This window comes from Papaver somniferum, chromosome 1 (assembly GCF_003573695.1).
Source record: "Papaver somniferum cultivar HN1 chromosome 1, ASM357369v1, whole genome shotgun sequence".
Taxonomy (NCBI): domain Eukaryota; kingdom Viridiplantae; phylum Streptophyta; class Magnoliopsida; order Ranunculales; family Papaveraceae; genus Papaver; species Papaver somniferum.
This window is the reverse complement of record NC_039358.1, coordinates 68,209,331-68,281,419: the sequence shown is the minus strand read 5'-3', so window position 1 is coordinate 68,281,419 and position 72,089 is coordinate 68,209,331. Positions and strand designations below refer to the sequence as shown.

The 72,089-nt window shown below is 37.6% G+C and overlaps 3 protein-coding genes, 1 long non-coding RNA gene and 1 pseudogene across 4 annotated transcripts; 2 read left to right on the top strand and 3 right to left on the bottom strand.

The window, feature by feature from the left end:
• Nucleotides 1-38,993: 38,993 nt before the first annotated feature.
• LOC113328538 lies at nt 38,994-39,539 on the bottom strand. The gene has a single exon (XM_026575641.1). It carries the CDS (start codon nt 39,537-39,539, stop codon nt 38,994-38,996), a length of 546 nt encoding a protein of 181 aa, XP_026431426.1.
• Nucleotides 39,540-39,669: 130 nt separating this feature from the next.
• LOC113290045 (zinc finger MYM-type protein 1-like) lies at nt 39,670-41,123 on the bottom strand. The gene is made up of 2 exons (XM_026539552.1): nt 40,195-41,123; nt 39,670-39,827 (listed from the first exon to the last, which is right to left on the bottom strand). The coding sequence occupies exons 1-2, from the start codon at nt 41,001-41,003 to the stop codon at nt 39,752-39,754; spliced, it is 885 nt and encodes a 294-aa protein (XP_026395337.1). The 5' UTR covers nt 41,004-41,123; the 3' UTR covers nt 39,670-39,751.
• A 48-nt stretch (nt 41,124-41,171) lies between these two features.
• On the bottom strand, nt 41,172-41,992 carry LOC113330087. The gene is made up of 3 exons (XR_003350087.1): nt 41,897-41,992; nt 41,373-41,501; nt 41,172-41,225 (listed from the first exon to the last, which is right to left on the bottom strand). It is a non-coding gene; the product is annotated as an uncharacterized LOC113330087 (long non-coding RNA).
• Nucleotides 41,993-43,099: 1,107 nt separating this feature from the next.
• LOC113290040 (endoglucanase 24-like) lies at nt 43,100-47,014 on the top strand. The gene is made up of 6 exons (XM_026539540.1): nt 43,100-43,561; nt 44,009-44,292; nt 44,861-45,298; nt 45,784-45,931; nt 46,156-46,322; nt 46,462-47,014. Exons 1-6 carry the CDS (start codon nt 43,354-43,356, stop codon nt 46,795-46,797), a joined length of 1,581 nt encoding a protein of 526 aa, XP_026395325.1. The 5' UTR covers nt 43,100-43,353; the 3' UTR covers nt 46,798-47,014.
• A 5,702-nt stretch (nt 47,015-52,716) lies between these two features.
• LOC113290039 lies at nt 52,717-56,472 on the top strand (annotated as a pseudogene).
• The last annotated feature ends 15,617 nt before the right edge of the window (nt 56,473-72,089 follow it).

The following is a 72,089-nucleotide window of genomic DNA, read 5'->3' as shown; positions in this document are numbered from 1 at the left end:
ATGTTAGTTGTCACCATATCTCAGAGTCGTCACCATATCACGTTCTATTTTTATTTTTCCATATTTATCTATTGTTTCTCTAAGTGAATTGGTGGGGCACGAACATCGAATTGTTATCACTGCTAGGATGAAATAGAGTAATTGAGTTACTAAAAAAATAAAAAATAGACGACCAATTGACCAAAAAGAATAAATATGACACTTGGATAAAGCAATATGTGTGTGTTATCCCTGTCTCCGTCGCCTAAGCAAGCGTGGAGTGCAGGATCCAAGCGAACTATCATGTAATCTGCTGATAAGAAACATGCGGTTTGATCCACAAGATCCAATCATGATGTCAATAAAAAAAATTATTTTTGTGTTGAATAAAATCGATTACTGGTTCCCTTGTATATTCCAGTGAATTGATCTAGAATTAAGTTTGTCAACCGCTGGTTCCCTTGTATATGCCAGCTGTGTTGATATTAGAATTCAGACCAATAGCTCAATTCAATAGGATTTTTAGGTTTGTTTTGGCAGTGACCTTCAGACAGATATGGGAAACACCGTTCACCTTAGTCAACAGTTCGCCACCATCTACTTTCTATATCCATCTTCTTAATCTTTTCATGTGATTGTGGTTGATTCGATTCCGAGTATTGTGATTGTGTTAACTTTCTGATAAAACTTTACTACTAATTTATGAATTGGATTTGAAAGTGAGTACTTCCTCTTGTGATCGTTGATAGTATGCCAAGTACAAAAAGTTTAGAGTCACTTATAGACTTTTCACAGGTAGTTGGAATTTGGAAGAAAAGGTTTTGTAGGTAGACCTCTTGTAAACCTTCACGAGACTATAACTCGTTCACTAGGGACACCTAGGGGTTCAAAGGCCTGTTATTCATGCTAAGAGTAACCGTATCCTCAGCGACACGGAGTTGTATTTATGTTTTAGAATTTGTTTTGTTTGCTCGACGACTAGCAAAGTCTAAGTGTGGGGGAATTTGATAGGTGTCTAAAACACCTTAATATTTATCTATTGTTATGCTTTCTTTGCTAAGTTTTCTTGTAAATTATGTATCTTATGTTTGTTTTTGAGTATTTAGGTACTTCGAAGTTATTTGGAACAAAAGAAGAGGAAACGTTGCTTAAAAGGCGAAAAGGTGCAAATGTTGTTGGAGGCGGATTATTTCTCATTAGTTGCTTTTATTTTTTCATCTCTGTCTGAAAAGTATGTCGGTTTTAGTGATGTGAATTCTGTCTGAAAAGCATGACAGCTTTAGTGATGAAGAGACATTGAAGAGAAGAAGTGAACTTGAGAAATAAAAGATGCTTGTTGTTGGGCGAAAGCATTCATTTGGATCAAGGAGCGCGAAAGAGTTCAACGACGAGTGCTATGCGGAGTCAAGTCAACGATAAGGGCCTGCTAGCTTTGGTTCAAAGGAGAGCCAATGGGCTGCCATCAGGTGGCCCGTATCCATGTGGGTGCCTGTGTCTTTTTCCACTCCTACACAAGCCCTGGAATTCAGAGAAAATGAATTCTCAATCATTATCATTTTCCAATTCGAGAGAAACAGTGGCGGCTGAATTTCGAGAGTAGTTCAGGTGTTAATGGAGAGGAAGAGAGTTTCAGAGATTGAGAGAAGAAATCGATGATGAAGATGAACGGGAAACTAGAGAGACAGAGATACTTCTGATCTATAAACTAGGGTTTCTGTGGTGATTTTGAAATGAAATAATAGAAGGAGATCGAAGAATTCAATATGAGAAAAGGGATTTGATGGCAGAATTGATATGGGTTTGCTAGAATTGGTCGAGATAATGATTGTGAAGAACTGAGAGAAGAAATGAAGTCAGGGTTTGAGATGAACTCAATTTTGGTGGCAATTTGATGGAGTCTGTTGATGTGTTTCTGAGATGAATTATGGTTTGATTGAATGGGAAATTGAGATCGAAATGGAGATGTTGCAGATGTTGGTGTTGCTGTCTGAAGTGTGTAGTTGAACCAAATGAGTTTGTTGTTGCAGTTACAGCTCAAATGGAGAGAATGAGTTATGTTCAGATGTATGTCTAGGATTGAAGCTGCAGAATGGTTGACAAGGAATGGAGTTGTTGGTGCTTGAAGAGGTTGCTGCTTCAGTTGTATCTATGGCCTAAGATGATAGTGATGCTGTCTGGGGTGTTGCAGGTGCAACAGTGGCTGTGTTACAGAACTGATGTTGCAGAATATGTTGAGATTACAAGGGTCAAATCTGGTGGATGTTTACAAGGAGTTCTGGTTGCTGATGGACTGTTGTGTTGGTGGAAGTGAAATTGCAGGTGGCCAGGAGAGCTGGATATGCTTACTTGTGGTGGATTTGATGTTGGTTCTTGATGAGAACTGAAACTGCGAAACTGCAGATGAGTGTTTCCATGTAACTGAAATAGGTGCATTCGGAGATCGAACTGGTGGCGGCTTAATTGGTTACTGTTGTTGAGTTTCATGGGGTCACAGGCTTGCAGGAATGGGAAGCATGTTGCTGGTGATTGCAGTTCGCAGTGATTGAAGTGATGAAGCTTTGTTGGTGGTTTAGCTGCTTGCAGCTGAGTTAAGTGATTGCAGGTGGACTGACTGAGATGGAGTCGCAGTTGTGAAGTGTAGGTGAACTTCAAGGAAGAGTGTAGTTACAGATGTTGCAAAACTCAAGAGATGATGGCAGTGAATGGTTATGAAGCACAGTTGGAGATGGTGATGTTGTTGTGTGTTGCTGGGTTGGAATTAGATGAATGCTAGGGTTGCAGTTGAGCATGGTTTATGGAGATGGTGCTAGGTAATTCATGTTGCAGTGAGAATGGGTCTGAAATGACTTGCGCAGATGTTAGCGGAGATTATGAAGATGATTTGGAATTACAGATGCAGTTGTTACTGAGAAGATTGCAGCTGGTGTTGAGTTGATGCTGGCTATATGCAATGAAGGTGTGTTGGCTGGAACAGAATTGGCCCAAGGAAGCAGTGATGGCGCAACATTAGTCATGGCCAGTGCAAATGGCTTATGCCATGGCAACTCAACCGAGTCAACCCAGTTAGCTTATCTGGATAGCTGACTCTGACTTGACTCAGCTGACTCGGTTTGACTCGGTTTGACTCGGTGCTTGACTCGAGTTAACTCAGTTGACCTGAGATTTGACCGGAGACCGGGCGGACTTTGCAGGTCACCTGAGATAGTTTTTCGGCCAACTTCCGGCCATTTCCGGCGGTGAATTGGCAAAGTTTCTACATGAGTTTTTCTCACTTTTGGGCCACATGGATTTTCATCCAATGGACTTTGAAGACTAGACCTAATTTTGGAACAAGAGGAGCTATAAAAGAGAAGACTTCTACAACTTTTAGGAGGACGTATTATTCTTGGAGCTACGGAGAGAGCCGCTTTTGTTTACGCAACTAGGGTTTGCTTTCGTATTTATTTTTCATCTTCTTTATTTGATTATTGATTATGATGAACTCCATAGCTATGAGTTGCTAAATCTTATTTTATTGGTTAAGGATGTAGTCCTATATCTACAACTTGTGCTTGATTAATGCATTATTTTTCTTTCTTGATTATCGTTCAATCTCTATTGTTTTTAATAATCACATGATTGATATATTGTGATAGGACTTAGATGTTTGGTTAGTTAAGTGGCCAATTAATTGAACTTGCATCCTTGTCCATAGCTATTTTAGGGTTTTTCATCGAGCGATAACCCCGCATACAAGGGCATGATATGATTACGGCTTGTAGTGATACACTCTTGTAATCATATATAGAGTTTGACCATTGTCCGAATTGTCATGCGCAATGTATGACAATTGCATTGTTTAGCCTATTGTAGTTGCAGGAAATCCTACACTACACCCCTCACAAGATTTCATTAACATTCAACTCATTTTAGATTAACAATCTTAATTTTATTGATGAATCTTTGAACAATCTTACAAGAAAAGATAAAGGAATCAAGAATAACCACTGCTCTAGATTTTCTCTCTCCTATTTACTTACTTCTCACTCAGAAAAAATCACTCTCCATTCCTTTACAATTGAGGGGTTATTTATAGGGAATTACATAGTGGATGACAGCTAATCTGTCCTTTATTTTCGGATATGGATTGCGATATTCTCGCAACCTTACAAATGTTAATCTCGCAAACTCTCTAATTTTCGCAGGATCATCACATTTTTCTCATGATTTAGCTGACGCCGTTTATTATGTCATTTCTGAAATTATTCTGCGACACTGTTGTGTTGTGTTGTTGATAATTTCGCTGAGGCATTATTGTTGCGAGATTCTGATCCTACATCTTGCCTCTTCTCATATATTCTTTGCGAAGTAGAGAATGATGTGAGAAATGCCGCAGCTGTCCATCTCTTCATATTCTGCATTTATCACACTATCCTTTCTTCCATCTATTTCTTGACACGTCTTTTGTAACCGCTGCTTTTCAACCGCTCACGTCTTTTCATATTAATGGTGTTTATTTCTTTGAGTAAAAAAAATATTCTCTATATATTCTTTCCATTTTCTTTTTACTTTCTCTTCTCTTTTTATTCTCTCATCTCTGCAACTTTATTGTTCTTCCATAAATTCTGCCATTGCAACTTTTTCTTCTTTCTTTTTCTTTTAATCTTTTTAATTTCTTCTTCATATCCATTCTGTTCCCTCTGTAGATCTTCACCATTCGTAACTTTCTTCCTTTTTAACTTTTACGAATTAATCTTCCTGCTGGTGTTTTCCATGGATTCATCGAGGTTAGTTTTCTTTTTTCTTTCTTATGGGTTTTGCTGAAATTGATCTTGCTTACTGCCTTATTTGATGATGCTGCTTATGTGATTCCCATACTGTTGTTATTTCAACAAAAACGTCTCTAACACCAAATTTACGGTTCAGAACCTTAATATTCCCAAATCACAGCATAAGATTGTTGTATACAAAAGAAAGTCTGCGAATCAGAAGGTAGTAAGAAACATTATTCTTTTCTAATAACAATATTGTTGCCTCTGTTTCTTATGGATTGTGATTCGCAGGATGATAAGGATGCCAACAAACCTCTCAAGAAATCTCGCCACCTTAAAACCGTTGAAACCTCTGTTCCATTCCACTTGCTTATCTCTTCAAAATCTCCTGCGACATCTTCGCAAGTTAAACCATTATCTCCAATTCGCGAAAAGGTTGCCTCAGATTTCATTTCTTCAACTGACCTTTCAATGATTGAAACCCCCCTTATTAATCCTTCTGTGAATGAAACTTCTTCTCCTCTTATTGATAATGTTTCTCAACCTTCTATCATTGCCAGTTCTCTATCTGAGCTTCTTCCTTTTTCGAAAGAAACCGTGGAAGGAATAGATATTGCTTTCAAAGTTTTGTCTGATGTCCTGGATGATGGCAAGAAGTCTCCCATCGATCCTGTCAAGTCTGGTATTTGTGAAATTCTGAGTAAGTATTTTGGCTTTGACAGAGCTGCTTCACAAACAGCTTTGAAAAAAGAGTGCAATGCTTTTCGTCTCGAAAACCAAAAGCTCCAAAATGTTTCGCTGGATCGCGACAATCTTCGCAAGAAGAATGATGAACTGAGAGGTATGATTTCCTTATTTGTGTCTTCAATTTGCCTTTCTAATGATTTTATCCTTTCCATGTTTAATTATCCTTGAAATCCCTCTTTTGTATGTTAAGCCTTAAACCAGAAACGAATAATGGAGAGATATCAATTTGAATCTGCGGTTGAAGAAGCCCGTGTTGATAAAGTGATTTTGATGGATCAATATAACCAATTAGATAACCTCTATTCATACTCTTTTGATCATATAAATAATCTTACCAATGAAAATACCCAATTAGTTCGCAGGCAAGATTTATTAAGTAATGAAATATCTCGCCTCTCTTATTCTTTAACTAAAGCTAATCTAGGGATGGAATCTTTATCAGATGAGAATAAAACTCTATCTCAAGAGAAGCGAATTTGTTTAAATAAGATGGCGATATCTTCGCAACAACTTAGCATCCTTCAGAAAGTATGTGATGACCAAGAACAATCTCTTCGCTCTTTGAGAAATGAACTTAAAGAAGTAACAGAGTCATCTATCGCTGAAAGAGATACACTCATTCAAGGTAGAATAGCTTTAAGTGTAAAGGCGAATCAACTTAAAGAACAATATTCCAAATTAGAAGAATCTTATTCTTCTCTTGCGAAGAAAAATGCCTTTCTTATTTCTAAAGAGAAAAATCTTCAGTCTCGACTTAAAGGTTTAGTTGGAGATAAATTTGATGATGCGATGGACCGTTGGGAGAATAGTTGTCTGACCTTGATTCAACACCTTATTTCGCAAAAGGAAGGTAGTCATAATAGTTTGACTGCCTTAACTATCTTTTCTTTGTCATATCTTTTTGAGTTCTTCATCTTACTGAAATTTTGTATTCTACTTTTCGCAGAGTCTGAGAAAAATCTTCATTCCTCCATTTCTGTTTTGGAGGCTAAATATGCCAAAATTCGCAAAGAAAATGCACTACTCGTCTCTGTCCTTACTGGTTCTCGCGCGACGAGCAGAAAGAAGACTTGATTATCTTGCTTACTTTAAGGATATTCAAGATAGGAATCATCAGAGAGCACTTCTTCGTCAAGTTCATCTCCGGGCTGAAGTCCTTGTAAATGATATTTTATTGTCCAAATCTCTTCCTCCTACATCAATCGAACCTTTGGAAGTAGATGATGATGAAACCTCGTCCTGCTGACAGTGATTATGATTATGAAAGTGGTGGAGAGAATAGTCTTTTGGAAGATGGAGAAGAGATCCCTTCTAAGGAAGCAACTGCTGGTGCTAATCAAGATGAAAACGAAAAAGAAATCTCTTCTAAAGAAGTAATTGCTGGCGATAATCAAGGTGGCGGCGAAAAAGAAGTCCCTCTCAAAGGAATTATTGTTGGTGAAGATCAGAATCGAAATGAAGAAGAGGTTGGCGATAATGAGAACATTGGCGAAGAGCGTCCATTATCTCCTTCTACTGGAATTAATACTGAAGCATGAGCTTCTTATCTAGTTCTATCTTCTTGAATTGTTTCATCTTTATTATTTCTTGCGAATAATATTCTTCAACCAACTTTGGAATTAATTTTCTCTTTTAGTATTTTGCTGGCGAGAAAGATAATGCCTCTTGTTTACTGATTCCCATACTTGCCTCTCATTATCTTTCTTGCGAGAAATGATCTGTTATGAATACTTATAATATTTTGTTTTGTCATGTGGTCTTATTTTGCCTTCCTAATTAAAGGTCTTATTATGCCACCTCTTGTCATTGCGACAAAATCGCAGGACGTCCTTGCACTTTCATGCAAAAACCCATTGATCTTGCCTTAACTTTTTCTTTGTATTATTGCCTCTTCAGGAATGTTGCGACAATATGATAGGCCTAAATATTCTTGCGAAAATAAAGCCCCATTACATTGCCGTCTTGCGACGAAATCGCAGGACGTCTTCGCACTTTCATGCGAAAACCCATTGATCTCGTCTTATCTTTTTCTCTAGTATTATTGCCTCTTCAGGATTGTTGCACAAATATGACAAGCCTTAATACCCTTGCGAGTAAAAGCCTCATGACATTTGCGTCTTAAGACACTTATCAGCTCCCTAATGGAGGGTGCCGCCCTTATCTCCCCCTGGTTGCCCCTTCAAGGAGGCGTACTTCTACCATACAAGGTTAGCTCCTCCCATCCAGTCTTAACAACAACCAGTTGTTTTCGCAGCCTCTTATCCCTTTTACCTATAGGGTTTATGGTTACGAGACTGCACCCTAAGTGGGGTTTTCTTCGGCCGAGTGCAGTATAAGCCAAGACTTGTCAAGAATGGCAAGGTACGCTCCAGACGCCCCTGGCACTCTTGACTCAACCGTGTACCTCGGCGCCTTGATCAGATTCTGCACTCCTTGGGAGAGTCCTTATTACCTTAGTCGCCCAACCTAAGTCATATGCTTAAGCTGAGAATCCAAGGTGCCTCTCCCGGATGGGCTTTATTGACCCCAAATCTCCATGACTCAGGTTCCGGTGGCGGTGTAGCCTTTCCCTGAGCCATGCAACAGGTACCCCCTCCTTATATGACGTACTTTAGGTCTTACATTTGCCTCTTGCGAAATTTTATTCGCGAACTAGGGTGTACGCCATAAAGGTTCGCCCCTTTCTTTTATGTCATTGTTCTATGATTATCTCTGCGAAAGTTTCGCACATCATGATCTTGTTTTGATATGAATAATCTCGCAACTATTCTTTCAGAATCCATAACTTCTCAAAGCTTCTTACGGATAATATCTTTTTAAGTACAATCTGTTCCATGGTCTGTCAAGTCTATGACCAACATCTCTACCTTCTGGATCCATTAATTTATAAGCTCCTGTTCCAACTATCTCCTTAATGATGTAAGGTCCATCCCATTTTTTCGCTAACTTTCCACCATTTTCTCGCTGATATATTGGTGTCTCTCGCAGAACTAAATCTCCTGGTTGGAATTCGCGTACTTTGACACGTTTATTATATTCTCGGGCTAATCTTCGCTGATAATTCTCCATATGTTGTAAAGCTCTTTCTCTTTTTTCTTCTTTCTCAATTTGTTGCTTAAGATCAAACCCGCACTAAGATTTTTCTCCCAAGCTTCTCTCTTTGTTGTCGGAATAACACTTCTGTTGGTAACACCGCTTCAACTCCGTATGTTAAACAAAAAGGTGACATTCCAGTAGCTTCTCTTCTAGTTGTATTATAAGCCCATACTGCATTATGTACTTGTTCGCACCATGCTCTATGATGTCCTTCTAATTTCTTCTTTAATATATCTGCAATTGTTTTGTTTGTCTCCTCTGCCCCATTAGCTTGTGGATACAAAGGAGTAGACTTTCCACATTTTATCTTAAATGCATTAAGTAACATTTCTATGTTCTGTCCTTCAAACTGTTTCCCATTATCAGATACCAACTGCGCAGGAATTCCGAATCTGCAAATGATATTTTCGAATATGAATGTAAAGATATCTTTGTCGCGAATATGTGTACTGCCTTCACTTCTGTCCATTTTGTGAAATAATCTGTTGCGACTATTAAGTATCTTCTTTGTCCAGATCCTGGTAAAAATGGCCCCACAATATCTAAGCCCCACTTTCCAAAAGGCCACACACTGGTTGAAGATGACAATGGTGCTCCAGGTGCATGTATTTTCTTTCCATGCCGCTGACAATCTTCGCAACGTCTTGATATTTTTTTGCATCTTCGTGCATGTATGGCCAGTAATAGCCTTGCATTTTTGCTCTATGTGCCAAAGATCTTCCCCCGCTATGATTGCCAGCATCCCCACTATGTAACATTTTTAGCACCTTTTCTCCTTCTTCTCGTGTCAAACATCTGAGTGATGGTCCATTAAAGGATTTTCGGTATAGCAGCCCATCTCTTAATTCATAATTTGTTGCGCGGCTTTTTAACTTGTGTGCTTCCAATCTATTTCTTGGTGTTTCTCCTTTCGCCAAATATGCATGAAGTTCTGTTCTCCAATCTGCGATATTGTTCGTTTGTTCTTCTTCTCCACCGTCTATTATCATCACGTTCACTTCTTCTTCTTCTTTATTGATTGATGGTGACAGAAGTGTCTGTATTTTTATGCATCTCGCAGTTGGATCTGTCATCATGCTTGAGATGAAAGCAAAAGCGTCTGCGAGTCTGTTATCCTTCCTTGAAATGTGCCTCCATTTTATTTTTGGGATTTTCGCTGACAATTCTTCAACGAGCTTCTTGTATTTCTTCAAGGATGGTTCATTTGTAGTGTACTCTCCCTTTATTTGGCGAATAACTAGCTGCGAATCACTAGTGATCCTGGCATTTTCTAGTTTCATTTCTATTGCGAACTTTAAGGCATGTATCACAGCTTCATATTCCGTTTCGTTATTAGTGGATGCGAATTCCAATCTGAATGAAAAAGCCATCTTCGCTCCTTCTGGCGAAATTAAAACAATTCCAACTCCATTGCCTTCTCCATTTGATGATCCATCTACCAATATCTCCCATCTATTTGGTTCTGTTAATAAGTCTTTTGGATCTCCGTGTTCTTCTTCTATATCCATCATTTCTTCTACCCTTCAGCTTCATCTTCTAAAGGAAATTCTGCCAAGAAATCTGCAACAACTTGTGATTTTGGTGAAGACAAAATTTCATATTTAATATCAAAGTGGCCTACTTGTGCATTCCATCTCTCCACTCTTCCTGATCTTTTTGAATTCTTCATCACTGATTCAATTGGTACTTTTGTTAATACCTTTATTTTGTGCGCTTGAAAATATATGCGGAGCTTAAATGATGCATAAACTAATGCTAAGATTAGCTTCTCAATCTTTGAGTAATTCTTCTCGGCAGTATTAAAAGTTTTGCTAATGTAATAGATGGGTTTTCCACTCCTGCGTCTATTCGCAATAACACGACACTTAATGCATGCGACGTCGTCGCAAGATAGATTAATAATTCTTCTCCTGATTCTGCTTTTTGTAAAATAGATGTATTCATAAGATGTTCTTTGATCCCTTGAAAAGCTTTTTCGCATTCATCAGTCCATTTGAATTTCGCACCCTTCTTGAGTATATCGAAAAATACTTGCATTTGTCTGATGATCGCGAAATGAATCTCCCTAGCGAAGCTAAAAGTCCATTCAACTTCTGTACATCTTTTATTGTTGCTGGTGTTGGCATGTCACGAACTGCTTGCACTTTTTCTGGATCAACCTGTATTCCTTCCTTTGATACAATGTAGCCTAAAATTTTCCCGATGCAACTCCAATGGTACACTTCTCAGGATTCAGTTTAATGTCATACTGCCGCATTTGTTCAAAAATCTCCCTCAGGTCCTGTACATGGTCTTTGGCTTCTTTACTCTTTACTAACATGTCGTCCACGTATACTTCTAATGTTTTGTGTATCCATTTCGCGAACACCTTCTCTACCATTCTTTGGTATGTTGCTCCCGCATTTCGCAAACCAAATGGCATTTTCGTGTAACAATATAAACCTCTAGGGCGAAAAAACAGTATGCTCTTGATCTTCTTCAGCGAGAGGGATCTGGTTATATCCTTTGTACCCATCTAAAGACGATACCCTATCATTTCCCGCTGCTGATTCCACCATTTGAGGAATATCTGGTAACGGAAAGCTATCTTTAGGGCAGGCTTTGTTTAAATCAGTGAAATCTATGCAAATCCTTATTCCTTTGTTTTTCTTTGGAACAATGACCATGTTCGCTATCCACTCTGGGTATTTAGCTTCTCTTATAATTCCTGCATCAAGCATTTTCTGTAGTTCTTCTTCTATTTGGGAATGGTAGGCTGTTGCGATTTTTCTTATTCTTTGTTTAAATGGTCTCACATTCTTGTTAATCTCCAGCTTGTGACATGCAATTTATGGATCTATTCCCGGTATCTCGTCCATGCTCCCTGCGAAAATGTCTTTATATTCTCGCAAAAGGTTAACAGTTCTTTCTTCTTCTTCTACATCCATATTGGTTCCAATTCTCAATATTAGAGGTTCTTCTATAGTCCCAACGTTTACTTCTTTTGTTGGTTCTGCGGCAGTGTAAATGGACTTGGGTTCTCCCATTGGTGTTGGTACTTTTATTGTTTTCACAGGTCCTTCTCCTTCTTCCGAAATTTCGTTGGGTATTCCCCTGCCTTCTTTTGCCCTTATCGTGTACACTCTAAATTCTTCTTCTTTCTTTGCCTCCTTTGCCAACTTTCTGCGAAACTGTTTCTTTTTTGCAAGTCCTTCATAATGATTTACTTCAATTTGATGACATAATTTCGCATTGTCAACATCTCCTCTGATTTCACCTATTCCATTTGGTGTGGGGAACTTAATACATTGATGCAACGTTGATACTACAACTTTTGTCGCATGTATCCATGGTCTTCCTAGCAACATATTATATGCCGATTCCATATCCACCACGCATAGTGTCACGTGTGTTTCAATCTCTCCTAGTGGAATTCGTACCACTATTTCTCCTTTAGGTTTTGTTGTGGATTTTCCAAAGCCATGAACAAGATATGTTGAACTGGACATTTCTTCATCTTTAAATCCCATTCCCCCGAACGCAAGATAAAATATTATATCCACTGAACTTCCTGTATCGACTAAAGTTCTGTTCAATGTCCATTCTTCCGTGGATTTTGTTGTTGTCCCCTTCTCTGTTCGCGTAATAGGCACTGTAATAACCAATGGAGATGTGTGGTTCAAATTTTCTTTTGGTATTTCTGCCGCCATGAATGTGATTTTTTGCTTTTCCCAATCTTTCAAGGGTGGTGTTTTTTCTACCGCCATAACCTTCCTTCCTTCAAAATATCGTTTATGTATCCTTCCTTTGATGTTTTCATGGAATTCATTAACCATTGTTTTTGTTATCATATTACACTCCAACCTTTTGTCATCTTCATTGACTCTAATCATTTTTCTTTTAACTGGTTCACTGATTTGTTTAATCACTTTCTTGATTTGAACAATCTCAACAACAATCTTCAACTTTCAATCTTCAGCCTCCCTGTTTCTAGCGCCATTATGTAGTTGCAGGAAATCCTACACTACACCCCTCACAATATTTCATTAACATTCAACCCATTTTAGATTAACAATCTTAATTTTATTGATGAATCTTTGAACAATCTTACAAGAAAAGACAAAGGAATCAAGAATAACCACTGCTCTAGATTTTCTCTCTCCCATTTACTTACTTGTCACTCATAAAAAATCTCTCTCCATTCCATTACAACTGAGAGGCTATTTATAGGGAATTACATAGTGGATGACAGCTAATCTGTCATTTATTTTCGGATATGGCTTGCCACATTCTCGCAACCTTACAAATGTTAATCTCGCAAACTCTCTAATTTTCGCAGGATCATCACATTTTTCTCATGATTTAGCTGACGTCGTTTATTATGTCATTTCTGAAATTATTCTGCGACACTGTTGTGTTGTGTTGTTGATAATTTCGCTGAGGCATTATTGCTGCGAGATTCTGATCCTACACCTATTTCCACAACTTAATGCTTCTGGGAATTGAACTTAATTAGCGCAAGGCGTTAGGTTATTCTTTAGGTAGAATTCACATACACAGCTCTAATGTGTATGTTGATGAACTTAGGAAATTAATAGATTATCTTGCTCTCTTGATTCTCTAGGATTTTGATAATAAAAGAGATTAAATTGTAATTCTAATCATGAATGCAAGCACTTGTTTAAGATAGAAGATGAATTCCTTGACCAATATCTTTCTCTCATTGATTACATTCTACTATTTACTTTGCTTTTAATTTAATTCATATTGCTTTATAAAATCAGAAATCCCCTAATTGGTTACTTGGGAAATTGAATACTTAATAGCTACAATCGCCTCTTTGTGGAAACGAACTCTTTCTTATCATATACTTTAGGAAAGTGAATTTATTTTTGACGCATACGACAGTGATCACACTATGAGAGAGTCGAAGAAAGATGCATTTTAGTTGCTTTGTTAGTCTGCTTTCTATCTGGCACAAGATCTTTCTAGCACTGGTTCAACTTATCACACGTAATTAGTCCAGTTATGTAGTAGATGTCCCTCTCATCTTTATCTCTCTCCTAATCTTATCCAGCTGTAAATCAGCGGACGCATCTTAGAATGTTTATCTAGCTGTGTAGCGGATATCTTTTTATCTAGCAGTGTTGCGGATGTGTCTCCCCTTTGCTTTAGTCAGCTTTAGAGCTGGCACCTTTAATTTCTCTGGCATTCTAGTTACTTGGAGATAAGTTGAGAATATGTATGTCCTCATAGATCTTTGGATACTTGTGACCAATTAGAAGTCATGGTTTTGTGGGTACACCTCTGGTAAACCCTCCCGAGATTAACTCGGTTTTATTTTTATTTTTTATTAGTTTTGCTCGAGGACCAGCAAATAATAAGTTTGGGGGTATTTGATAGACGCATTTATGTGTCTAATTTGTCCTCAATGTTTCGTACTCGTTTTCGTCCTTATTATGGTGTGTTGTGTGTTTGTAGGTACTTTTTGGAAATAAATATTGTTGGAAAATTCGGCTCGAAAAGTTGCTCAGAGCACCCCCGAGGACATTTGCTATACGGACCCCCACTTTTGCTATGTGTCACCCACGGATATGTGTAGCCCATTTTTCCACAACACCCATTTGTTATTCGGCACCCAGGACGTTGGATAAGGGCTAACCATCTTCTTCATTTCAAAAATTATGTTTTGGCGGGAAATATTTGGTTTCAATGGCAGAACTAGGGTTGCGAATTTGAGCTTGTTTCAGCGAGACTAAAGAGCTGGAATTGTTTGGATATCTTCCTTTGAGCCTAACAGGATTGTTTTGGGTCTTTGGTTCGATGGATTTTGGCTAGAACTCGAGTTAGAAGAAATCAGGGAGTAAAGCTGGCTAAATTAGGGTTGGAGTTTTTAAGCAACTCAGTGAGACTCAACGGCTCAGATTGATTGGGTTTGTTCCTCTGGTGTTAATATGCGTGGTATGGTTGATATTTTCGGTTCAAATTGGATGGATTCTCGGTGGGAAGAAAACAGACGTGCGTGTGCAAGGGAGGAGATATTCACGGGATTCACATGAGTTGGAGAGAGTTTTCGCATGCTAGGAAGATTCTACCAACCATTTGGATCGTGACAGAGATAACTAAGGAGATTTTGCAGCTGTATAACTCATGTAGGAGCAGAAAAGGGAAAGAATATTATTCCGTGTCTGGCAGAATTATTGAGAATTATCCTGGAGTTATGACAGCGATTCTTAGGCTCTGTGGAGTATATAAAGAGTGTTCGGAGGTCAGAGAATGGTGACACAGAGATTGGGAGAGTTTCAGAGCATCAGAAAGTCGAGATAATCGAGTTGCAGAAGACCACCATTTCTGCTGCTGTTGCGAAGAACACGAAGAACAAAGACCACCAGAGACTGTCATTCATGCTACAGTGACAACGACATTCATACGAGGGTCGCAGAGTTACAGTAACAGCAACAGTTCATCTTTATCGTTTTCTGTAACAGTGTTTGCAACAACTATAAACGTTGCAAACACCCGATTTTCATTATTTTCTCCATTTCATCTTTGTAAACACTCTTTGAGCAATAATAATGATTTTTGAGCGTGTTTCCAACATGATGATGAGCTAATTCTCTCACAACCAAGGCAATGAGGAAGCTATTTACGCATGAATAATTGGTAACTATTTTATTTTCTCTAATTTATAATTTATAATTCACTCAATCACTGCTTTTGCATAGTTTTTAATTGTTTGCATAATTTTTTTCATTAGTTGTGATTCAATTAGATAGGTTATACTTTGTTTAGATAATCTATGCTTAGGGGATGCAATTAATATTTGAGAATTTTCCTGATTATTTGTGAGTTAAGAAAATGAGGGGCATAAAGATAATTAGAGTTTTGGGTTATTTACCATCATTCATTCATGTGTAATAGTGAAATCAGTGTCTTGGTTATTTTCTCATATCTTGAAATCAATTTTGAGTTAAGTTTTCTTTATTTTTAAGTTTTATTAAGTTTAAAATCTTTTTCTTTCACAAGCCTCAACGAACTTATTACTACAACATCATTGAGATCACATCAATGGATGTCTGTCCGATTTTCGAAAAACGGACGACTGTCCATAAAGAAAAGTTTACATGAGTTAGTCACGTTTTTTTTAAGATGGACGTTTGTCCAATAGTAAATAATTTTTTCTTTTTTATATATACGTGGGCTTTCACGATTTTTTAATAATGGACTTTGTTCAATTTCGAAAATTGGACGACTATCCATAGTAAAACTTTTGAATGGACGTGCGGCCAATAATTGTAAAAAAAATTGATACGTGAGCTTTCACGTTTTTTTTTTTTTTGAAAATCAAAATTTGATTTTGAAAAATAAACTTTGCTCTTTTTTTGCAGTTTGTGAAGAAACGAGCAAGCTTTTAAAGTATTGATATAATCACTAATTACTAGTGAAATTGTAAACAGGGAAAAGTTTGGATTGTTACCGATTTGTAGACGCATTTCGTTCTTAGTTGATGTGAGCATATTTATCATTCCATTTTCGTTGTGCTTTAATTCCATTGCTTTGTTGAAATTTGCATCTTGTATGAATGATATATTGGAGTAGACATATTGTATTAATGTCACAACTAACTTGCATAGATGTCAGACAGTAGCTATGATGATACTTCCATTTACGATGAAGGAGAAGAAGGATCAGTAATTAAGAATACTCCGAACATGGATGATGACTTCTTTATAGTTCAGTATAGACCCGAAAAGTGTCTTCCAGGTTATGCATTCCGTCTCTTCATAAATCCAAGAGAAATTACTCAGAGAAAGCTGGTGTCTTCCCAGGGAATGATTCGGTTTTGTCTGCAGAGAGGGTATTATTCTGCTTCTTCTATAGAATTCAAGCTTTCTCGAAGACCTCTAGCGGAATTCTCTGGATAGACAAGGCATATGATAGGTCATGATCATTTTCGAGCCATGTTAGATAGTGCGCAAGTAATTGAGGCCGTCCAGGAAGCTGGAGACTTGTTCGTTTATCATGATGTGCGGGGTATAATAGCTTTGCTCGCTCGCTAGTGCATTCCTACTCACACCTTCATATGCAGATGGGAGAGTTCACCATCACTTTGGAGGACGTAGATGTCTTGTTGCATCTTCCTGAAAGGCTCCCAGCTGAAGATATTACGATATCTGAAGTCTTGACATCTCATATGCATGACAGTAACAAAACATCCGGCGACTGTTACGCTCATTGATTGAGGTATTGATAGCCTATAAATAAGGATCCCAATAGGCCTGCGGATGGCACATTAACCATTGTTGCTTTCTTGTCTTTGTGGTTGTCTAGAGATGTACTTGAAACTTGTTGAAGCCGTTTATGATTACTTTTGCTATAAAAATGGCTAAAGGTGAGAAATTTCTCATTGGAAGTATGTTCTTGGGTTCATTATTTTTCAACTTGGAATATTAGTTGTAGACTCCGACATCTCTAATGGTTTTATGAAAATTGAATCGTATGTTAATTCAATGTTTCTCCAAGCATTATTATGAACGCTTCAGTAGTTATGCGCCTACCCCTCGTAGTGTATTGCAAGGGCCAGGTGTTGATGCACGTCATGATTTCTCTGAAGAAAAAATGCCAGAATCATGCGCTGGTGTACAAATCAACCTCGGTCCAAGGCACGTCTTGAAAAGGCGAGGGTACCCGAATATACCTCAAGCTAAAACTTTTCCTACCTATAATTCCTTTCTCCGAAAGTGATTGTCTATGGACTGAGTCGAGACAATACAACTAAATCGGTTCACACTTCGTGTGATCGTCTATGGATACGAGATCGAGACAATACAACAACGAAGTATGTTTACTTGATACAAAGATTCGGACTTAACCAAACACAATAGGATTGCTTATCAAGTAAATAGGATTAACGTTTGTGTAATTTACTTTAATTATTCATAAAACAATTATAATACGGAAATATAAAGTAAATGACACAGCAAGATTTTGTTAACGAGGAAACCGCAAATGCAGAAAAACCCCGGGAACTTGTACAGAATTGAATACTCTCAGGATTAAGCCATTACACAAAATTACACCAACTTCGTATAGTTGAGACCAAGCAACTAAACCTATAGTTCACCTAGTTCCGTTTGTATTTCCGCGCCTCCAACTTATAAATAAGTCACGTACTTGGAACAATTCCTTTGGTTCGTATTCCAAACAGTAAGGAACAACAAATCTGTTTGGTATCAACTCTATTCAACCAAGTGATATGAGTCATACAAAGGCTCTTCTGTTTATCTTGACATAAACTCTTTCGTCAGGTTCTTAGATATATCTTATGTTCAATTACCAAAGGTAATCGTTATGATTTTGCAATCAATACTGTTAATCACAAAGAATTGTATTGATCCCGATCTACACAACTAATCAATCCAATCTACCACAAGGATAAACCGATTATAGTTGGATCCTCTTATACCAAAACAAGTATTGTGCACACCAAAGATTATAAACCCAAGTCAGAAATCTTCGATCTCTTCTTTGTCTTCAAATCTTCTTAAATCTTCAATAAACACCTGCACACAACAACTTGAATCTCTTGTGATCAATCACGCACAGAACAGAGCATGTTAACAATGGGTTATCACAAGATCGTCTTTAGCACTAACAACAATTTTAAGATCCCTGTCGAAACTTCGATCTAGTTTGAGTGAATCTTATATCAGAAGAGAAGATTCTCAAGCATAAACAAACCAGGTGCAATCAAAGTTCAACCACCGTTAGTCAATCAAATCAATCGAAAACACAAGATAAACCGCAATTATCTAGTTTCCCACCAACGGTACTCGTAGAGCTTCTCAATCCCAAAGAAGACTTTAAATTGAGCGGTCGTAAGAGATTTCGCCTAATTAGGTTACTCTCCTCTCCGAATAAGCGGCTACACCAGTAACAACACAACCTAGGAAGTTTGCTGTCACGAAGGATTAGTTTGCTAGAAATGCAAACTTCAAGTATTTATAGACAAGGAAGTTTGGACACCTAGGAATTTCCAAAACCGAAAATATTCTCAAAGATATTCCATACATTCCAAATTCGGTTTTCATAATTCCTGGAAATGCTTTGTCCAAAATAATGAACGAAAATCTCCTTGGAAAGTATTTAACTAGTAAATGCACATTACTAATTCTTATTCTCCATATATAAAATTAACAACCTTAATTAAAAGATTCTTAGCTTATTTAATTTCGATCTTGGGATTTTCTTCCTGTAGCTATTAAGGAATAACTTTAAACAAAAAAAGATAAACAATACTGCCTGTGTTCAAAGTGTGTCGATATCCTTACTTTGTAAGTCCTCTTTCATACTTACACCCTTGAAACCGATTTGCCACACTTCCAAACAAGTATAAAATTGGTTCATATGACTTTCAAGAAATATGTGATTGATTAAGAAACACTCAATCACAAATCATGGGTTTAACGGTTCTACCAAAACAAGTTTCGTTTCTACCTCCATGTGAGTATTGTGCATAGTCATACTAGCTTCCCAAAATCCGGATGACTAGGTACTAGAATCGGTTCCCCACATATATATGGTATCTAACTTGTATGTGTTGCACATGTCCATAGGATCGGTTCCCCTTTGCCTAAAAACGTGTTGCACATGTTCATAGGATTGGTTCCCCTTTCTGCTATAAACCTTGTTGCACCTCATACAAGGATCGATTCCCCTTTGTGATGTACTGCACCTCTTCATAGGATCGGTTCCCCTTTCCCTAGATTCGGTCCAGTCAATCACAAACTCGATCATATCTCACAGGTGATTACTTAAGATCGGTTTCACTAATAAAAGTCATACCAATACATAAGTCAGGCCTTTGTGAATAGTTCTACCAAGAACACAAACAAGTCGTGAGCGGTTATACTAAATCATACATATTGGATGTTCACAAGATATGCAAAGAATAACAATCCCAATAACGCCTGGCGATTTCCTTTTCGATTCATAAACAAGTTTATGAACTTACTTCCTTAAAGCACATGTAAAAACATTGTTTCCTAGGATGAAATCCTCACCTCATACCCATACATAATCACAATAGCATTTAAACGATTATGTCGATGTCTTATCTACAAAGTTTAATGGTTAAGCAATAAACTTCATATTGTATTCCTTAATACTATTTCTATCTAGAGTTCAAACATGCTTCGCAGTTTTGTTTTCAATACGCACGACTTGAAAGATACGTTAAGGAATGAAATAGTTCAAGTCAAATATCACTATCCTCAAGTGGAAGGATGATGTTGTCGTTGTAGCTTCTTACTTCTTCAAGTCTTCGCAATCTCATATCCTAATACTTTCAAGCTAACCTATACGAAGTTGACTCTAGTACAAAATCAAACGACTGTTAAATGAGTTTTGATTCACTAAAATATGACAACCAAACTTGACATACCAACGCTTGGTGGGTTCAACCGAGCTATGCTCTAACACGTCTCATCAATTTGTTAGACAACGAGTCTGAATTTAATTTCCGTCCATGGGTGTTCGTTCCTCCTTTTGTTTCTTAGTTGGTCACGTTCAATGCTGGAGAGAACATCATTTTGAAATCTGATACAAACCTTAGTGATGGTGAAAGTGAAAAAGCGGGGGTCTAACACCACCACCCAATATTTCGCTTAACAATCTGTATGGACTAACTCCGAAATACTTTGCTAGAGAATCAACTAGACAATCAGACTCAATCTAGATAAAAGTATCTCAAGGAGTTAATCTCTCTCTCTTGTTTTTGATATTACTCAAGCTAATAGAAATCAGCGAGTCTTAATCAAACACAAGGAATACTTGGACGGTACCAAAGACCAATGTCCAAGGATCAATCAATTTCAATCAACAACCAAAGGTCGGATTTCCAATTGATGATCACGAACGCACAACCTGCATTATTTCAATTATATAAAATATAATGCGGAAAAGAAATAACACTGACACCAGAAGTTTTGTTAACGAGGAAACCGCAAATGCAGAAATACCCCGGGACCTAGTTCAGATTGAATACACACTGTATTAAGCCGCTACAGACACTAGCTTACTCCAAGCTAACTTCGGTCTGGACTATAGTTGAACCCCAATCAGTCTCCCACCGATCCAAGGTACAGTTGTACTCCAACGCCTCTGATCCCAGCAGGATACTGCGCACTTGATTCCCTTAGCTGATCTCACCCACAACCAAGAGTTGTTGCAACCCAAAATCGTAGACTTGATAATAAATAAATCCGTCTCACACAAAAAAGTCTATCAAAGGATAAATCTGTCTCCCACAGAGAAACCCTAGGTTTTGTTCCGTCTTAAGATATGAAAATCAAGGTGAACAGGAACCAATTGATAATCCGGTCTTATATTCCCGAAGACCAACCTATATTAATAAATCACCTCTCTACAATCCTTCCTGACTACACATGCGGTTTGTCGAGGATTCACAACAGTGAGACGAAGATGTTTGTGACTTCTTTATCTTGCCTATCGGAGAGCTCTCACGATCTCAATCCAATCAATAGATTGTACTCGTACGATAGAAGATACAAGATCAGATCACACAACTACGATAAAAGTAGTATCGGTCTGGCTTCACAATCCCAATGAAGTCTTTAAGTCGTTAACCTGGTTTTAGAGAAGAAAACCAAAGGTTAAAGGAGAATCGACTCTATCGAGCGCACTAGTATCACACAGACGTGTGGGGATTAGTTTTGCACAATGCTAGATGTCTCCTTTATATAGCCTTCAAATCAGGGTTTTTCCTTAGTTACAAAGCAATCCATATTCACCGTTAGATGAAAACTTGATTTAGATTCAAGATAATATTTCTCAACCGTTAGATCGAAAACTTAGCTTGTCACACACACTTGGGTAGACGTTTACTGGGTTTGTGAAAACCGTTCCCAAACGTGTACGTGTATGTTGGTTCAACATAGTAACCCAAAAGGTTAACCATATGAGCATTTTATATTAACCTAGTTCTTCTTCACCATAACTAGTTCAATTGACTTAAATGAACTAGTTAAAGAGTTGTTCAATTGCTATGAGATCTTATGTAACTACACAAGACACAATTGAAACAAAGGTGATTCGATTCGATTGAATCAGCTCATGAAATTTATATCCACGGTTTACATAAAGCATTCCTTAGCAATTTAAGTTTCATGTTCAGAGCACATCTTTAGATCATAACCACTTAAGCTCACAAACAAGTTCGCAGACTTAAGACAACCGGCAGAGTTTTCCAAACTCAACAGAAAATCTCGGCAAGGAGACTTCCGCCAGTTCGAGGACTAGGTTCGCGGACTAAGTTCGCGGACTGAACGCACAAACGAGTTTTTGGAAAACCCAGCAGAAATTCTCGGTAAGAGAACTTCCTACAGTTCGCGGACTGGGTTCGCGGACTTGGCAAAGCCAATTCCTCCGGTTTCTCTCAATCAACAAAGTTCGAAAACTTCGGATTAAGGAATACATGGTTATGTAATCTAAACTCTCATTCCAATCATTGAGACATTCTCAGAGGACGTTATATAGCCGTTATTCACAGACCGTTTCACGTCAGAGGAATTCTCAAAGTAATTGAAACTTTTCATGACTTTCGTCACTAGGTGAAGATAAACTTGATCAAAGCGAAACGCTTTACCAACACATGATTTCGAGATATAGATAGGCGAGATATACTCAGCGCGAAATATCAAATGTGTATGATCCAGTCTATATAGCATACGACTTTTGTCTCATAAGAAGTAGGAGATAGAAGAGATAGACTTTTGAGTGATACATAAGTTCAAGTCTCCACGTATCTTTTTGTTGATGAAGTTTCACGGTTCCTTGAGTAGATCTTCGTCGTTGTATGATGAATCGCCATGTAGTCCTTGAGCTCAACTACACTTTTCTATCCTAATCCGAGACTTAGCTATGTAGGCTAGAAACCAAGACTCATAGTTTTGATCACTAACATTGACAAACATGCTTGAGATAGCAACGCATGCGAGGTCGACCGAGCTATGCTCTAACAATCCCCCCCTTTGTGAATTTTAGTGACGAAACTATTAATACATATGGAATACAAAAAAGATAAACTTTAGTGGCTCCTATTCCATAGTCTAATCTTCAACGTTCCCTGAAATCTTCGTCCTTCCAAGTACTCCAATGATCCCAAAGGTTGTAAGTTTAGCATCACCGTTGTTGAAGATCCGTAGCTATAACAATGAGAGAAATCGAGATTCTCGATCATCATTATACAGTGACATAGTATTATTATGTAACATCAAAGTCCAATTGCATCACGACTTTAACAATAATACTACGGTGATATGTACCACTCCCCCTTAGTCAATACTCCATCTCACATGGAAACCAGTCCCCCTTACACAATGATCCGAGAACCATATGTATTTGTAGTGTGAACTACATTATTTTTCCCCATTTTTTTCAATAAAATTGGCAAAGTACAAGAACGGGATCCTAATGAAATTTCCGAGAAGAGACGTTTCATTGACTAAAAGAAAAATTCATACCAACTTAATTTAGATGCAATCATAAATCCGAAGCTAAATGCATTCATCAAGGAGTTTTAAGATACAAGATAACCCCTATAAAATTCCACAGCCGCACACCCCGCACGATATTACCATGAAGCACAAGTTCAAAAGAACTCTCCCCCATTTGCTGTCATTCCCAAAAGAACAACAAGATCGACCTTAATTTCGAAAGAAAATAAGGATTTTTTAATTGGACACCAAAAACCATAGAAATGATTTTTTATATCCAAAACTCAACCAAATTAATCACAAGTAAATCCATGATTAATTCAATTAGAATACGCAACTAAATCAAACCACAAAAGAGATCAATTTAATTGAAAGTGCTCAACATAAGTAAACTTACGGAGCTAGGACTAAGATAATCATACGACGATGACTAACTTAATCGTTCACATACTCAACATAAGGAAAACCTTACGGGATATACGACTACATCAACCAATAGAACACGGTTAGTATAGCCGTTCATATACTCAACACAAGAATTTGTGGAATATATGAAAACTCAACTAGACTAATTACAAGAGAACTCATAATTAATCTAATTGGAATACAAACAACCAAATTAATCACAAAAGTAATCAATTTAATTGTCAAAAGATTTTGCTCGACAGAAGAAGATTTTCGGAGCAAATAACTAAATAACCAACCAAGATGATTAATTTAGTTCATAATGCTCGACATATAACATCTTATGGAACAACCAACAAAGCCAATAAGAATAATCGACTTAGTTGTATCGTTGATAGACGCATTTATGTGTCTATTTTGTTCTCAATGTTCTGTATTGTTAGACTCGATTAAATGCTTATTGTGTTATTTTATGTTTTTGTAGATGTTTTTGTAAAAATAAGCTCTTGCGGCGAAATTGGCTCGAAAAGTGGTGTTTTACACCCCAGGATAGAGACTAAAAACACCCCAGAAATGCGCCGGAGGAACCCAGAAAAAATGCTGGAAACACCCCAGAAAAATTACTTAAGGCACCCAAAGGACATGTGTTATTCGGACTCCAGCAACGGATAAGGGGCGACCACTGGATAAGGGGTGTCCTTCTTCTAAAATTCAAATTTCATTTTTGGCGGGAAAATTTCCTTCTTCACTGGCAGATTTTTGATCGAAGTTTTGAACGTGTTATAGGGAGATTCAATGGCTGATTTTTGGTAGGAAGTTGTGATATGGCCTAGCAAACACGTTGTGGGCTTTTGGTTCGATCAGAATTAGCTAGAATCGGCTAGGCAATCCACGAGTTGCAAACAGGGAAAACACGTACAGGGAGAAGATATCCACGGGTTCTGGAAGAATTTGTACGTGTTCTGATGATGTGTAATGACTTGAACGACTTGTTGGAGCGTGACAAAGATAAACATGGATAGTTTTCACGTAATTGACAGCTGCAGATACGTGATCGAGATAAAAAAAGGAAAGAAAAATATATCGTTTACTGCCGAGTAATGGGAGAATATTTGGAGTGATTGAGCAAGATTTTATGAGGCTGTTGGGTATAAAAAGTATTGTCGAGAGTCAGAGAAGGGTGTCGAGAGTTTGGGGTTGAGAGGAGAGCTCAGGAAGCAGAAATCACGAGTTGCAGAAACTCGGTTCCTGCTGCTGCTGCTGAAGAACGCGAAGAATATGAAGAACGGACGTCCAGGAATCGTCGTTCTTCAACAGTGACAACGACAGGTCAGCGTGGGTCATAGTTGTGGGTTGCACATTAGCTGTTTACACCATTTTCTCTTTTTCTCTTCGTTGTAAACACCATTTGAGCAATAAATAAATATTTTGAGCGTGTTTTTATCATGATGAGCTAAACCCAACACTGGGACGACGGAGGAGGGTGAATTTCATACACGGGTAAATTTATTTTATTCTTTTTTATAACTTTTGCATTAATTTAAAATTGAAATATGATTTGAATTAATTGGTTGTTATTTAATTTGATGATGTATGCTTAGCTTAGGTGTTTTGATACATCATGCTTAGGACTTACAATCGATGTTTTGAGAATGTATCTTGGCAAAATCAGAGTCCATGTTAATTTTATTGAGTTTTAAATTGTCAAAGAATATATGAATGAAACCTGTGTAGTGAATTCGGCCAAATCCTTAGTCCCAGTACCTCTTGCCCATTGTTAATATTTTTGTATATATAATTTTATTAAATCTAAAATTCCATTTCCTTCACAAGTCTGAAACGAATCTTTTTAACTCTACTACTACAACAACTTTTGAAACTCATAATCATTTTGGCGTCGCCGACGCGGATTTGTGCTTAGGTAGAATTTTTAGGTTTTTTTTATTTCATTTGTTCTTTTTACGTTTCTTTGGGTGTGTCTTTGTATTACAGGTTTGAAGTTGGATACTAAAGACTTGGAATCAAAGCTTAAAGCTAAAAGAGAAGGAAAAAGACAAAGCAAAAAAAAAACGAAAGAAAAAATTAAAAAAAACAGAGAGAGAATTTTTTTTTATTTTTTTTAGAGACCTTCCATTTTTTGTAATTATTTTTTTTTTTTGTATTTCTTTTCTTTTGCACTTTATTTGGACTTTGGACAATTATTATTTTTATTTTTTTTAAAACCCTAAAGAAGGGTACATTAAATATAAAACTGTTTGCAGGGAAGGACGACGATTACAATATCGTCTCGGCCCCTCGGGTTCGCACATGACATAGGATTCGTGGCCCGAGTCGACTTCAGCGGTTCTGCGCCCGTCTGGTACGGGAGGTAAGCTTTCGAAACACCCGCGAATCCCCTGTCAGCGGATTTATTGTATGCCTTAAGGTGAATATATGTTGAGGATTTGAATACGGTTGTTTTAATTTCCTAGTAAAGGGCAAGGCCTGGCCAAATTAAGATAAGGACTCGGATTTCATCACCGTTTCCTTCTTGCCCGCTTTAGGAAAACGAAACCAAACGCGAACCTAAGCTTAAAATTTTGACTAGAACGAGACCTATAGGGTAACGAGCTTAGTAGGAAAGTCGTTCGAAAAATATTGGTTACTCTTTTAGCATACTTCGAAGTTCATGATGGTTTATGTGAGTTGAATGCGTGACTGCACCGCCTTGTGATAGCGGTGATGCCTTGGGTATCAAAGATCCACTGAGCTTCCCTCGCCTCAATTCAACTTACTTTGACTCGGATTGATTCCATAGGGGTTTGCTTAAATTGTAAGGAATTCCCTTTCGAAGGATTAGAAGCTGGTCTAGAAACAATCTAAGTGGAGCCATCATGCTTGTTGTTTGCTAGATTTTATAGGTTTGATTTGGTCGAGTCAGCCTTGTTTTTGATTGTGTAGAATTCCCTTGCAATTAAGAATGTCGAACTGGTATGATAGAAGCCAATACAATGATTATCGACCTGAATTTGAATATGGACATCATCCTTTTTATGACCATGTTGGGAATAGTGGTTGGTAACGCCATCCTTTGGAAGGATATGGGTCATACCTTGGTGGGCCCAATTACTATCCACACATGCATCAGTCTTACGAGCAAGAAGATTATAGTACTAGTTCTCCGTCTCTAGAGGATACAATCAAACTATTGAAAAGTAGTCCTTTTTATGATCCCTCTGTTCCTATTCCTCCTTTAGAAGAGTCCCTCAGGGAGTTAGCTGAGTCGACGCGTAAGTTAGCTGAGATGAATAGTGTAATTATAGACGAAAGAACTACAATAATGAGTGAACTTTCTATAGAGGAATCCCTCAAGCTGATGGCTGAGACGAACGAAATACTTGCTCGAAATAATCTTACTTTCCAATATAGTGTTTCCAATAATACCCTTAAAAATGAGGATAGTTATTTTCATAATCAAGATGACGAGGTTAGAATTGGTAACACTACTTGTTTTGATGAGGTTCGATCTTTTTCATGTTATTATGATGAGGATAGTGTTGATGGAGAATCATACTTGTGTAGGAATAGTGATCAGGAAATGGTTACTCCAATGGAGCTTTACAATGATAATATTATTTCTAGTTCAAATCAAAATAATTTTAATAATTATTCACCTATTCAAAAGGACGGGGATTTGACTAGAGATACCCTCGTTTTAGACGATGTAGTATTTCCTGTTTACAAAGCCGATAATGATTTAGAGGAACGAGTTTATTCTGAGAATAATGTTTTAGAGTCTAGCGATTTAGAAACAATAGTCTTAGACGAAGAAGATGAGCTCGTAGAGCTTTTAAATATGAGTGAGGATGCATCACCTGAGTATAACCCAACAGAAGCAATTGACCATTTTCAGGATTCCGATGATCTAGAAATTAGGGAAATTGTAGTTAGTCTACCTAGAGACACACAAAACTCTAAGTTTGGGGGTGATTATCATTCTCCCTGTGCTTTACCTTTAACTTTTAGAAAGTTCCCTCGTGTAGGGCTTGACATTTGTGCCTCAACCATCGTTCAAGATTATCTCCATACACGTTTTCCCGAACCTAATAATGTCCAGAAAGAAGTTCAGACATTAGAAACCCATCCTCTGGTTGATGTGGTTTGCCCAGGCTATGATACCCTTATTGACTTTGTTTTCCCACCAAATAGTTTTCTTCCAAATGTGGGAACGTTTATATTTCAAATGTGTTGAATATTTAGTTGTGAGACTAATCCTAAATGCTTTAGGAAATTGGAATCAACACATTTTCTTAAGAATGACTACTACCCTCACTGTGGTCAATTTTGTAAGTCAAACCTGATTGACTTAGAGGATCCTCAATTATTTAGGTTATTATTATGTGCTTCTAAATTTTTATTTGAGTTTTTACAGACTCTAGGACCTAATAATTCGGATCTCACTTTTGAGGAGTTGCAGCCTAAAGAAATATATTTAGACCCTTTTATAGAACCTGAACCTGAACCACAATTAGATGTAGTTGTCTTAATCAGGAAACTAGGTAAGGGCATGCTAGTCTTGTTCATTTTCTTGGTTTACTGCAGTTTCCTTTGGTCAGCTCTATTTGGTTTTGAAGACCCGCGGTTATTCCGGCTACTGTTATACGGTTCGAGTTGACTAATCCTTTCCTAAGTCTTGCTAAAGACTTTAAACTTAGCACTTCTTGGGAAGTAACCCAATCTCATGCAACACGGTAATATCTTTCCTTAACTCTTTTGCTTCAAATGGTAACAGTTTCTCCTTGTTCATATGCTTTTAATTTTATCTTTAGAACATTGAGGACAATGCTAGATTTAAGTTTGGGGGTATGGGAGAAACATTTTAGTTGCACTTTTGAAACTTCTAGCGTCACATGGTATCCGGTTAGCTAAGTTTACATACTGTTTCTCACCGAAAAGATAGAAATTGGAATGATAGGGATAAAAACTTATTGAGACATTAGAGAAAAAGACATTGAGATCCTTGAAATTCAGGAGAGAACTTGTTCCTTTTAGAGGGTAACCGTGATGGACCTAACCATACATGATGGAAAGGCAAGTAGGTCAGGGAAATGCCAGAAAGACAAAGCAACCTCACAATGTAGTCTTAGTTACTGGATTGCGACTTTCTCTCAGTAGAAACTTATCATCATCAACAAGCGGAGCGACATCAAAATCTATGAAGAAAGTTGAAGACGTTTTAGGTTTAGAAGCAACAATAGAAGAGAATAATTCAAAAATCAAAGTTGAAGTTATAAGAGAAAATGATATAAGTTGTTAGAATCCATGATACCAAGACATCACAAGTTGCGAAGATCCAAGTTTTGAAAGTCCTTCTCTCATGGCCATGTAAATTTTTGTCTTGTAATTTTTTGTTTTCAAACAAAAAAAAATGAAAAATGAAAAAAAAAAATAAAAATAAAAATGAAACATCATTACGTTCTTTTTGTTCAATAAGGCCATAGGGAAGAAGAAATTTAGAAGTCAAGCAAGAAATCGAAGAGAAGAGTTAATTGTCAAGGTTCTATGAGGTTCGAGAGTTTATCATCAACAGTTGAAGACCGAAGAAGGCGTTGTTTCTACTGAGCACTGTGAGAGAGTCGAAGAAAGATGCATTTTGGTTGCTTTGTTAGTCTGCTTTCAATCTGGCACAAGATCTTTCTAGCACTGGTTTAACTCATCACACGTAATTAGTCCAGCTGTGTAGCAGATGTCCCTCTCATTTTTATCTCTCTCCTAATATTATCCAGCTATAAAGCAGCGGACGCATCTTACAATGTTTATCTAGCTGTGTAGCGGATATCTCTTTATCTAGCAGTGGTGTGGATGTGTCTCCCCTTTTCTTCAGTCAGCTTTAGAGCTGACACCTTTAATTTCTTTGGCATTCTAGTTACTTAGAGATAGGTTGAGAATATGTATGTCCTCATAGCTCTTTAGATACTTGTTACCAATCAGAAGTCATGGTTTTTGTGGGTACACCTCTGGTAAACCCTCCCGAGATTAACTCGGTTTTATTTTTTTAGTTTTGCTCGAGGACTAGCAAATAATAAGTTTGGGGGTATTTGATAGACGCATTTATGTGTCTATTTTGTTCTCAATGTTCTGTATTGTTAGACTCGATTAAATACTTATTGTGTTAATTTATGTTTTTGTAGATGTTTTTGGAAAAATAAGCTCTTGCGGCGAAATTGGCTCGAAAAGTGGTGTTTTACACCCCAGTATAGAGACTAAAAACACCCCAGAAATGCGCCGGAGGAACCCAGAAAAAATGCTGGAAACACCCCAGAAAAATTACTTAAGGCACCCAAAGGACATGTATTATTCGGACTCCAGCAACGGATAAGGGGCGACCACTGGATAAGGGGTGTCCTTCTTCTAAAATTCAAATTTTATTTTTGGCGGGAAAATTTCCTTCTTCACTGGCAGATTTTTGATCGAAGTTTTGAACGTGTTATAGGGAGATTCAATGGCTGATTTTTGGTAGGAAGTTGTGATATGTCCTAGCAAACACGTTGTGGGCTTTTGGTTCGATCAGAATTATCTAGAATCGGCTAGGCAATCCACGAGTTGCAAACAGGGAAAACACGTACAGGGAGAAGATATCCACGGGTTCTGGAAGAATTTGTACGTGTTCTGATGACGTGTAATGACTTGAACGACTTGTTAGAGCGTGACAAAGATAAACATGGATAGTTTTCACGTAATTGACAGCTGCAGATACGTGATCGAGATAAAAAAAGGAAAGAAAAATATATCGTTTACTGCCGAGTAATGGGAGAATATTTGGAGTGATTGAGCAAGATTTTATGAGGCTGTTGGGTATAAAAAGGATTGTCGAGAGTCAGAGAAGGGTGTCGAGAGTTTGGGGTTGAGAGGAGAGCTCAGGAAGCAGAAATCACGAGTTGCAGAAAGTTGGTTCCTGCTGCTGCTACTGAAGAACGCGAAGAATATGAAGAATGAACGTCCAGGAATCGTCGTTCTTCAACAGTGACAACGACAGGTCAGCGTGGGTCATAGTTGTGGGTTGCACATTAGCTGTTTACACCATTTTCTCTTTTTCTCTTCGTTGTAAACACCATTTGAGCAATAAATAAATATTTTGAGCGTGTTTTTATCATGATGAGCTAAACCCAACACTGGGACGACGGAGGAGGGTGAATTTCATACACGGGTAAATTTACTTTATTCTTTTTTATAACTTTTACATTAATTTAAAATTGAAATATGATTTGAATTAATTGGTTGTTATTTAATTTGATGATGTATGCTTAGCTTAAGTGTTTTGATACATCATGCTTAGGACTTACAATCGATGTTTTGAGAATCTATCTTGGCAAAATCAGAGTCCATGTTAATTTTATTGAGTTTTAAATTGTCAAAGAATATATGAATGAAACCTGTGTAGTGAATTCGTCCAAATCCTTAGTCCCAGTACCTCTCGCCCATTGTTAATATTTTTGTATATATAATTTTATTAAATCTAAAATTCCATTTCCTCCACAAGTCTGAAACGAATCTTTTTAACTCTACTACTACAACAACTTTTGAAACTCATAATAAATCGTGCTCAACAGAAGACACACAATGGAGCCTTCACGGTAAAACATAAAAAAATGGATCAATGAAGATCAATACCGTGGATAACATACAAGGATCTATTCTATTTTCCATCACTATTTGCATAACGACATAACAGACTTTATCCTTGTCAAACAAAAGATTTCATCATATTTTCCATCAAATACATGACTGCATAGGCATAACTTTTGTAATTGTCAAAATTCCATTCGTCCTTTCATCAATACGAATACCAATTCATGAACGACTTTACTTTTGACAGCATATGTGACCTTCAAGTTCACGGACGCAAACAATACATATCCCATAATCAAATTGCAATATCATAAAATCATAAAGATCAATACTGCAATAACATCATCCTCCAAATATTTTTAGAATTTGAAAACCAATAAACCTAAAAAATAACATAAGAAGATGAAAACAAAAATAGCTATGTGTAGTCACAATCATCACTATTGAAAGAACTAGTTATTCTTCCAACTAATCCAAAAAGAAGACATACTAGGCAATAAGAAGATGCATTACTCATCACCTTTATCATCGGACAATTTGCAAGTAGCTTGAATTGAATCCAACTCTTCCTTGAGCTCGGGACACTTGGTTCCAATTAACGACACTTGATCTTTTAAGCACTTTACTCTTGCATTTACCTTGCACACACCCTTGTAAACTTTTTGAATAAGCCTCAAGATGGTAGGGTCTTCAACATCAAGAGGAGTACCTCTTTGTCGCTTGCGAACATTTTTCCTTATACGCCGAAAGGTACATGGACGAACAAGTTTGGGAACCCCAAGAGAATTTCCAATAAAATCAAGTCCACGATCACGACAAATTTGGATAATAAAACAAGGATAGCCTAACATCTTGATGTGAGAAGTCACCGTCATCATTTAAAAGATAATAAAACCACAACTATCAAGATTTGTATTACCGGATGCAAGGAAGAAGACCAATTCCGCAAACTCATAACTCCACCAAGAATTCTCAATTGTGGAGGGACAAAGGTTAGAGATACCGAGTTTTCCAAACGTCATTAAAGCAATACTAAGATCATTAGTAGGAAACTTTCCTTGACTCCAAACAACCTTCTTTCCACAAAGTACAATAGAGATATCATCATATGATGGACATTCATCACTTGGTCTAGGTAACCGTACGTTGCCCAACGGTATTTCGGTGACCCTTGAAATTAACTCTCTATTAACAAGAAACCTTTCTATATTTATCATGGATTTGAATTCCATCTTCTTAAAATCAACATCATGAATGTTGGCATAAAAAATCCTTGTTAGAGAATCAAAATCTTCACCAAGGCCATTAAAGATATTCCCAAGATTGAACTTTTAGAAGCAAGCTAAATCCTCTTCATGTCCACTAAAGGTTTCCAATTTCTTTTCTAGAATAAAACCTTTGGAAGCAATCCTATCAAAAGTTCTATCACAAGAATCATTCACAAACCTAATTCTAAGAGAATTTTGATCACAAAGAGGATTCAAGCTAGAGGATTTTGAGCTTTTAGAACTCCTTTTCATGTATCTAGAAATCATCATAAAGAGATACACAAGAGGAAATTACTTACTTGAAGAGAACCTCAAACACCCTTCCTTTTGATTTCTTCAAAGAAGCTTTAATGGTGGAGAAGCACAAACCTTAGTTCACGTGCGCGGACGGAAAATGAGAAAGGAGAAGGTTCGCGGACCACCAATATATATATATCCCTCATTCATGGGCTTAGGCTGTACAAGAACCGTGACCCACAAGACATAAGGGATTTTCTTAGCCCTTTCCACATTAGAGGTATACAACCAACATAAATGTGGAAGATAACAGAAGCAATAGAAAGTTAACCAAACAACAGCACAGTTGTACACAACTCAAGCCATTTCTTGCCCCACTTCAAGATATGTACAAATGGGGAAAAGCCAGTCTTGTTACCAAGAGGCATAATGCGCAGAGGAGTTCTCATGCGACACGTCTAGTTGATAAGTGTGACAGTCCCTGTAGTATAATCAAAATAATGATGATAGTCAGGGCAGCTGGAGCTTTCTATCCTTCGTTGGTTCGGGCTAGAAGAAGGATACTTCTGATTTCTGGGTTGTTCAGTATTAACACTTTTAATCCGACCAACCCTTTCCGGAAAGATTCTTAGACTTAACAGACTTAAGTTTTTCTAAGAATTTTAAAACATCTTCGAACGCTTTAAACAGATCTTTATCAATTGATCCATCACGATAGTATTCCTCATAGAGATCAAGAGTTAATCTAGTGAGGTTCCATATCCTTGAGCGTATTGAACGTTTTCCCGTTTTTTCCTTCTTTTTATTTTTTCCTCCTGCTTGCTTCTTAACATCTAAATCTCCCCTTTTAGATGAAGTAAGATTATCATGAGAACCCAGAGGTTTTAACCATAACAATCTCTGAAAAATCTTGAAGGAATTCTGGCGTGCGTTACAGATGCCAGGAACAAGTTTTCCAAAGAAATTTCTCATAGGACAATTTATATGGAATGAACAAAAACAAACTTATTAGGTTTACCGTGTTTGCCTGCTCTAATACCAATTCAAAAAGCGGGGGGTCTAACAAAACCACCCAATATTTCGCTTAGCAATCTGTATGGACTAACTCCGAAATACTTTGCTAGAGAATCAACTAGACAGTCAGACTCAATCTAGATAAAAGTATCTCAAGGAGTTAATATATCTCTCTTGTTTTTGATATTACTCAAGCTAATAGAAATCAGCGAGTCCTAATCAAACACAAGGAATACTTGGACGGTACCAAAGACCAATGTCCAAGGATCAATCAATTTCAATCAACAACCAAAGGTCGGATTTCCAATTGATGATCACGAACACACAACCTGCATTATTTCAATTATATAAAATATAATGCGGAAAAGAAATAACACAGACACCAGAAGTTTTGTTAACGAGGAAACCGCAAATGCAGAAAAACCCCGGGACCTAGTCCAGATTGAAGACACACTGTATTAAGCCGCTACAGACACTAGCCTACTCCAAGATAACTTCGGACTAGACTATAGTTGAACCCCAATCAGTCTCCCACCGATCCAAGGTACAGTTGTACTCCTATGCCTCTGATCCCAGCAGGATACTGCGCACTTGATTCCCTTAGCTGATCTCACCCACAACCAAGAGTTGCTGCAACCCAAAATCGCAGACTTGATAATAAACAAATCTGTCTCACACAGAAAAGTCTATCAAAGGATAAATATGTCTCCCACAGAAAAACCCTAGGTTTTGTTCCGTCTTAAGATATGAAAATCAAGGTGAACAGGAACCAATTGATAATCCGGTCTTACATTCCCGAAGAACAACCTAGATTAATCAATCACCTATCTACAATCCTTCCTGACTACACAGGCGGTTTGTCGAGGAATCACAAACAGTGAGACGAAGATGTTTGTGACTTCTTTATCTTGCCTAACGAAGAACTCTCACGATCTCAAGCCAATCAATAGATTGTACTCGTACGATAGAAGATGCAAGATCAGATCACACAACTACGATAAAAGTAGTATCGGTGTGGCTTCACAATCCCAATGAAGTCTTTAAGTCGTTAACCTGGTTTTAGAAAAGAAAACCAAAGGTTAAGGGTGAATCGACTCTAGCGAGCGCACTAGTATCACACAGACGTGTGGGGATTAGTTTTGCACAATGCTAGATGTCTCCTTTATATAGCCATCAAATCAGGGTTTTGCCCTTAGTTACAAAGCAATCCATATTCACCGTTAGATGAAAACCTGATTTAGATTCAAGCTAATATTTCTCAACCGCTATATCGAAAACTTATCTTGTCACACACACTTGGGTAGACGTTTACTAGGTTTGTGAAAACCGTGCCCAAACGTGTACGTGTATGTTGGTTCAACATAGTAACCCAAAAGGTTAGCCATATGAGCATTTCATATTAACCTAGTTCTTCTTCACCATAACTAGTTCAATTGACTCAAATGAACTAGTTAAAGAGTTGTTCAATTGCTATGAGATCTTATGTAACTACATAAGACACAATTGGAACAAAGATGATTCGATTCGATTGAATCCGCTCATGAACTTTATAGCCACGGTTTGCATAAAGAATTCCTTAGTAATTTAAGTTTCATGTTCAGAGCACATCTTTAGATCATAACCACTTAAGATCACAAACAAGTTCGCGGACTTAAGACAACCGGCAAAGTTTTCCAAACTCAGCAGAAAATCTCGGCAAGGAGACTTCGCGGACTGAGTTCGCGGACTAAACGCGCAAACGAGTTTTTGGAAAACCCAGCAGAAATTCTCGGTAAGAGAACTTCCAACAGTTCGCAGACTGGGCAAAGCCAATTCCTCCGGTTTCTCTCAATCAACAAAGTTCGAAAACTTCGGATTAAGGAATACATGGTTATGTAATCTAAACTCTCATTCCAATCATTGAGACATCCTCAGATGACGTTATATAGTCGTTATTCACAGACCGTTTCACGTCAGAGCAATTCTCAAAGTAATTGAAACTTTTCATGACTTTCGTCACTAGGTGAAGATAAACTTGATCAAAGCGAAACGCTTTACCAACACATGATTTCGAGATATAAATAGGCGAGATATACTCGGCTCGAAATATCAAATGTGTATGATCCGGTCTATATAGTATACGACTTTTGTCTCATAAGAAGTAGGAGATAGAAGAGATATACTTTTGAGTGATAGATAAGTTCAAGTTTCCACATACCTTTTTGTTGATGAAGTTCCAGGTTCCTTGAGTAGATATTCGTCGTTGTATGATGAATCGCCATGAAGTCCTTGAGCTCAACTACACTTTTCTATCCTAGTCCGAGACTTAGCTATGTAGGATAGAAATCAAGACTCATAGTTTTGATCACTAACATTGACAAACATGCTTGAGATAGCAACGCATGCGAGATCGACCGAGCTATGCTCTAACAGAAAGATCTTTCATGTTGAGTTGTACTCCCGACCATTTAGTGTTTGTAATGCGAGGAAACTTTCTTGTGGAAGAATATAATATCGACAAGGAAGCACGACAGATGGGTCTTGATCAATGTGCCCTGAATGTTCGAGTTGGTAAGCCGTTAGTTGAACAACTTAGCACCGACTTAAACTGCACACATGTGAGCGGACGTGACTATTTTTTTTCCTCGTTCAGACCGAGCGACATATGTGACCTCGGGTCATTTCACATACTCGCATGCCGTGAGAGGCTATACACTCAGTCAGAGATAATCGTGACACGAGCTTTCACTTCTAAATTCTAAAATATCAATTTCACATACTCGTCTGAAGCTAGGTCAGAAATCTACAATATTATGATTTTACGATTTTAGCCTTCGTCTTAAATCCCCCGTCAGTACAAGCATCTAAAACTTTTCTTTGGATTTCCTTTCCACACTTCTTACCAACAAAAAAATTAAACAACACCAAAATATTTTTCAACAAAAGGTAAAACAACACAAAATATGAGTTTTTCTTTTTTCCTGCATAATAGGGATACCATCCATCCACGTTTTCTTATGTTTGTTTCTTTTGACGTACTTAATCCTATACCTCATCAACAAACATCATATACCCCTTTTCACCTTTTCACCTTTAAGAACCTTGGCAATCCTTATCAGAGTAGGAACTAGAACAATAGCTTTCTCGACTTGGTTTCGAGTGAGGTGGAGGTACAAATTTGGTCGCTGGAGGTGATTTATGAAGTCTTTCTTTTTAGCTTCTCTTCTTTTTTGTTGTGTTCTTATTGTTTCTGAGCATACTCTTGGATATTCTCTCAAATTTCCTTCAAGGGTGTATAACAAAGTACCTCCTGCTAGAGGTGTAAATTGGGTTGTGCTAGCACGAGCACAGCCCAGCCCAACACGCTAAAATCTGAGCCCAGCACGGTCCAACACGTGATTTAGCCCATCATGTTAGTTTCATGGGGTGTGCTGGGTTAGCCTAATCGGCACAGTAGCACAGCACGCGGCGTAGATAAGCACGTGGCCCAGCCCAGCCCAGCACGTTAAGAAAGCACGTCATACCATGAACAAGTACACCATATAATAAGGCATAATACATCACATTTTATGTAAATTTCACAAAAGAGTCACTATTCTAGCTAGTTTTTGACATTTTATGCTAACTTATTTTTATAACAACACATATAATACCTAAATATTTGGAAAAATATATTTCATTTTGACATCTTATGCTAGTTTATTTTTATAACAACACATATAATACCTAAATATTTGGAAAATATATCTCAATGTCGTTACCTATATTTGACTAGAACATTAATTTACATGACAATGATCTAATTTTATATTGATAGGCTATTTCTTTTTATTGAATAAACTTGTTAATTTTACTTGAAATAATTTCAAATGATATGTTGTCTATTTAGATTCTCGTGATAATGTCCGACTTAACGTATACCATTAAGTGATTTTAAATTATTTATAACACGTGTGCCAACATGGCACATCATGGCCCAGCACGTTTATTCGTGTGCTGTGCCGTGGGCTGTACTGTGCTTAGCTTTTGACTAGTAAAGCACAGCACGGCGCAACACGTTTAACTCGTTGGCACAACACAACACAGCACATGGCACGTGAAGCACGCGACTTCATGTGCCGAGCTGTGCCGGGCCAGCACGTTTTACACCTCTACCTCCTACACACAGGGGCAATATACGCTCATTAGTATGTCTGATCTTTTAACAATTTTTTCCCATTCTATGTATCTATCTATGTGCTTGTTACTGTTTTAAGGCTAATATAGAAAGATCTGATGTTTTTTTTTCCTATCATACTTGGAAGGATTATATAGAAGACACGTTAGTTGAGTGGTTAGCATGCTTTAAATGCTAAAGTTTTGGGAATTTAAGTGCCTTAAATTTCTAACACCAACTAAGGTATAGCAGTACTAGAATGCATAATCGTCTTTTTTCTAATAGGTTCTTCACTAGTTGAAACGTTCTCCATTTATTGACTAATATTATACAAAACAGGTCTAGCCATGAAAATGAGGAAAACGTAGTTTATAATAGAAGTGAAAAAGGGTACGAAGAAAAAGAGAACGGTTTTGGGGTTGGAGAATTTTTGACAGAGACATACAGGTAGGGTTTTTATAGGGTGATATGAGAATCTAAGTTTTAGACCAGTGGCGGAACTAGAATTTGAGACTAGGGGTGGCTTAAAAAAAAATTCTGCACACACATAAAAAAAAGAGAAAAAATTACCTTCTATTTTCGAGCAATTGAGTCTTGCTTCCACCTGACCTGGCGCAACGGCTCCTTAACGTAGTTCTGGTTGTTTTCTTGCCTCCTGTGAAACAATTCAATCAAGACAACACGACTAGCAAATGAATTATAATAATTGCATAATCAACATACACGATATTCAAACGATTTACCTGATTAAAATGCTTAGCCTTGTCATTGCGTATGAACTATTAGCCTGCACTTGTTAGTAAGAAGTAACAACGTATAAATATAGCGAGACCATAAAAGACCATGTATCCAAAAAAATGGTTTTCTTTATCATATATATATATTATATCAATTTTTTCAAATATACATGTCAAAATGTTTTACCAAAAAATATCACCAACCCACATTTATATTTTACCAAAGAGTGAATATCATCAACCCATGGCTAGCACTTAAGTTGTACCCTACGATTGTATAAATCGTCAAACTCATCTATGATTGAATCAGTATGGATAGCTCCTGCAATGTCTTGTTCAATGTAGAGCATCATGCAATCCCTAAGAAAATCTTGTTGCATTTTGTTACGAGTAGCTGATTTGACCAATTTCATTATTGAGAAAAATCTTTCTGCAGATGCCGTAGAAACAGGGAGAGTAAGCACAATACGAATCAATTTGTCAATCATAGGGTAAGCTTCTGCCTTCTTGGTTACTACTAGTTACCGACATAACTCGGAAATAGTTGATAAGTTCTGAAATTGCAAATTGTTAACTACATCATGACCATAATGTTGTAACTCATTTCTCAAAATGTGTACCTCTTGCGGACTGAAATCTAGAGGATAAAACTTCTCAGCAAGATTACAAAGACTGTCAACATCGAATGACTTAAAAGAATCCCGAGGATCCAAACATGAGCTAAGAATGAGTAGTTCCATTGTGTCCTCTGGAAACCTATGATCTAACTCTGACAACTGAAAATCAATTGTAGCAGTAAATATATCAACACGATAATGGTGATCTACTGTGATATTATCACGTTGCTGACAAGAACGGCCTGTACCCATCATATAGCGAGCGTCCATATTAGGTGTTTCAACACCATGTGCAACACAAAATTCAATAACAGTTGTAATAAAATTTTCCCATCTCTCTTCTTTTAATTCTCTAAGTAAGACTTTTGTGTTTGAGACTAGAGCCATTGCATTTACTATGTCTTGTGTTTTCTTTTGAAGACCTTGGCATAATATTTCAGTAATACCCATAATTTTAAACATCAAATGCAAGACAAAGACAAACCTGAATGACCTCATTTCTTCAGAAATACTTTGTGCTTCACCAACTTTAGGAGTCACTTTCGGATCACTTGCGCCAATATGGTCGATAATTGTGCAGGTTGCTTCGAACTTATCTATCAAACTGCATACGGAACCATAATGGGAACTCCAACGGGTATCAGTAGCACGTGGCAAAGTACCTATTTGGTTTGCCCCTTTCCCTGTCTCAAGTTCACCACTAGATAACCTTTTGGCAATCTCATCTTCTTGAGCAGACTGAAAATCACCAAATCGATGTGAAGAAGATGTAACAAGATTGACAATTGATGATAACATAGAATAAAATTTCCAAACTGGACCCAAAGTTTCAGCTGTTTTCACAAGTGCTAGCTAAAGGCGATGTGAAAAACAATGAACATAATATGCATATTTACATTCCTCACGAAACAAGGCTTGTAAGCCATTCCACTGACCACGCATATTACTTGCGCCATCATACCCCTGCCCTCGCATGTTTTCAACTTGAAGATCATAATAATTAAGAATTTTTGTTATTCCATTTTTCAGAGTTAAAGCACAAGTATTTTCAACATGTTGAATATCAAAAAACCTTTCTTGAACATAACCATCAATATCCACATACCTTAAAACAATCACCATTTGCTCTTTCTTGGAAGCATCCCGCGACTCATCAACAAGGATACAATATTTGGCATTTCCAATTTCCTCGCGAATCTTGCTTCTAACTCTGTTAGATATAATATTTAAGATCTCTTTCTGAATCTTGGGTGAAGTATAAGTGGCATTTCCAGTGGCATTCTCCAAGACGACTGCATTCACATCTTTATTAAGTGATGCTGAATACTTGATCAATTCAATAAAATTCCCACGATTCCTTGAACCTTTTGACTCATCGTGACCTCTGAAAGCACATTGTTGACGCGCAAGCCATCTTAAACAGTCAATTGTTGTCTTGAGACGCAACCTATGTCTCGTTACAGCCTCTATTGATTGTTTCTCTACCAAAAGACTTATTCGCTGAGCTGAATTCTTCAAAGCTTCAGAATTTCCTTGGGCAGTAGAGTGTCCAGAATCAACATTTCCAGAGTGTTTTAGAAATGCACATGCTGATCCATTATTAACAGAACACCATCTTTTGAAACCTTCACTAGTGAATGCTGAGTGTTTTGGAGGATCTGATTCAAAAAGAAAACACTGAAAACAATATGCAGCATCTTTAGAAGGTGAATACTCCAACCAAGGATGTTGTGCGAACCAACTAAAATTAAAACCACGGTATTGCTTTCCGAATTTAGAGCGGGGATATTTTAATCTCGGCTGATAAGGTCCCAACAATAAATATGCTCGCCGAACTTCATCACGCTTGTTAAAAGGATGTTGCATTACTGGAATTCGTAACCCCGGATCACGTTCTAATGGAGTAACATTCATCACTTCAGGTCTGTCTTCTTCTATTCCAGTTCTTTGGGTGTGCAATTCTTCGGGTTCAACTGCATCAACAACTACTTCATTGAGTTCAATATTTGGAGCAAGAGCAACACTTTCTGATCTATCTACTATGGGAATAGGGTTGTAATATGCTTCTAATCTTCCTCGTTTGCTTGGTTTACGATTATTCGACATCATATATCATCAACCTGTAACAGAAGTTTTCTGTAACACAATAACAAAAGTTGATTCAATCAATATGCATCACTGAAATATAACTCTTATAGGAATACATTTGACAAAACAAATCCAAGCTTGAACCTGCATTCTCACGATACAGATTAGGCATAAAAAAGAAGGAAAAATGATTACAGAGAAAAGGCTTCCTTCAAGCTCCACCAAGAATGACTTTGAGTTGTAGCCGTAGGCCAACACTATTACACGTGTTGGGTGTTACCAAAATTGAAGATTGAACCAGTTCTAAAACTTGAGCCAATAACACTGATCAATGCAAATATTGAAATTTAAATTAGTTGTTCAATTGAGCCCAAATTCTCATAAACACCCATACAATTAAGTAATCTCAAAACCCCAAAACAAACATTCCATACAAATCCCCAAATCAGAAAATCCAAAGCATCAACAAAATTAGGTTAAACAAAAATTCAATCAACTACTGATTAAGAATTTAACATCAAAGATTAACCTGAAAACATTCATCTTTTTAATCACACAAAACAAAATTATAATTTACCAACCAAGAAACCCTAGTGAATAATGATAGCAAATTAACAAAAACCCATACACGATTCATGAAATTAAGGGAATAAGTGGATAAAATTTCATCCAATAACCACATAATATAACATCAAATTCCAATTATTCCATCTTCTTACCTAGCCTAGGGTTTTGGCTTTACGGTTTTTCCAATCTCCCTCTTTCAGTCTTTCTCCCGCTGCTCACATAGACACAGAGAATAATGACTTTTTGTTTTTTTTCCCGTGAACTCTTTTTCTTTTTTTTTTTCACAAAGACCAGGGCTGGCTTGGACTGGACTTACTTAAAATTGGGCTTGACTTTTACTACTAAGTAGGCAAAAAAAATTTGGCTAGGGCTGGCTTGAGCCAGTCCTAGTCCGGGCATGGTTCCGCCACTGTTTTAGACGATGTGGATGCCACATAAGTATGGGTGCATTGGTGCACTATTTTGGAATCCACAAAACATTTCCGAAAGTAAAATGACAAATAGATCATATAGTTGGTGTATGAAAAACTAGTTTCGAGAATTTGAAATATAACCTTTATGTTCTCCGATGCTCTTATAAATTTGTCGTTGTTGCAACAACGATCATATGCAGTAAACACAATTATATTTTATTGTTCTAGAGACTGTATAATCATCTCCACACCTGAAGATAAACACAGCCTGACCCTTTACGGCTTTACTTTTTTTGCACTTTTTTGCCCCCTCTCTGATGGAATCCATTTTACAAGAGGAAGGATGAAACTATACACTGTTGGCAAAAGGCATTTAAATCTTGTACAAAATGTGTCATGCGCAAAACAAAAAAAATGTCATCTTCAAATGGCCAAGAATCGTTTTACTAGGAAGGCGGCATTCGTCTTTTTCTTCGGCTAATCTTCTTCCAGTAACTACGACATTCATTTGTTCACTAGATCCATGCCTGAGATTTAATCTCTTAAGAACTAAATTAAGTAAATCTAATGATTGCTAATCAGAAATTAATGAAGGCGCGTTGTAATAATCAATGTTAGTTAGGTGCACCTTATTGCACTGACGGACCTACGACTGGGTTAAAGGGGTTTTAATCCGGATAGTCCTCCCAGTCCACGAGCCCAAAAAAAAAAAATAGCCTTCTTGAGTCCGTCCTTACCTTATTGACGGTACAATACACCTCCCAAATCTTGACCAATTGACCGAGTCATAAATACATTTTCATACTCAAACCAAATCGCTCTGTCGGTGCTGAAAACCGTATTATTTTACTCCTAATTGTCAAAATACATTCATCCAACGGTCAGCATTTCTCATGACGAGGATAATTCTGTCGATTCGAAAAAAAAGTACCGAGGGAACAAACTAAAACCTGTAACCAAAGAAACAGATTCTAGCGTCGTTCTCGGATCCCTCCATCCCATTGCAGAGCAGAATCTCTGTCATTTTCCTGTCTCACTGCTTTTTTTTCACCTTCAGATCCATTTCTTCCCGAATTAAACCCTAATTCCATCTCATTTCTCAGGGATTTCCAGTTGCATTGAATGAAGTTGGTTTGAAAATTCTTTAAAAGAAGAGAGATTAAACTTGAATCCAGTTTTCTTCTCTCTGTGTGAAAATGGGGGCTGGATCGAAATCAAAAGGATGGTGTTGCTGGATAGTAGTGATATTAATTGCAGCACTTGTTGTTACAGCAGCAGTGATTACAATTAGAAAGAAAGCTCATAAGGATAAACCATCACCAGTTCCAGGTCCACCAGGATCTATTCAGAAGAAATATTCAGATGCTCTTGGTATTGCCATGCAATTCTTCGACATTCAGAAATGTAATGTACTTTCTAACTTCTTCTTTTATCTTAAATTTTACTTTGAATTTCATTACATTGTAGGTTATGCGGTCAGATCTGTTGTAATTTCATGTTATTTAGTGGATTCGTTGGTGATATTGAATTTGTGTAGTTTTTGTTGGTGGAGAGATTGGATTGTTTGAAATGTTATCTTGATTCTCGTGTATTAGATTAGATAGAATGATTAAGTGATTAATTTATTTTTCCTAAAATGGAAGCATGTATTGTTTATAGATTTGAGTTATTTAAGCAAGAACACAAGACAGACCGAGCGAAGTAATCGAGAGGATTGTCTGCTAAATGTTGGCTATTGGTGATATAAACCAGACTTGTTTAGGATCTAGTTATTAGTCACCTGTTTTAATCAGTTTATTTGCTTATTACTGATGGGGAAAATTGCAAATGTGTGTTGTTGGCATCTTGTAGCTGGTAAATTGGAAAATAATAAGATAACTTGGAGAGGAGATTCCGCTCTAAAAGATGGAAGTGATGTGAAAGCGGATCTATCGAAAGGAATGTATGATGCAGGGGATCATATGAAATTTGGGTTTCCAATGGCTTTCACTGCTACAGTATTATCTTGGGCAATCCTTGAATATGGGGATCAGATGGATGCAGTGGGTCAGTTGGAACCTGCTCAAGGTTCACTCAAGTGGATTACGGATTATCTTGTCAATGCACATCCATCCCCAAATGTGCTTTATGTTCAGGTAACTTATATCTTCAGAATCTTATTGTTGGTTTTTGTTTTCTACTTTTGCTGTTCTCCTGTAACTGTGAAAAGAAATAATAAGAGAGGCCGGGAACTGTTTCTGGCTCTGAGACCATGACAGAGTTTGCAGCTAGAATTCTCAGTACCCTTTGAGGTTTCTGAGAGATATATTTATATTGATCAAAGGTTTACATATACAAGTAAGAACCATATGCAGGTTATCCGAATACAGAAACAAGATATTATTTCCTCTCGCAGTAACCGTAATAGTTATGGAATTTATGCATGCCAGAAGAAATTGTAACGTTTTTGGTACATTTGGTGCTTTGGGGAATTTGAAACTGGTAAAATGAGCTTACCTGCAGTAGGAAAAAAAGGAAGTAAATCTCTTATCCGAAGAATCTGATATACCCTTTACTTGTCTGCATTGTTCATTTCTGTCCTCTCCTCATCCTATTCCACGTCATATGCACAATGCAAACGAATAGGACTACGTAACATGGAGGCAAACTCCTTGCCAAACGATTTGTAATATTCTTTCTAACGCGTTTTCTTATTTCTGGCAGGTGGGCGATCCGAACGTTGACCACAAATGTTGGCAGAGACCGGAAGACATGACCGGAGAGAGGCCTGTAGCAAAGGTGGACGAAAAATCTCCAGGATCAGATGTTGCAGGAGAAATAGCAGCTGCTCTTGCAGCAGCTTCTTTGGTATTCAAACAAGGAGATGCCACATATTCTGCTACCCTCCTTAAGCATGCTCGCCAGTTATTTACTTTCGCTGATACTCACAGAGGTTTATACAGTGAGAGTCTACCCGATGTCCAGACATACTACAATTCTACTGGTTATGGAGATGAGCTCTTGTGGGCAGCCACATGGCTCTACCACGCAACAACTGACAAGACATACCTTGACTATGTGACGGCGGAAAATGGAAAAAATTATGCTAGGTGGGGAAAACCATCGTGGTTTAGTTGGGATGACAAACATGCTGGAACTCAGGTAAATTCTTCCCCAGAAGATGGGAACTCTTAACCTGCTAAAAGTAGAATTAGTATTTGTATTTAATAGCTATTGTTGGTAGTGATGCACAAGGTCCTATTTGGTCGCTTTTTGTTTCTCCATAAATCGTGCTTGTGGGGTCCCTCGTTGGTAGTCTGATGATGCCAATATCAAAATGGTGTCTTTGGTTCTAGACTTCTAGTATGTATCATCTGGAGGGCTTGTAGATCGTGCAGAAGAGTCTGCTCTCGCATTCCAAGTGCTATGTATTGGATTTATTTTTCTTTTGAAAACAATTACAATCGTGAAGCATGACAATTCCCAAAGATCCATGGGGTTTAAAGTCACTCAGTTAATTAGTTTGACTCGAATATGCACCTGATCTGATATACGCCTTCTCAATATTTTCCTCTATTTATGTTAGACTAATGACTTTTATAGTTGTAATTGCGATTCTAATCTAACAAATTAACATTCCGGAACAGGTCCTGTTATCAAGGGTAAACATCTTCGGCGCACATGGTTTATCAAGTTCTAATAACCAAGGGCTCCAGATGTACAGAAAAACTGCGGAGGCTGTTATGTGTGGTCTAATACCTGATTCTCCAACAGCCACAAAAAGCAGAACTGATAGTATGTTAGCTTCATTTTCTCCCTTTTCAATTTTGCTCTTCAATTCTTTTCAAGGGGTTTCTTTTCTTTCTCCTGAAAAGAGTTCAATAAAACAGTTAATTCTTCACCCAGTTGATTGTTTTTTCTTTATCCAAGGCAACTACCTAGCTAGGCTAGCTTTACTTAATCTTAATTAATCCATCAGTCTGCACGGCTTATTTATCAAAACTTGATTGTTAATACAGGTGGGCTGACATGGGTTAGTGAGTGGAATGCTCTTCAGCAGCCTGTTGCTGCTGGGTTTCTGGCTGTTCTTTACAGTGACTACATGCTTACGTCCCAGATAGCAAGCTTTGATTGCAGTGGAAATTCGTACACACCTGAAGACCTCCGTAACTTTGCCTTGTCTCAGGTATGCGTTGCAATTCATCATACAGTATGCACTTGCCAAGATAAAACCTCGTCGAATCAACAGAACCACAATTTTTTTTGTGTTGGTGAACTTGGCCCTTTTGCCTAACTTTTTTTTTTCTTCTTTGGTTTAAATTTAGGCTGACTATGTATTGGGAAAGAATCCAATGAGGATGAGCTACCTTGTTGGTTACGGTAGTAAGTACCCACAATTTGTACACCACAGAGGAGCTTCGATTCCAGCTGATGCAGATGCAGGTTGTGAAGATGGGTTCCAATTTCTGAACTCGACCAAACCTAATCCAAATGTGGCGACTGGAGCCCTGGTTGGTGGACCTTTTTTGAATGAAACATACATCGACTCCAGGAATAACTCCATGCAGGGAGAACCTAGCACTTATAACAGTGCCCTTATTGTTGGTCTCCTCTCTGGTTTGGTGGCAACCTCCTCAGTGACCTCATCTTTGACCTCATAAGAAAATTAGCAGTGTTGTTTCCTATGTAGTATAATTGATTGATTGATTCATATCCTTTTGTATTATATGTGTAAAAGAGGTATATCTTAGGCACATTACGCTGTACTTTAGTAGCTACCGATTGTGCAAATTATATTTGACGTCTATCTCGAAACCTTGCCATTACTGCTGTAAATCGTTCTACACTTTTGAGTCCATTTTTGTCCACATTGATCAATTCTAAGGGTCTCTAGTTCCTGACCGAGATCATTAAATGTTATAGGCTTTGCCTTTTTGAAAATGCAAAGCCTCATTTCAGAAGCTAACCCCAATTTCCATTTGCACATTTCTTTCCTACCAGTTTCGCAAGTCTACTTCAGATTGGAAGTCATAGGAGACGAGAAAGCAATCTCTTTGATGTATTCTTTTTCCAACCCAATCTCACGAGTAAATTTTTGATGGGTGCTTTTTTGATGGGGGCACGGGGGACAAATGAGATGTTGACATGTGATTAGCATATTAATTGTTTGAATAAATCATGTTTCCAAAATTATCAAAGATAAAAATATAATTAACTAAGACAACTAATACTTTCTCCAAAAGTATGCTTTTTTTTTATATTTTGGGATTTTTTTGGGAATCAATTAATATGCTAAACACGTGTCAACATTTCATTTGTCCCCCATCAAAAAGCACCCCCATCAAAAATTTTCTCTAAACGATGATTAAACCAGTCCAGTGGAAATAACCAAAAGAGTTAAACTCGAGAAAACGAAGTCAAGTCAAGATGCCGACCCTTTACCGACTCAAACTATTTCAAAATTATTTTCTTGAAAATTGTATGAGCATCAACGTACTTAAATCTGGCTTGATTAGGGTATACCCAGATTAATTGGAGTATACCTAATGAGACAAAAGCTAGGTCATTTTGAAGTAAAAGAAGCCGCCCCTTAACCATGTTTTTTCTAAATGGCTAAATTGCCCTGCAATGATTAACACTAATTTAATTGAAATGATTAGATTAGTTAAATTAGTTAGATTAGTTAATTGATTTATATGAGTGGATTTTGAAATAACTGAGAGTAAGAAACAGTATGCAGTAGTAGAGGAAGTTTTTTTTTTTGGGTTGGGGGGGGGGGGGGGGGGGGGGGGGTGTCTTATGGAGCGTGAGAAGGATAGCTATATTTGGGCATTGGAAACTTTGAATCTCTCTACCACAAACGATAGCTATATTTGGGCATTGGAAACTTTGAATCTTCTCTACCACGAAGACGAGACTCCCGGGGTTGTAGTGACCGATAATGAGCAAGCAATAATGAACTCCTTGAGGATAGTTTCAAAAAATTTGCTTTGTACTTGGCATATACAATGCAATCTTAGAAATAATTGTAGGAATCAAATCCAAAAACCAAAGGAAAAAAAAGGTACTAAACTTGAAAAGGAGGAAGATGAACGTCTTAGTAAACTAACTAAAGAGGAAAGAGAGGAAGAGAAGAAGAAAGAAGACGAAGAATGGAAAGAAGGTGAGATCAAGTTTGGGTTATTCATGAAAGTGTGGGATAAGTTGGTTTGGTCGATGAGTGTGGCAAGATATGAGATAAACTTGAAGGAGTTCGAGGATGATTTGGGCACTAATTACCCCAAAGTAGTGGAATATTGCAAGAGACAATGGTTGACGCCACACAAAGAAAAGTTTGTGTATGCTTTTATTTACGACTATAAACATTTCAAACTTGAGTCCACAAGTATGGTAGAGCAAGCTCATGGGAGACTAAAAGGTCTACTTTCACGAGTCAAAATGGGATTGTGAGGTGCAACATGCTATCCACGAGTACACTAATAATGATATCAACAAGATAAGAAAGCAATTCGAAGAAAGTAGGTTCCGGAAGTTGAAGGAGTTTAAGGAGGATAATTGGTTGCTTGTTGGAATACATTGCAATGTCTCTGATTGGGAAATACGTTTTGTGATGAAACATGTCAAGTTGTATCAAAAGTATGACAAACCGAGCACTCCTTGTAAGTGTAGGATAATGAAGGCTATCGGACTTCCATGTCGTCATATCCATGGTAGGTATAAAATTCCAATTCCGATTGAAGACATTGATCCTTATTGGAAGCAACTATCTTTCAAACCGGATCCAACAGAAGATCCCGGTGAAGAGTATGGCGGCATGGAACTTGGGAGAATAATCCTCGATAAATACCCCACGTTGAATAGGTTGGACAAACAAACTATGAAGCACAAGTTGATGTCGATTGTTTACCCTTTTATGGAAGAACTTCAAAAACCGGGAAACAAGATCCAACGGGTAGAACACCTACAAAGACAGGGGGCGAAGAAAGGCAACAAATTAAAGAGTATTTGAGTACAAAATGCGATCCATCTGGACATGATTACACCGAAGCAGAATACAAATAAGAGCCGACTAAAAAGAAAATAGGTCGTCCGAGGAAAGAAACAACTACACCAACTGTTTCAAACTTGAATCCAAATAGCACTCCACCTCTTGAAAGTCAAGCAAGTGTGGAAGTTGTTGTAAATAAAAGGGGTCGGCCGAGCAAAGAAACAACTACACCAACCGTTTTAAACTTGAATCCAAATGACACTCCACCTCTTGAGAGTCAAGCAAGTCAAGGAGATGTTGTGAAGAAAAGAGGTCGTCCGAGGAAGGTAGTAAAACCGGTATTGGAAGAGTATCACGTACAACTCCCTCAAATTATTCAAGAGTTCGTTATTGGTACCGACGACGTCCCAAAGGATGGAAATTGTGGGTTTCACGTTGCCTCCCAACAATTGGGACACCTAAGTGGAGCGGTTGAGGAGAATCTCACCCAATGTCGATACATAAGAAAGAAGATGGCCTCCCGACTAGAAAAAGATAAGGGTTTTTATATTTCAATGATGCTAGAAGGTTCCATGGAGGACAAAGAAGTTACTTTTAAAGAATTGCTTACTAGTGTTAAAGTCCCATAGGGAAATGCAACGATCAAATGGGAGCATTGGATGAGAACGCCGGAGTGTGGCCATCTATTGGCGGATACGTGGTCATGCGAAGTACATTTTTTTAGTAACGGACTATGTGTGGCATTTGCACCGAAATATGCGGTTTGTGTGGAGCAGATCAAGCTACGACTTTGGTGGATAAAATTCATTTTATTGGTCTACATCTCAACAAGGAATGTCCATTACCTCCTCTTTGTAGGTTCAATTTTTGGGAAAAGTTCATATTCAACAAGAGCAAGGAATGGATGAAACTTTATGAGGACAACATGCACCTTTGGAATGCTTTAGATGAGCCGAAGGAATGTCCCATAGATTTGACTAAAGGAGGTTCAATAGATTTGAATGAACTCCCTCCAATAGATTTGAGTGATGAGTGATTATAATTAGGAAATAAGAAATCTTTTTGGAGTACTTTTGTAATCGCATTCGTGTTTTGTGTAATGTACTTTGGAGTACTACAACTGAATGAAATTGATATGTTTTTTTTGGTGTCAACTCCTTTGGTCGGCATTATGTTTATCACATGACCTTTCCGACTGTCCCAAGGTCGGCAAGTTTTGATTTCGTCAGGTTGCCGACTGTACATGCATGACAACACATGAAAAAAGGCCTGGAAAAGTCGGCAAGGTTATTGCCCTCATACAGTGCCGACTAATTTGTTGTCGGCAGGGTTTATGAGGACAACCTTGCCGACCAAAACAGACAAAAAATGTTGTTCCTGGATGTTCTTCACACATTGTAGTCGACAGGGTTTATGAGGACAACCTTGCCTGCTGTACTTTCGTCGTCTGTTAAGTGCCGACTGTTGAGCATCCGACACGCTTTGAATCTTGTATAGTGCCGACTAAATTCTAATACAATGATTGTTAAAAGCTTAAAAACCTTTAAACCTTAATTAGAGCATACAAACCTTAATTAGAGCATATAAACCTTAAACTTAACCCTAACACATTTGGGACATAGATAATATCTTTTTCCGGTACACAATTTTTTAGGAGAGGTAATCACCTTCATCTTACCGTCGTAACATGGATCTGTGCATGGTAGAAGGTTGATTTTAGCAACTTCATCTTCATATGGAGCTAGGCGCTCATCTATCCAATAGAAAAACCCACATCAGGTGCATTTTGAAGCATACGGATGATATACATCTCCTATTGCATCTTTCATGAGAAATAAGAATCCCTTACAACCATCAATAGTGCATTTGCTTCCTTCAAAGGGACAATCATTTGCAAAATGACCACTTAGTGTACAAAGACTACAAATATTTGGTTGTGTTGCACTTGAAACTTCCATTCTTTATGCAAGGTTGAAGATGAAGTTGAGAATGCTTTTATAGTAACAACACACTTAATTGTCTTGATTTTGAAATTTCTAGCCATTGAGCATTCAATGGGTTGTACTTTGTACCTAAAAGGTAATATTTTTATACTACTAACATTTAAGTCGGCAAGGTCGAGATTTCAAACCATGCCGACTACCTATCCCTGACATCACTATAGCATATAGCCTGGGACGGTCGGCAAGGTCGAGCTTACAAACCATGCCGACTTAGTAAAACTCTAATATTGTCTAAAACTGCATAAAAAAGAATAAGTTCTAAAGCAACTGAAACTGAAAATTAACATAAGTTTAACAAGTATAAAACCACAATTTAACAGTTCAAAACATAATGTAAGAGTTCAAACCACAATCTAAGTTTCTAAACCAAGTGAAACATAATAAAGTTTAAGAATTTCATGGATCCTTCTCATTGTTGTTATCTTCCTCCACATCACTAGCTTTTCACCATCACTAGCCTTTTCACCAGCATCAGCTTTTGCTTTTCCCTTCACTGGACCTATGTAGTCACCAACCTCATTGTAATAGGGGTTTACTCCAGAAAAGTCAGATACCTTGAAAAAGTTCTTGGATCAACCTCCTCTTCTTCCTCCTATGATGATGTGCATTCTTCATAGTTGAGGGGATTGCTAGGACTCTCCATAAACCTTAGAAATTCTTTAGTATCTTCCTTACCCATCAGAAGTAACTTTCTTACAGAGCAATTCTTTTCAGTTTCATCTTTAGGATCTTCCAAAGAAGGATAAATCTTGTCAATAAATTCCAATAGCTCTGCTGCATTGCTAACAAGACAAGGGATATCTTCTATTTTTCCCTATGGGAACCTAAACAATACACAAATAAAAGATATGAAAATTATACACATTGAAACTTGGTTCTGGTCACCCAGTAGGCAAGGTCGAGAATCTAAACATTGTCGACTAATACTTAGTCAGCATGGTTGTAATCATCTACCACGCTGACAAACACACAGTCGGTAGGGTCCTATTCAAGAAAGATGCCGATTGTTAACTCAGAAAAATCATGTTTCTGTGACATAAAGTCGGAACGGTACAATTTTAAGAATATGTCGACTAGAAGAAAGTCGGCAGGGTTGGTTATTGATTACCATGTCGTCCTTGGTTAATGTTTCACAATCGCCATCGCTGTTATGAAAATCCAGCATGATATTCATGTTACGACCCTGACGATTAATACTTACATCCTAAGGCCGACATCCTATTTTTCAAAAAACCCTGCCGACTAAAAACCTTGAAAATCATAGTTTTCGATTTCTAACCTAATATAACAATCAAAAAACACAAAATAATAATGGGTTTGAGTTTAGAAATCACTTACAGTCTTCTTTTCGCCGGTGGAGGGTTCTTCTCAACATTCTCAGGGATTGCATTCTCAGGTTACTCATTCCAACTTTTTCCTTACCTTTTTCCCATGATTTGGACCTTTTGATGTTACCTGTTGAATCTCTATTGCTACTTGATCGTTTAGAATCAACCATTTATCGTAGAAAATCAAAATTGAAATTTTTGGTTAATTTTAGGTTAATGGAATAAGATGAAGGAAGGAGAAGAGCAGAGGGATTAGAGAAGATAAATAAGAAGAAGATTAAACGGTTTTTAGTTTTTAAGTTTAGGGTTTAGTTTTTAGGTTAATTAGTGCAGGGGTATTAAAGGAATTGAAAATTCATTGAATGAATTTAGTTTAGTTTTTAGTTTTCTCAGTTGCATTGAATGAATTTAGTTTGAAAATTCATTATAGAAGAAGATTATACGATTTTTTATCCAGTTAACTTCTCTGTGAGAGGAAATGGTGGATGGATCGAAATTGAAAGGATGGTGTTGTTGGATAATAGTGATATTAATTGCAGCACTTGTTGTTACAACAACAGTGGTTACAATTAGAAGGAAAGCTCATAAGAATAAACCATCACCAGTTCCAGGTCCACCAGGATCTATTCAGAAGAAATATTCAGATGTTCTTGGTGTTGCCATGCAATTCTTGGATGTTCAGAAATGTAATGTACTTTGACTTCTTCTTTTTATCTCAGATTTTACTTTGAATTTCATCACATTGTATGTTATGCGGTCAGATCTGTTACAATTTTATGTTATTTAGTGGATTCGTTGGTGATTTTGAATTTGTGTAGTTTTTGTTAGTGAGGAGATTGGATTGGTTTTATAAATGTTGATTTTGATTCTCGTCTATGAGATTAGGTAGAATGATCGAGTGATTAATCTTTTTTTTTTATAATGGAAGTGTATGTATTTGTTTATAGATTTGAGTTGTTTAAGCATGAACACAAGACAGACCGAGGGAAGTAATCGAGAGGATTGTCTGTTAATGTTGGCTATTGACGATACAAACCAGACTTGTTTAGGATCTAGTACTAAATAGTTACCTGTTTTAATTAGTTTATTTGCTTACTACTGATATGTGTGTTCGTGGGGTATTGTAGCTGGTAAATTGGAAAATAATAAGATAACTTGGAGAGGAGATTCGGCTCTAAAAGATGGAAGTGATATGAAACAGATCTATCGAGAGGAATGTACGATGCTGGAGATCATATGAAACCTGGATTTCCAATGGCTTTCACTGTTACCGTGTTATCTTGGGAAATCCTCGAGTATGGGGATCAGATGGATGAAGTAAGTCAGTTGGAACCTGCTCAAGGTTCACTCAAGTGGATTACAGATTATCTCATCAATGCCCATCCATCCCCAAATGTGCTTTATGTTCAGGTAACTTCTACCTTTAGAATCTTATTGTTGTTTTTTATCGCATTGTCTTTCTATGTCTTTTGGTTTTGCTGTTCCCCTGTAACCGTAATAGTTATGAAATTTAAGCATGCCCAAAAGTTGTAATGTTTTTTGTACATTTGGTGCTTTGGGGAATTTGAAACTGGTAAAACGAGCTTACTTGCAATAAGAAATTAAATGTGAATCTCTTATCTGAAGAATTTGATATATTGTTTACTTGTCTGCACGATGCACACAAGTTGGACTATGTAACATGAAGGCAAACTCCTTGCCAAACGGTTCACAATATTCTTTCTTAAGCATTTTCTTATTTGTAGCAGGTGGATGATCCAGATGTTGACCACAAATGTTGGCAGAGACCGGAAGATATGACCGAAGAGAGGCCTGTAGCAAAGGTGGACGAAAAATCTCCAGGATCAGATGTTGCAGGAGAAACATCAGCTGCTCTCGCAGCAGCTTCTTTGGTATTTAAGTCAAGCGATGCCACATATTCTGCTACCTGCCTTAAGCATGCTCGCCAGTTATTTACTTTCGCTGACACTTGCAGAGGATTATACAACAAGAGTTACCCAAAGTCCAGACATACTACAATTTTACTGATTTTGGAGATGATCTCTTGTGGGCAGCCACATGGCTCTACCATGCAACAAGTGACAAGACATACCTTGACTACGTGACTGCAGAAAATGGAAAAAGTTTTGCTAGGTGGGGAAAACCATCCTGGTTTAGTTGGGATGACAAACATGCTGGGACTCAGGTAATTTTTTCTCAGAAGATGGAACTTTTAACTTGCTAGAAGTGTAATTAATATTTGTTTATAGTAGCTACTGTTGGTAGTGATGCACAAGGTCCTATCTGGTCTCTGTTTGTTTCTCGATATACATCGTGCTTGGGGGGTCCCTAATTGGTAGTCTGATGATGCAAATATCTAAATGGTTTCTCTCGTTGTAATATTTATCATCTGGAGGGCTTGTAGATCATGCTGAAGAGCATGCTCTTACATTTCTAACATTTCAAGTGCCATATACTGGATTACTTTATGTTTGCAAACAATTACAATCATGAAGCATGATGTTACTTTCCAAAAATCCATAGGGTTCAAAATCCTCCAGCTAATCAACTTGATACGAATACACACCTGATTTGATAAACACCCTCTCAATGCTTTCCTCTATTTTTGTTATCCTATTGACTTTTATGGTTGTATTGCCGTTCTAATCTAACAATTTACTGTAAACTCTCATTCTGGAAGAGGTCATGTTATCAAGGGTAATCATCTTTGGTGCATATGGTTTATAAGGTTTCAATAACCAAGGACTCCAAATGTACAGGAAAACTGCGGAGGCTGTTATGTGTGGTCTAATACCTGATTCTCTAACAGCTACAAAAAGCAGAACTGATGGTATGTTAGCTTCAGTTTCTCCTTTTTCATATTTATCTCGTATTGAAGGGGTTTCTTTTTCTTTCTCCCGAAAAGAGATTAACAAAAGCGTTAATTTTCACCCAGTTGATTGTTCTTTTTCTTTATCCAAAGCAACTATCCTAGCTTTGCTTAATCATAACTAATCCACCAGTCTGCACGGCTTATTTACCATAACTTGGTTGTTAATGCAGGTGGGCTGACATGGGTTAGTGAGTGGAATGCTCTTCAGCTGCCTGTTGCTGCTGGGTTTCTGGCTGTTCTTTACAGTGACTACATGCTTACGTCTCGTATAGCGAGTAAATTTTTGATGGGGGCGTTTCATGATGGGGGCATGGGGGACAAATCATGTCTTGACATGTGTTTTTCCAATTAATTGTTTTAACCAATTCTGTTACCAAAAATATAAAGGATAAAATATCACCAATTAAGATAACCAATGTTTTCACCAAAAATACACTTCTTTTATATATTTGGAAACAAAATTTGATGGAATCAATTTATAGCAAAAACACGTGTCTAGACATGATTTGTCCCCCATGTCCCCATCAGAAAACGCGCCCATCAAACATTTTTCCTCGGATAGCAAGCTTTGATTGCAGTGGAAATTCTTACACCTGAAGACCTCCGTAACTTTGCCTTTTCACAGGTATGTGTTGCAATTCATCATATTGTATGCAATTTCCAAGATAAAACCTCATCGAATCAACATAACCACATTTTTTGTGTTAGTGAACTTGACGATTGTCAGTGCTACTCGGCAAAATTACTTCCCGTGGCCTTCTTTTGCCTAATTTTTTTTTCTTTCTTCTTTGGTTTGAATTTAGGCCGACCACGTATTGGGAAAGAATCCAATGAAGATGAGCTACCTTGTTGGTTATGGTAGTAAATACCCAGAATATGTACACCACAAAGGAGCTTCGATTCCAACTGACGCAGATGCAGGTTGTGAAGATGGGTTCCGATTTCTGAATTCAACCAGACCTAATCCAAATGTGGCGACTGGAGCCCTGGTTGGTGGACCTTTTTTGAATGAAATATACATCGAATCCAGGAATAACTCCATGCAGGGAGAACCTAGCTGAAAAAGCGGGGGTCTAACAACCTCACCTAATATTTCGATTAGCAATCTGTATGGACTAACTCCAATATACTTTCTAGAGAATCAACTAGACAGACAGATTCAATCTAGATAAAAGTATATCAAAGAGTTAATATCTCAATCTCTCGATTTGATCTTTACTCAAGCAAATGGAAATCTACGAGTCTTTATCAAATACTACAGAGATAAACTTGGATGGTACCAAAGACCAATATCCAAGTGTCAATCAATTTAAATCAACAACCAAAGGTTGGATATTCTAATTGATTGATCTAAATGCACAACCTGTGATATGTGTGATATGTCAATTATATAACAAAATATAATGCGGAATAGAAATAACACAGACACCAGAAATTTTGTTAACGAGGAAACCACAAATGCAGAAAAACCTTGGGACCTAGTCCAGATTGAACACCATACTGTATTAAGCCGCTACGGACACTAGCCTACTACAAACTAACTTCGGTCTGGACTGTAGTTGAACCCTAATCAATATCACACTGATTCAAGGTACAATTGCGCTCCTTACGTCTCTGATCCCAGCGGGATACTACGCACTTGATTCCCTTAGCTGATCTCACCCACAACCAAGAGTTGCTACGACCCAAAGTCGAAGACTTTAATAAACAAATCTTTATCACACAGAAAAGTCTACGATGATAGATAAATCTATCTCCCAGAGATAAACCTAAAAGTTTTGTTCCGTCTTTTGATAAAATCCAGGTGAACAGAAACCAATTGATAACCCATACTTATATTCCCGAAGAACAGCCTAGAATTATCAATCACCTCACAATAATCTAAATCGTATGGTAGAGAAACTAGATATTGCAGAATCACAAACGATGAGACGAAAATGTTTGTGATTTCTTTTTATCTTGCACTATCGGAGATATAATCTCAAGTCAATTATTCAATTGAACTCGTACGATAGAAAATGGCAAGATCAGATCGCTCAACTACAAGAGAAGTAGTTTCGTCTGGCTTCACAATCCCAATGAAGTCTTTCAGTCGTTAACCTACAGGATCTCGAGAAGAAACCTAAGGTTAAAGGAGAATCGACTCTAGTAAAACCAACTAGTATCACACATGAGGTGTGGTGATTAGTTTTTCCAGTTGCTAGATATCTCCTTTATATAGTTTTCAAACCAGGGTTTGCAATCCAAGTTACCTTGGTAACAAAGCATTCAATATTCATCGTTAGATGGAAAACCTTATTTAACCAAGCTAATATCTTTCAACCGTTAGATCGAAACTTAGCTTGTCACACACAAATGAAATGTATTTCATTTAGGTTTGAGTAACCGTACCTAAACGTGTGCACTTAGTTGGTTCACAAATATTTTACCAATGGTAGCCATATGAGCACTTTCATATTAACCGTATTCATCTTCTTCACATAACTAGTTCAAATGACTCATAAGAACTAGTTGAAGAGTTGTTCAATTTCTTAGGTCTTTATGAATAGACACAGTTGAAACAAAATCGGTTTGATTCACTTGAATTAACTCATGAACAATATTGCCACGGTTTGCAAAGATTGCATTCCTTATTGATTTATTGTTTAAGTTCATGATCTTCCGATTTGATAAATATAACCAGCTTGGGGTACGGTACAGGTACGTGTACCATAGCTACCGGATTTGAGCTTACAAACTCAGCAGAATTTTTTGGTTGAAAACTTCCGTGGGTACGCGTACGGGTATGCGTACCTAAGGTGACTGGTTTAACAGTTTGCAAACTTACAAACTCAGCAGAAATTTTCGGTTCGAAAACCTGTCTCCTTCACCAATACCGTATGCACACACTTGGTTTCCGGCACATGGATTTATACACTAATGTGCGAACACACTATATATGCTTATATCCATAGTTGGTTACGTAATCTCAACTCTACATTTCAATCATTGAAACATTCTTCTATAATGTTATAACAGCCGTTATTCACAACTATCATCATCAAATCTATTTTCAAGATTGAAACGTCATCATGACTTTCGTCACGGGTTAAGATGAAAAGTGGTTAAAGCGAAAGCTTACCAACACATATTTCGAGGAAAAGATAGGCGAGTAAACTCGGCTTGAAATAGCAAATGTGTATGTATGAAAACTATCATACTTATACGACTTTGTCTCAAGAGTAGGAGATAGAGTAGATAGACTTTTGAGTGATAGATAAATTCAAGTCTCCACATACCTTTTAGTCGGATGAAGTTCCACTGGTTCCTTGAGTAGTTCTTCGTCTTCGTAAGATGATCGCCGTGGAGTTTGGAGCTCAACTACACTTAACTGTCCCAGTCCGAGACTTAGCTATAAGTAGTATAGAAATCAAGACATATAGTTTTGACAACTAAACTTGACAAACATGCTTGAGATAGCAACGCATGCGAGTTCGACCGAGCAATGCTCTAACAATCTCCCCCTTTGTCAATTTTAATGGCAAAATTATCAATACATATGGATTACAAAATAAATAAAGCTTTGTACCTTCTCGTCCACACGCTTGATCTCCTTGGTGCTTTAACATTACTCGAAAACTTCGTCTTTTCCAAGTACTCCCATGATTCCATAGATGTTCAATTCAGCATCATAGTTGTTGAAGATCCGTAGCCATAACAATGAGAAAATAAAAGCTCTCGATCATTGTTATACAATGTCATAGTATTATTACACAGTATCAAAGTTCTTATATCACAACTTCGACAACAATATTATGGTGATATGTATCACTCACCCTTAGTCAATACTTTCATCTCAACATGAAATCTACTACCCCTTACATAATGATCCATAAAACACGTAAACCATATGTATTTGTAGTGTGAACTACATATTAATTCTCCCCCTTTTTGTCAATAAAATTGGCAAAGATACGAAAACGGGATCCTAATGAAATTTCCACGGAGATGCTTCAAGACTAAAGAAATATACATATCAACTTGTTTAGATGCAATCATAAAGCCGAAGTTAAATGCATTCATCAAGGAGTTTATAAAGATACAAGATAACCCCTAAAGTATTCCACAACCGCACTCCCCACAAAGATATGGAAATTAAGTGCAAGTTCAAAAGAACTCTCCCTCATTTGATGTCATTCCCGAAAGAACAACAAGAGCGACCTTACTTTTACAAGAAAAGAAGGATTTCTTTGGACATCAAAAACCATAAGGAAATGATTTTGTATCCAAAAATTCGCAATCAAATTAATCACAAGAGAACCCATGATTAATTTAATCGGAATACACAACCAAATTAATCACAATCGAATCTATGTCTTGTTTAGTTGGAAATGCTCACATAAGAAAAATTATGGAGCCGCACAATATATACATAAAATATGTATCATGGAAGATCAATACTGTGGAATATACAAAGATTCATGCTATCTTCATCACTATTTGCACAATGACATACAATAGACATAATCTTTGTAAACAAAAGATTTTAACCTATCTTCCATCAAAGAATTGACATAATAGGCTTAACTTTTGTTAGTCAAAAGTTCATCGATCTTGTATCAAAACATGCATATCGACATATGAAAGAGATAACTTTTGACATCGTATGGGACAATAATAGTTCACGGACGCAAACACACATATCCCATAACATATTGCAATATATAAAACCATAAAGATTAATACTGCAAACATCATCTTACAAATCACTTTAGAATTTAAATAAATAAATCTAAAAACATTGCAAGATGAAAACATTGGACATAGCTATGTGTACTCACAATAATGGCTATTCCAAACCCTAGTTATCCTTCTTAAACAAAAAAAAGAATAAAATTCTCTTAAGAAGTTTCCTAGAAAAAATAAAACATAAACAATGTCTTCCAGAAAACTGATCATAAGCTGCATCAAAGTTCACGTTCGACAGCTTCACGGGTTTCGATACCTTTGAGCTTGCGATTCATATCATCAACTGCATCTTCAGAGAAGATATCCTCATTGAGAATTCCTTTAACATGTGACTTTATGAGACCAAGGTCAGTAGTAACCTTTTTCAACTCAGTTCTAATCACATCAAGATCCTTCATAGTATCAACAAGTTGCAGCTTTGCTTTCTCAAAATATTTAAGAAAATCATGAACCACTTTAGCAGAAACCATATCCTCAGTCTCAACATCTTGATGTGAGTATGCATAGTAGCATGAGGCATTGGGTGCACCATCTTCTACCAGAGTTCTTTTGTTCCTCCCTTTTGATTCGAAATCGAAACCTTTCTCAAGAAATCCCTTTGCAAAATCACCATAATGAGATGAAGAAGAAGACATTCTTGACAACCCAAAACCTAGAGTATGCGTACGTGACCTACATGTTAAGTGCATATTTTGCATACATTTATTGTCGAATCCATGCTATTATTTTCTACATTTTCTTGTTAATTATTGTATATTACGTTTGTTTTTGTTTTATTTGTGTTTTATTAGGTGAATCATCCAAAAGAAGTGAATTGGCACTTAATTGTGAAATAAAAGAAGCTAGCTACAAGTGGAGAATGGTCAAAGACCAAGTGAAACTCATTAAAGTACAAGATTTTTACTTTTCTTCTTGAAGAGGATGAAAATATGAAGCCAACGGCGAAAAGATGAAGTAATTCCGAGTTCGCATGAGCAAAACAAGAACTCAGAAGGTAAAAGGGTAAAATGGAAATTTCCGGGCAACTACTATTGGCACCTCATCGAGTGTTAAGGGGCATCCGATATGTTAAGGGGAGGTCAACTCTCAAAGGAACTGCTAAACACAGTCACGTATTTTACAAGGGGTAATCTTATTCAAAAATGAAAAATCCTGCGTGCAGTTTCTTCTGCATGGATATCTGTTGCAGCGTTGCTCGAGCTGCTACGATTAACAGCTGAAAGAGATGGGTTCGGTGTCATTGGCAGTGATGAACTTCTGCCATTTCCGAGAAAAGAAGATGGGTCACTGGTAAAACAAGTTAAGAAGGAGACTGCCAGTATTGATGATCCGATGGAGCTGCGGCTGTTAGCATGAAGGAGTTTTGCCTGAGAACAAAACACAGAAGATGTTGCTCGAGAATATCAATGGAAGTGAGACTCGAGTTGCTCTTAATGATCACAGGAGTATTGATGGAGCTGAGTTGCCGATGAAGTTTGATCGAGATGGCAAAAATGGAGAACTCGCAACATTTGTACTATATACTACTGTCATTATCGGCAGTAGATGATGTCATTGATTGATCATGATCATGGCAGTAATGCTCGGGATTTGTTGTGACTGAAGAACACGACCAGGCAGGAATGAACTCAAGCTAGCAGTGAACGTTGCTGCCATTGTTGGTGACGAGCTCGAGTCTGAGAATAGGTCGATGTTGAATGATAAATCAGGAACTCGTGTTTGATTTGGAACCAGTTTACTTGACCGCAAAACAGGGGTGAAACAATCTTGTTGCTACCGTGAGTAGTATGGACTCTATGGAAGATGTGTAGGTTATTTCCGCGTCTAAGATAAACATGAATCACTTGTACGCGGCTGTACAGATTGGGTAATTTTTGGAAGTTGAAACTTGACCGAGAATTCAGAGTTTGGATGAGAATAGAGTCGGCAAAAACAGTCACCAGGCCAAGCTTTCACCGTCGATTTATGAGATGAATGGTGGAGATTTGAACGTGTTTTAGGGTTTGAGTCGGCTAAGGAAAGTTTGGTGATTATCAGATTCGAAATATCAGCTACAAAAGGCTATAAATATAGGCTCGAATCACCACGGAGAAGTATCTCCTCACCCTCACTTTCACGCCCAAAAACCGCTCGATAAAAATTCTCCAGAGAAGAACAGAAGCATAAAGACTTCATATATGCACTAGTAGCAGAAAGGTTATAGCAACAAGGAGACAGTGCCTGATCTCTTGCAACAGAGGCAGCAGTAGCTAGAGTTCTTCTACAACAGCAGTTTGCTTTCTATAACCTCCATTATGTCTAGCTAATTTACTTATTTGATTGAGGATGAATTCTAAGTACTATATATGATTTGATTTAGTATATGAATCTGTTCTGATTTCTTCATATGATTATTATTTATGCTTATTATTAAAAATGAATATGATTCATTGATAGATTGTTTAGGTGGCCAACTGAATATATTTGTTAACTCAATCTAATACTAATAAGGGTTAGGATATCCGTAATTGTTGAGTAATTTCTTACACAAGTAGAGAACGTGAGACCTTGCGGAGGGATTCCGTAAAGCAATCGCGTGTAAACACAACACTAGAAAGTAGACCGAGCGTACTGAGTCTAACTACTAGGATTAAACCTAAATTCACAGACCATAAAGCATTCGACTGAATTACATCTTGTAAGCGTACCTCAAGGTGGTTCAGACGGATAGACTCTGGCGACTAAGCGTACCTGTTGTCCAGTGGCTTAAGGGATTTTAGAGATAGCTAAGCGTACTTGTTATCTTACGGTTAGTAATAATCTATGATGAATGGTGAATGGATGAATATACTACTTTGATGAATATTTAGTTACGAAGAAGGATTCCTCGATCATCTCTCTCCATATTGCTTGCAATCTTAATTACTTTTCATTACTTTATTTAGCTTTTGAATCTAAAACAAAAACCCCCATTTGTGACATTTTTGACAATTAAACTCCCTGCTCTTCGGGGGAACGATCCTTGCTTCCATTATATTACCAGCTAATTGCGTGGAAATAAGATTATTAATTTTTTGAGCCTACGACACCCATCAAATTTTGGCGCCGCTGCCGGGGAGCAGTCGGTAGCTTTAGATGTTTCTTTTTGTTTTGTTTTTGTTTTTTTTTTTCTTTTAGATTTTCTTTTTAGTTTTTAACTTAGTTTTTTAGATTTTTTTTTAGGTACTTAATCTCTGGCATCAAAGGATTGGGATTACCCCAGGTGCGGAATTTAAACTCGAAAGGGAACGGTACTAAAAACACGTCCAAAGTTGCAACAAGAACCTTCTGTAGTAAAGATGGTTAATACAGACGACGAGGGAAATCCTCCACCACCTCCACCTGTGGAGTGGAAGTTAGGAGAGTTGACATCTCCATGCTTAGATTCGCAACCACTGTGCATTACAATCACTAACCCAGTGGAGCTGAAGTCGAATCTACTTCATCATATAACAAAGTTCAAGGGACATCCAGGTGAAAATCCAAATCGACACCTTCAACAGTTCCAGAACACAATGACAAGTCTGAGGCATGCAAACGCAGACAGAGATATGGCTGTGCTACAAGCCTTCCCGTTCTCATTGACAGACTTAGCAAAAGAATGGTTGTATTGTCTTCCTCCAGGAAGTGTTACAACATGGACTGAGATGAAAAAGCTATTTCTGGAGAAATATTTTCCTACTTCGAAAGCGGCATCCGTTCTTAAGGAGATTAGTGGCATTCTACAGATGTCTGGGGAGTCTCTATATGAATACTGGGAGAGGTATAAGAAGTTGTTGGAAAGCTGCCAACACCATAATATATCCTCAATACTTATCATTCAATACTTCTACGAAGGATTACTTCAAGAACAGAGGAATTTGATTGATGCGGCTGCCGGTGGTTCACTTACTGAGAAGACAATCTCGCAGGCAACCAGTTTGATTGAGAGTATGGCTTCCAATGCTCAATAATTCTACACCAGAAACAACTCTAATGTCAGCAGAGTTAGCGAGATAGGAGAGTCTGCACAGTCAGAGCAACAGATGAACAACATAGAGAAGGTAGTACAACGAATGGCGGCAGTGATTATTCCTACTTATGAAGAAGAGTCTGAACAGGTGAATGCTGTGTTCCCTAATCAGAGGCCAAAGTATGATCCCTACTCTAATACTTATAATCCAGGTTGGAAAGATCACCCAAATTTCAGCTATGCAAATCAGCAAGCTGCAGCTCCTAATCTGTATGGGCGACAAAATGGTTTTCAACAACCACAGTTCCGACCACAACCTCCACCTCAACAGCAAACTCAGAATTCTAGTTTAGAGGAGATGATGAAAATGATGATGCAAAAGCAAGATGCAAATGCTCAGCGTCAAGATACAATTCTGCAGAAGCAAGATATGGCTATAAAGGACTTGCAAACTCAAATTGGACAATTGGCTACAGACATGAATGAAATAAAAGCACAAAATTCGGCAAAGTTGCCATTACAACCTTTCGTGAATCCAAGAGCGAACGTTAATGCTGTAACTCTAAGAAGTGGGAAGCAAACAGAAGAGCCAAAACAACAAGAAAAGTTTAGTCACGACTTGGAAGAGGAAGTAGAAGTGGAAACCTTTCCAAAGGAAAATCCAACCTCAACTGACCAACCTAAGGACATAGTTCCTACCTTTACCACACCACCTCCTTTTCCTAGTCGTTTTGCCAAGTCAAAGAAGCAAGATCTAGACAAGGAGATTATGGATATTTTCAGCAAGGTGCATATCAACATTCCATTTATTGAGGCCATCAGAACGGTACCCAGGTATGCCAAGGTTCTGAAGGATTTTTGCACAAGGAATGAGAGGTTAATTGCTAACGAAATCACTCAGGTGGGAGAAAGTGCTTCAGCTATGTTGTTGAAGAAGATGCCTGCAAAGTGTAAAGATCCTGGTGGTTTACAGTGCCAATTACTATTGGTAAAAAATGGTTTGAGCGTGCTTTGCTTGATTTGGGAGCTTCCATAAGTGTGATGTCAGCCGATGTTTATGATTCATTGAATCTTGGTCCTTTAAAGGAGACATGGATTATCATTCAATTGGCTAATAAGTCTAACATATATCCTAAGGGACTCGTGGAATACGTGTTGGTGCAAGTGAATGAACTAATATTTTCGGTTGATTTCTTTGTGGATATGCAGAATGGGGACAATTGTTCGTCTACTTCATTACTTCTTAGGAGGCCATTTATGAAGACTGCTAAGACGAAGATTGATTGTGATACTGGGACACTCACTATGGAGTTTTACAAAGAGGTTATACACTTCAATATTTTTGAAGCCATGCGTTATCCAAGTGATATCCATTCCGCATTTTCTGTTGATGTTATTGGTTCGTTAGCACAACAGATGTTTTATTTGCACAACGAAGATGAACTTGAATCTGTGCTGCAAAATAGCATAGATTTGGACGTCCATGTCATGCCTAACTTGGACGTTGATATTCCCAAGGAGTTTGTTGAAACATGTGGTGCTTTAACGGCATCACAAGAAGTTAGAAGAGGTAATATTTCATATATATCCTTACCTGTAACTGATGAATTTCCTTTACCTTATGTTATGCAGGCACCTAAATTAGAGCTAAAACCTCTACCAGATCACTTAAAGTATGCTTACTTGGGTGATGGAGAATAGCTTCCAGTCATTATTGCAAAGAATCTCACAGCAGTACAGGAAGAACGCCTTCTTCGGGTTCTGAAAGAGCACAAAACGGCTATTGGTTGGACAATTGTTGATATCAAAGGAATTAGTCCAGACATGTGCATGCATAGAATCCTAATGGAAGATGATGTAAAGCCAGTACGTGATGCTCAGCGTAGGCTTAACCCCCCAATGATGGAGGTCGTGAAGAAAGAGATCCTCAAATTACTAAGTGTGGGGGTGATTTACCCAATTTCTGACAGCAAATGGGTTAGTCCGGTGCAAGTGGTTCCTAATAAATCAGGTGTCACTGTTGTTAGAAATCAAGATGATGAACTTGATCCAACAAGAGTTCAAACAGGATGGCGAGTATGCATAGACTACAGAAAGCTCAATTCGGCTACCCGCAAGGATCACTTTCCTTTGCCTTTCATTGATCAGATGTTAGAGAGGTTAGCGGTACATTCTCATTATTGCTTTTTGGATGGTTATTCGGGCTACAATCAAATTGTTATTGCACCGTAGGATCAAGAGAAGACTACCTTTACTTATCCTTTCGGTACATTTGCATACAGAAGAATGCCATTTGGTCTTTGCAATGCGCCTGCCACTTTTCAAAGATGTATGGTTAGTATATTTTCTGATTACGTGGAAAACATCATTGAGGTGTTTATGGACGACTTTAGTGTTTATGGCGATTCATTTGATATTTGTTTAAATAATCTTGAACTTGTGCTTAAAAGATGCATAAACACTAATTTGGTTTTAAACTGGGAGAAATGCCACTTTATGATAAACCATGGAATTGTACTTGGCCATATCGTTTCCTCTCAAGGGCTCGAGGTAGACAAGGCAAAGATAAACTTGATTAGGAACTTACAATACCCCACTTCGGTGAGGGAAATTCGCTCGTTTCTTGGTCATGCAGGTTTTTATAGGAGGTTTATCAAAGATTTCTCCAAAATCTCAATGTCGATGTGCAAATTTTTGCAAAAGGAGGTTGCCTTTAACTTCAACCAGGAGTGCAAGGATGCCTTTAATAAATTTAAGTAATTGTTGACTACTGCACCAATTATTAAGTCGCTTGACTGGAGTTTGCCGTTCGAGTTAATGTGTGATGCAAGTGATTATGCAGTCAGAGCTGTTTTGGGTCAAAAAGTAGACAAGAGGTCACATGTGATTTATTATGCATCAAGGACCCTAAACGATGCTCAAATCAACTATTCTACTACTGAGAAAGAGTTGTTGGCTATAGTATTTGCATTAGAAAAATTTAGAGCTTATTTGGTAGGCACCAGTGTGATTGTATATTCTGATCATGCAGCACTACGATACATATTAAAAAAGAAGGAGGCCAAGCCAAGACTCATACGTTGGATTATTTTGCTACAAGAATTCAATATTTAAATCAGAGATAAGAAAGGTGTTGAGAATACAGTTGCTGATTATCTTAGTAGACTTGTTGTTTCTGAAGAAGCACTACCTTTACAAGATCGTTTTCCAGACGAACAACTTCTCTCAATTGAAGAATCAACACCTTGGTATGCTGATATAGTAAACTATTTGGTTACAAGGCAAGTACCTAGTACGATGTCTAACTTTCAAAAGTTAAAGCTTAAGAAAATAGCCAAGCAGTATGTGTGGGATGAGCCCTACTTGTGGAAATATGGTGCTGATCAGATTATCCGCAGGTGCGTACCTAACTCTGAATTTCAGTCAATTCTATCTTTTTGTCATTCTTATGCTTGTGGTGGTCACTTTGGTGCTAAACGTACCGCTCTCGAAGTCCTTGAGAGTGGCTTTTATTGGCCCACCCTATTTGAGGATGCATATGCTTTTTGCAAATCTTGTGATAGATGTCAACGAATGGGCAATCTAGGTGCTAGAAATCAAATGCCACTCAATCCTATTCTCATTGTCGATATTTTTGATGTGTGGGGCACTGATTTTATGGGTCCTTTTGTTAATTCGAATGGAAAATTTTATATACTTCTTGCTGTGGATTATGTTTCTAAATGGGTGGAAGCTTAAGCCACCCCTACTAATGATTCTCAAGTTGTTTGTAAGTTTGTGAAGGAATACATTTTCTCTAGACATGGTACACCAAGAGTAGTTATCAGTGATGGAGGCTCGCACTTCAAGAAATCCTTCCATGCTCTCCTCAAGAAATACAACATTACACACAAGATTGGTACGCCGTATCACCCACAAACTAGTGAGAAAGCTGAAATTTCAAATCGTGAGATTAATTCCATCCTTGAGAAAACCGTTAACACCACACGAAAGGATTGGAGTTTTAGACTAAACGATGCATTATGGGCGTATAGAACATCATACAAGATGCCGATTGGTATGTCTTCGTATCGATTGGTTTATGGAAAAGCTTGCCATCTCCCAGTTGAACTTGAGCATAAGGCTTTATGCGCAGTAAAGATGTGCAACATTGAGTATGACAAAGAGGGGAAACAAAGGCAACTACAAATCAATGAGCTAGAGGAGATACGTAACGATGCTTACGAGAGTGCTCATATATACAAGGAAAAGACTAAGATTTTCCATGACAAGATGATTTCTCGAAAGAATTTTGTTGTGGAACAAAAAGTTCTTTTATTTAATTCTCGTCTTCGTTTATTTCCTGGTAAGCTAAGGTCCCGATGGATTGGACCTTTTGTTGTTACTAATGTTTTTCCTCATGGTGCAGTTGAGATTACTAGTAGTAAAACCGGGATAACATCCAAGGTTAACGGCCTTAGATTGAAGCCATATTACGAAAACTTCTCTACTGAGAAGGTGGACGCAATTAGACTTCAAGATTTACTCCCTCTGGAGGAGTAGTAAGGAGACTGCCAAGTCGGGCTGACGACTTTAAACCAAGCGCTAATGGGAGGCAACCCATAGGTTTTGTATCTTAAACCCTTTTATTTTTTGTTTTTATTATTTTCATATCATATTTTCATCCCCATGTTTAATTTCATTGAATCCGGAATCTATCTTAGAAGAGAATTATGACGAATACCTTTTCGTCAGAAATATTCAGACTGCGCGTAGTTCAGTCCAGAGACCATAACTGTCAGACTGTTTATCGAAACACTGTGCCCTTTTGACACTTCGCACAAAACACTTAGATGAACAACTTTTGTGAAACGGAGTTTTTCCAAATTCCTTACCAATTTGCGCAGTGTTTGCGTTTTATCTGATGTTACGTCAGAATTCAGAATTTTCGGTTTTACACATTGAGTACAATGTAAAGTTTAAGTGTGGGTGAGTATTTTGCATATAGATTTTTCATTTTTTTTTTGCATAAAACCTTCAACCTGTAGAGATTTTAGAGTCACTAGCATACTTCTAGGTATGTTTACATAGAGATTCTGGCCGACATAACTGAATTTGGAAGTGTTAGGGAACTACGTTCGGATTTCTTACGAATTGGAGTGTTAAATAATGGATTTAATCATGCCGGTGATGCAAATGAGGTGCAGGGAGAAATGCATTATTAGAGTTGTCTATCAATCATTAGTGGAGACTACCCATTTTCATATCAACCGAGGCACCAAACCAGATTTCTTTATAAATGACTAAAGAGCTTTCTTTTGAGTGTGTGTCACCGTACGTTAATTCCGGGTAGAATGGTGAGCTACCCAACCTCCCACCAATAGAAGCGCTACTATTTGATCTCTTGAGTGCTAATTTTTTCAATCATGAGGGTGACGTCTATAGACGAAAACCACCTTCTTTTAGTTTGATTTGTAGTTAGCACCATTCTCTCTCTCACCAACAAAAGATCCATAGAAACACATCATCATCAACAAGTGGAGCGACATCAAAATCTACAAGGAAAGTTGAAGACGATTGAGGTTTATAAGCAACAATTCAAGGAAGAGCAAAAATTTTGTATCCAAGTAAAAGCAACATACAATGAGCGGATTTTTATATACATGTTGAAGACTTACATATAAAGAGCAGAATTCTATATCTAAGTATGAAGACTTATTTACAAGAGAGAAGAAAATCAAAAGATGAGAGTTATTGAAGTTTAGGATACAAAGACAATACAAGTTGTGAAGATCAAAGTGGTAAAGTACTTCTTTCATGGCCATGGTATTTTAATTTCGTTATTATTTTCGTAGTTGCAATCTTTTTATTTGAAAAAAACAAAAAAGAAAAAAAATAATAAGAATAATAATAAAAAACACAAAAAGATTTGCATTTAGGTTGTTATTTGTTCAATAAGGCCATGGGGAAGAAAAATATATAAGAGAAAGAGTTCAAGAGTTTATCATCAACAGTTGAAGACCGAAGACCAAGAAGATAAAGAAGACGAGCCGATCGAAGACGTTTCTATTGGATGATGTGAGAGTGGTTTATCGTCATTGAAATCAGATGTGAAGGTGGTAAGTACTCCCATACTTGCTATAATGTTGATTTCCTTTCTTAGAGATCATCAGAAAATATTTTTATTTCCCACGATCTGGTGGGGTCTCCAGAAATAATTCGGAAGGGTTCCTTCCCACCATTCAACGTGTGTAGGATTCTCTCTTCATTCCTACCTGCACACATGTGAGACCCATAAAAAAGTTGTCTTATTGAGTGCAATTATCATAAAATCCTTTTAAGTGAGGCAGAAATCGAGGCGAAATGCTTATTGATCGCTCTCAAACACGCATTCTCTCATTATGGTGTGGTTATTTCTCACTCAAGATTTAAGAATGAATATGTTCTTTGGTATTTCTAACTTCTTATTACTAGCATGCTGAAACTCTATGTCCTCATAGCTCTTTGGATGCTTGGGAAGCTGGAACGCTTTGAAGTTGGAGTAGGTTTTATGGGTATACCTCTCGTAAGCCCTCACGAGACTATAACTCGTCCACTAGGGACACCTAGGGGTTTAAAGGCTTGTTGCACATGCTAAGAGAAACCGTATCCTCGGCGAAATGGAGTTGTTGTATTTTGTATTTAGATAGTTTGCTCGAGGACTAGAAAAAGCCAAGTGTGGGGGAATTTGTTAAGCGCATATTTTGCATACATTTAGTGTCGAATCCATGCTAGTATTTGCTACATTTTCTTGTGAATTATTGTATATTACGTTTGTTTTTCTTTTATTTGTGTTTTATTAGGTGAATCATCCAAAAGAAGTGAATTGGCACTTAATTGTGCAATAAAAGAAGCTAGGTACAAGTGGAGAATGGTCAAATACCAAGTGAAACTCATTCAAATACAAGATTTATACTTTTCTTCTTGAAGAGGACGAAAATATGAAGCCAACGACGAAAAGATGAAGTAATTTCGAGTTCGCATGAGCAAAACAAGAACTCAGAAGGTAAAAGGGAAAAATGGCAATTTCCAGGCAACTACTATTGGCACCTCATCGAGTGTTAAGGGGCATCCGATATGTTAAGGGGAGGTCAGCTCTCAAAGGAACTGCTAAACCAGTCACGTATTTTACAAGGGGTAATCTTATTCAAAACTGAAAATCCCGCGTGCAGTTTCTTCTGCATGGATATATGTTGCAGCGTTGCTCGAGATGCTACGATTAACAGCTGAAAGAGATGGGTTCGGTGCCATTGGCAGTGATGAACTTCTGCCATTTCCGAGAAAAGAAGATGGGTCACTGGTAAAACAAGTTAAGAAGGAGACTGCCAGTATTGATGATCTGATGGAGCTGCGGCTGTTAGCATGGAGGAGTTTTGCCTGAGAACAAAACACAGAAGATGCTGCTCAAGAATATCAATGGAAGTGAGACTCGAGTTGCTGCTAATGATCACGGGAGTATTGATGGAGCTGAGTTGCCGATGAAGTTTGATCGAGATGGCAGAGATGGAGAACTCGCAACATTTGAACTATATACTGCTGTCATTATCGGTAGTATATGATGTCATTGATTGATCATGATCATGGCAGTAATGCTCGGGATTTGTTGTGACTGAAGAACACGACCAGGTAGGAATGAACTCAAGCTGGCAGTGAACGTTTCTGCCATTGTTGGTGACGAGCTCGAGTCCGAGAATAGGTCGATGTTGAATGATAAAACAGGAACTCGTGTTTGATTGGGAACCAGTTTACTTGACCGCAAAACAGGGGTGAAACAATCTTGTTGCTACCGTGAGTAGTATGGACTCTATGGAAGATCTGTAGGTTATTTCCGCCTCTAAGATAAACATGAATCACTTGTACGCGACTGTAGAGATTGGGTAATATTTGGAAGTTGAAACTTGACCGAGAATTCAGAGTTTGGATGAGAATAGAATCGGCAAAAACAGTCACCAGGCCAAGCTTTCACCGTCGATTTATGAGATGAATGGTGGATATTTGAACGTGTTTTAGGGTTTGAGTCGGCTAAGGAAAGTTTTGTGATTATCA

Coding starts and splice junctions, on each gene's coding strand:
- LOC113328538 (XM_026575641.1), bottom strand. CDS start 39,539: ATGGGTATTACTGAAATATTATGCCAAGGTCTTCAAAAGAAAACACAA.
- LOC113290045 (XM_026539552.1), bottom strand. CDS start 41,003: ATGAATGTTACTCCATTAGAACGTGATCCGGGGTTACGAATTCCAGTA. Junction 39,828..40,194: donor CAAATGGTGATTGTTTTAAG/GTATGTGGATAT, acceptor GGTGATTTTCAG/TCTGCTCAAGAAGATGAGAT.
- LOC113290040 (XM_026539540.1), top strand. CDS start 43,354: ATGGGGGCTGGATCGAAATCAAAAGGATGGTGTTGCTGGATAGTAGTG. Junction 43,562..44,008: donor ATTCTTCGACATTCAGAAAT/GTAATGTACTTT, acceptor GGCATCTTGTAG/CTGGTAAATTGGAAAATAAT. Junction 44,293..44,860: donor CAAATGTGCTTTATGTTCAG/GTAACTTATATC, acceptor TATTTCTGGCAG/GTGGGCGATCCGAACGTTGA.